The sequence below is a fragment of the Tripterygium wilfordii genome, chromosome 3, assembly GCF_013401445.1.
Source record: "Tripterygium wilfordii isolate XIE 37 chromosome 3, ASM1340144v1, whole genome shotgun sequence".
Taxonomy (NCBI): Eukaryota; Viridiplantae; Streptophyta; class Magnoliopsida; order Celastrales; family Celastraceae; genus Tripterygium; species Tripterygium wilfordii.
The window spans coordinates 5,354,883-5,426,971 of record NC_052234.1 but is presented as its reverse complement, the minus strand read 5'-3'; positions in this window follow the sequence as shown (position 1 = coordinate 5,426,971).

The following is a 72,089-nucleotide window of genomic DNA, read 5'->3' as shown; positions in this document are numbered from 1 at the left end:
AAGTTATGTTTGAATTTGCACAAAACGTGAAAAGCTCCTGTATGGAGAGAGTTGAGCAATACCAAGGCATCAATGTGGACCATTGTACTCTATTTAGTGTTCTTAGAAATCTAACTTGCTAGTTTGAAGTTCGTGCAACGTTTCTTAAGTAAAAGATGCGAATAGACCAAGTTATGTTTGAAATTGCACAGAAACGTGAAAAGCTCCTCTATGCAGAGAGTTGAGCAATTCCAAAGCATCAATGTTGACCGTTGCACTGTATTTAGTGCTCTTAAAAGTCTGACTTGCTAGTTGAGCCTTCATGCAACGTTTCGTAAGGTAAAGATGCGAATAGACGAAGTTATGTTTTAAATTGCACAAAAACGTGAAAAGCTCCTCCATGGAGAGAGTTGAGCAACTCCAAAGCATCATTGTGGACCATTGTACTCTATTTAGTGCTTTAAAAGTCTTACTTGCTAGTTGAGCCTTCGTGCAACGTTTCGTAAGGTAAAGATGCGAATAGGCCAAGTTATGATTGAAATTGCACAAGAACGTGAAATAATCCTCTAAGGAGAATATTGACCAATTCCAAAGCATCAATGTGGACCGTTGTACTCTATCTAGTGCTCTTAAAAGTCTAAATTGCTAGTCGAGCATTCGTGCCACGTTTCGCAAGGTAAAGACGCGAATACACCAAGTTATGTTTGAAATTGCACAAAAATGTGAAAAGCTCCTTTATGGAGAGAATTGAGTAATTCCAAAGCATCAATGTGGACCGTTGTACTATATTTAGTGTTCTTAGATGTCTAACTTGCTAGTTTAGCCTTCGTGCAACATTTCGTAAGGTAAAGATACGAATAGACCAAGTTGTGTTTGAAATTGCACAAAACGTGAAAAGCTCCTGTATGGAGAGAGTTGAGCAATACCAAGGCATCAATGTGGACCATTGTACTCTATTTAGTGTTCTTAGAAGTCTAACTTGCTAGTTTGAAGTTCGTGCAACGTTTCTTAAGTAAAAGATGCGTATAGACCAAGTTATGTTTGAAATTGCACAAAAACGTGAAAAGCTCCTCTATGCAGAGAGTTGAGCAATTCCAAAGCATCAATGTTGACCGTTGCACTCTATTTAGTGCTCTTAAAAGTCTGACTTGCTAGTTGAGCCTTCATGCAACGTTTCGTAAGGTAAAGATGCGAATAGACCAAGTTATGTTTGAAATTGTACAAAACGTGAAAAGCTCCTGTATGGAGAGAGTTGAGCAATACCAAGGCATCAATGTGGACCATTGTACTCTATTTAGTGTTCTTAGAAATCTAACTTGCTAGTTTGAAGTTCGTGCAACGTTTCTTAAGTAAAAGATGCGAATAGACCAAGTTATGTTTGAAATTGCACAGAAACGTGAAAAGCACCTATATGCAGAGAGTTGAGCAATTCCAAAGCATCAATGTTGACCGTTGCACTGTATTTAGTGCTCTTAAAAGTCTGACTTGCTAGTTGAGCCTTCATGCAACGTTTCGTAAGGTAAAGATGCGAATAGACCAAGTTATGTTTTAAATTGCACAAAAACGTGAAAAGCTCCTCTATGGAGAGAGTTGAGCAACTCCAAAGCATCATTGTGGACCATTGTACTCTATTTAGTGCTTTAAAAGTCTTACTTGCTAGTTGAGCCTTCGTGCAACGTTTCGTAAGGTAAAGATGCGAATAGGCCAAGTTATGATTGAAATTGCACAAGAACGTGAAATAATCCTCTAAGGAGAATATTGACCAATTGCAAAGCATCAATGTGGACCGTTGTACTCTATCTAGTGCTCTTAAAAGTCTAAATTGCTAGTCGAGCATTCGTGCCACGTTTCGCAAGGTAAAGACGCGCATAGACCAAGTTATGTTTGAAATTGCACAAAAATGTGAAAAGCTCCTTTATGGAGAGAATTGAGTAATTCCAAAGCATCAATGTGGACCGTTGTACTATATTTGGTGTTCTTAGATGTCTAACTTGCTAGTTTAGCCTTCGTGCAACATTTCGTAAGGTAAAGATACGAATAGACCAAGTTGTGTTTGAAATTGCACAAAAACGTGAAAAGCTCCTCTATGCAGAGAGTTGAGCAATTCCAAAGCATCAATGTTGACCGTTGCACTCTATTTAGGGCTCTTAAAAGTCTGACTTGCTAGTTGAGCCTTCATGCAACGTTTCGTAAGGTAAAGATGCGAATAAACCAAGTTATGTTTGAAATTGCACAAAACGTGAAAAGCTCCTCTATGGAGAGAGTTGAGCAATACCAAGGCATCAATGTGGACCATTGTACTCTATTTAGTGTTCTTAGAAGTCTAACTTGCTAGTTTGAAGTTCGTGCAACGTTTCTTAAGTAAAAGATGCGTATGGACCAAGTTATGTTTGAAATTGCTCAAAAACGTGAAAAGCTCCTCTATGCAGAGAGTTGAGCAATTCCAAAGCATCAATGTTGACGGTTGCACTCTATTTAGTGCTCTTAAAAGTCTGACTTGCTAGTTGAGCCTTCATGCAACGTTTCGTAAGGTAAAGATGCGAATAGACCAAGTTATGTTTGAAATTGCACAAAACGTGAAAAGCTCCTGTATGGAGAGAGTTGAGCAATACCAAGGCATCAATGTGGACCATTGTACTCTATTTAGTGTTCTTAGAAATCTAACTTGCTAGTTTGAAGTTCGTGCAACGTTTCTTAAGTAAAAGATGCGAATAGACCAAGTTATGTTTGAAATTGCACAGAAACGTGAAAAGCTCCTCTATGCAGAGAGTTGAGCAATTCCAAAGCATCAATGTTGACCGTTGCACTCTATTTAGTGCTCTTAAAAGTCTGACTTGCTAGTTGAGCCTTCATGCAACGTTTCGTAACGTAAAGATGCGAATAGACGAAGTTATGTTTTAAATTGCACAAAAACGTGAAAAGCTCCTCTATGGAGAGAGTTGAGCAACTCCAAAGCATCATTGTGGACCATTGTACTCTATTTAGTGCTTTAAAAGTCTTACTTGCTAGTTGAGCCTTCGTGCAACGTTTCGTAAGGTAAAGATGCGAATAGGCCAAGTTATGATTGAAATTGCACAAGAACGTGAAATAATCCTCTAAGGAGAATATTGACCAATTCCAAAGCATCAATGTAGACCGTTGTACTCTATCTAGTGCTCTTAAAAGTCTAAATTGCTAGTCGAGCATTCGTGCCACGTTTCGCAAGGTAAAGACGCGAATAGACCAAGTTATGTTTGAAATTGCACAAAAATGTGAAAAGCTCCTTTATGGAGAGGATTGAGTAATTCCAAAGCATCAATGTGGACCATTGTACTATATTTAGTGTTCTTAGATGTCTAACTTGCTAGTTTAGCCTTCGTGCAACATTTCGTAAGGTAAAGATACGAATAGACCAAGTTGTGTTTGAAATTGCACAAAAACGTGAAAAGCTCCTCTATGCAGAGAGTTGAGCAATTCCAAAGCATCAATGTTGACCGTTGCACTCTATTTAGTGCTCTTAAAAGTCTAACTTGCTAGTTGAGCCTTCATGCAACGTTTCGTAAGGTAAAGATGCGAATAAACCAAGTTATGTTTGAAATTGCACAAAACGTGAAAAGCTCCTCTATGGAGAGAGTTGAGCAATACCAAGGCATCAATGTGGACCATTGTACTCTATTTAGTGTTCTTAGAAGTCTAACTTGCTAGTTTGAAGTTCGTGCAATGTTTCTTAAGTAAAAGATGCGAATAGACCAAGTTATGTTTGAAATTGCACAAAAACGTGAAAAGCTCCTCTATGCAGAGAGTTGAGCAATTCCAAAGCATCAATGTTGACCGTTGCACTCTATTTAGTGCTCTTAAAAGTCTGACTTGCTAGTTGAGCCTTCATGCAACGTTTCGTATGGTAAAGATGCGAATAGACCAAGTTATGTTTGAAATTGCACAAAACGTGAAAAGCTCCTGTATGGAGAGAGTTGAGCAATACCAAGGCATCAATGTGGACCATTGTACTCTATTTAGTGTTCTTAGAAATCTAACTTGCTAGTTTGAAGTTCGTGCAACGTTTCTTAAGTAAAAGATGCGAATAGACCAAGTTATGTTTGAAATTGCACAGAAACGTGAAATGCTCCTCTATGCAGAGAGTTGAGCAATTCCAAAGCATCAATGTTGACCGTTGCACTCTATTTAGTGCTCTTAAAAGTCTGACTTGCTAGTTGAGCCTTCATGCAACGTTTCGTAACGTAAAGATGCGAATAGACGAAGTTATGTTTTAAATTGCACAAAAACGTGAAAAGCTCCTCTATGGAGAGAGTTGAGCAACTCCAAAGCATCATTGTGGACCATTGTACTCTATTTAGTGCTTTAAAAGTCTTACTTGCTAGTTGAGCCTTCGTGCAACGTTTCGTAAGGTAAAGATGCGAATAGGCCAAGTTATGATTGAAATTGCACAAGAACGTGAAATAATCCTCTAAGGAGAATATTGACCAATTCCAAAGCATCAATGTGGACCGTTGTACTCTATCTAGTGCTCTTAAAAGTCTAAATTGCTAGTCGAGCATTCGTGCCACGTTTCGCAAGGTAAAGACGCGAATAGACCAAGTTATGTTTGAAATTGCACAAAAATGTGAAAAGCTCCTTTATGGAGAGAATTGAGTAATTCCAAAGCATCAATGTGGACCGTTGTACTATATTTAGTGTTCTTTGATGTCTAACTTGCTAGTTTAGCCTTCGTGCAACATTTCGTAAGGTAAAGATACGAATAGACCAAGTTGTGTTTGAAATTGCACAAAACGTGAAAAGCTCCTCTATGGAGAGAGTTGAGCAATACCAAGGCATCAATGTGGACCATTGTACTCTATTTAGTGTTCTTAGAAGTCTAACTTGCTAGTTTGAAGTTCGTGCAACGTTTCTTAAGTAAAAGATGCGTATAGACCAAGTTATGTTTGAAATTGCACAAAAACGTGAAAAGCTCCTCTATGCAGAGAGTTGAGCAATTCCAAAGCATCAATGTTGACCGTTGCACTCTATTTAGTGCTCTTAAAAGTCTGACTTGCTAGTTGAGCCTTCATGCAACGTTTCGTAAGGTAAAGATGCGAATAGACCAAGTTATGTTTGAATTTGCACAAAACGTGAAAAGCTCCTGTATGGAGAGAGTTGAGCAATACCAAGGCATCAATGTGGACCATTGTACTCTATTTAGTGTTCTTAGAAATCTAACTTGCTAGTTTGAAGTTCGTGCAACGTTTCTTAAGTAAAAGATGCGAATAGACCAAGTTATGTTTGAAATTGCACAGAAACGTGAAAAGCTCCTCTATGCAGAGAGTTGAGCAATTCCAAAGCATCAATGTTGACCGTTGCACTGTATTTAGTGCTCTTAAAAGTCTGACTTGCTAGTTGAGCCTTCATGCAACGTTTCGTAAGGTAAAGATGCGAATAGACGAAGTTATGTTTTAAATTGCACAAAAACGTGAAAAGCTCCTCCATGGAGAGAGTTGAGCAACTCCAAAGCATCATTGTGGACCATTGTACTCTATTTAGTGCTTTAAAAGTCTTACTTGCTAGTTGAGCCTTTGTGCAACGTTTCGTAAGGTAAAGATGCGAATAGGCCAAGTTATGATTGAAATTGCACAAGAACGTGAAATAATCCTCTAAGGAGAATATTGACCAATTCCAAAGCATCAATGTGGACCGTTGTACTCTATCTAGTGCTCTTAAAAGTCTAAATTGCTAGTCGAGCATTCGTGCCACGTTTCGCAAGGTAAAGACGCGAATACACCAAGTTATGTTTGAAATTGCACAAAAATGTGAAAAGCTCCTTTATGGAGAGAATTGAGTAATTCCAAAGCATCAATGTGGACCGTTGTACTATATTTAGTGTTCTTAGATGTCTAACTTGCTAGTTTAGCCTTCGTGCAACATTTCGTAAGGTAAAGATACGAATAGACCAAGTTGTGTTTGAAATTGCACAAAACGTGAAAAGCTCCTGTATGGAGAGAGTTGAGCAATACCAAGGCATCAATGTGGACCATTGTACTCTATTTAGTGTTCTTAGAAGTCTAACTTGCTAGTTTGAAGTTCGTGCAACGTTTCTTAAGTAAAAGATGCGTATAGACCAAGTTATGTTTGAAATTGCACAAAAACGTGAAAAGCTCCTCTATGCAGAGAGTTGAGCAATTCCAAAGCATCAATGTTGACCGTTGCACTCTATTTAGTGCTCTTAAAAGTCTGACTTGCTAGTTGAGCCTTCATGCAACGTTTCGTAAGGTAAAGATGCGAATAGACCAAGTTATGTTTGAATTTGCACAAAACGTGAAAAGCTCCTGTATGGAGAGAGTTGAGCAATACCAAGGCATCAATGTGGACCATTGTACTCTATTTAGTGTTCTTAGAAATCTAACTTGCTAGTTTGAAGTTCGTGCAACGTTTCTTAAGTAAAAGATGCGAATAGACCAAGTTATGTTTGAAATTGCACAGAAACGTGAAAAGCTCCTCTATGCAGAGAGTTGAGCAATTCCAAAGCATCAATGTTGACCGTTGCACTGTATTTAGTGCTCTTAAAAGTCTGACTTGCTAGTTGAGCCTTCATGCAACGTTTCGTAAGGTAAAGATGCGAATAGACGAAGTTATGTTTTAAATTGCACAAAAACGTGAAAAGCTCCTCCATGGAGAGAGTTGAGCAACTCCAAAGCATCATTGTGGACCATTGTACTCTATTTAGTGCTTTAAAAGTCTTACTTGCTAGTTGAGCCTTCGTGCAACGTTTCGTAAGGTAAAGATGCGAATAGGCCAAGTTATGATTGAAATTGCACAAGAACGTGAAATAATCCTCTAAGGAGAATATTGACCAATTCCAAAGCATCAATGTGGACCGTTGTACTCTATCTAGTGCTCTTAAAAGTCTAAATTGCTAGTCGAGCATTCGTGCCACGTTTCGCAAGGTAAAGACGCGAATACACCAAGTTATGTTTGAAATTGCACAAAAATGTGAAAAGCTCCTTTATGGAGAGAATTGAGTAATTCCAAAGCATCAATGTGGACCGTTGTACTATATTTAGTGTTCTTAGATGTCTAACTTGCTAGTTTAGCCTTCGTGCAACATTTCGTAAGGTAAAGATACGAATAGACCAAGTTGTGTTTGAAATTGCACAAAACGTGAAAAGCTCCTGTATGGAGAGAGTTGAGCAATACCAAGGCATCAATGTGGACCATTGTACTCTATTTAGTGTTCTTAGAAGTCTAACTTGCTAGTTTGAAGTTCGTGCAACGTTTCTTAAGTAAAAGATGCGTATAGACCAAGTTATGTTTGAAATTGCACAAAAACGTGAAAAGCTCCTCTATGCAGAGAGTTGAGCAATTCCAAAGCATCAATGTTGACCGTTGCACTCTATTTAGTGCTCTTAAAAGTCTGACTTGCTAGTTGAGCCTTCATGCAACGTTTCGTAAGGTAAAGATGCGAATAGACCAAGTTATGTTTGAAATTGTACAAAACGTGAAAAGCTCCTGTATGGAGAGAGTTGAGCAATACCAAGGCATCAATGTGGACCATTGTACTCTATTTAGTGTTCTTAGAAATCTAACTTGCTAGTTTGAAGTTCGTGCAACGTTTCTTAAGTAAAAGATGCGAATAGACCAAGTTATGTTTGAAATTGCACAGAAACGTGAAAAGCACCTATATGCAGAGAGTTGAGCAATTCCAAAGCATCAATGTTGACCGTTGCACTGTATTTAGTGCTCTTAAAAGTCTGACTTGCTAGTTGAGCCTTCATGCAACGTTTCGTAAGGTAAAGATGCGAATAGACCAAGTTATGTTTTAAATTGCACAAAAACGTGAAAAGCTCCTCTATGGAGAGAGTTGAGCAACTCCAAAGCATCATTGTGGACCATTGTACTCTATTTAGTGCTTTAAAAGTCTTACTTGCTAGTTGAGCCTTCGTGCAACGTTTCGTAAGGTAAAGATGCGAATAGGCCAAGTTATGATTGAAATTGCACAAGAACGTGAAATAATCCTCTAAGGAGAATATTGACCAATTGCAAAGCATCAATGTGGACCGTTGTACTCTATCTAGTGCTCTTAAAAGTCTAAATTGCTAGTCGAGCATTCGTGCCACGTTTCGCAAGGTAAAGACGCGCATAGACCAAGTTATGTTTGAAATTGCACAAAAATGTGAAAAGCTCCTTTATGGAGAGAATTGAGTAATTCCAAAGCATCAATGTGGACCGTTGTACTATATTTGGTGTTCTTAGATGTCTAACTTGCTAGTTTAGCCTTCGTGCAACATTTCGTAAGGTAAAGATACGAATAGACCAAGTTGTGTTTGAAATTGCACAAAAACGTGAAAAGCTCCTCTATGCAGAGAGTTGAGCAATTCCAAAGCATCAATGTTGACCGTTGCACTCTATTTAGGGCTCTTAAAAGTCTGACTTGCTAGTTGAGCCTTCATGCAACGTTTCGTAAGGTAAAGATGCGAATAAACCAAGTTATGTTTGAAATTGCACAAAACGTGAAAAGCTCCTCTATGGAGAGAGTTGAGCAATACCAAGGCATCAATGTGGACCATTGTACTCTATTTAGTGTTCTTAGAAGTCTAACTTGCTAGTTTGAAGTTCGTGCAACGTTTCTTAAGTAAAAGATGCGTATGGACCAAGTTATGTTTGAAATTGCTCAAAAACGTGAAAAGCTCCTCTATGCAGAGAGTTGAGCAATTCCAAAGCATCAATGTTGACGGTTGCACTCTATTTAGTGCTCTTAAAAGTCTGACTTGCTAGTTGAGCCTTCATGCAACGTTTCGTAAGGTAAAGATGCGAATAGACCAAGTTATGTTTGAAATTGCACAAAACGTGAAAAGCTCCTGTATGGAGAGAGTTGAGCAATACCAAGGCATCAATGTGGACCATTGTACTCTATTTAGTGTTCTTAGAAATCTAACTTGCTAGTTTGAAGTTCGTGCAACGTTTCTTAAGTAAAAGATGCGAATAGACCAAGTTATGTTTGAAATTGCACAGAAACGTGAAAAGCTCCTCTATGCAGAGAGTTGAGCAATTCCAAAGCATCAATGTTGACCGTTGCACTCTATTTAGTGCTCTTAAAAGTCTGACTTGCTAGTTGAGCCTTCATGCAACGTTTCGTAACGTAAAGATGCGAATAGACGAAGTTATGTTTTAAATTGCACAAAAACGTGAAAAGCTCCTCTATGGAGAGAGTTGAGCAACTCCAAAGCATCATTGTGGACCATTGTACTCTATTTAGTGCTTTAAAAGTCTTACTTGCTAGTTGAGCCTTCGTGCAACGTTTCGTAAGGTAAAGATGCGAATAGGCCAAGTTATGATTGAAATTGCACAAGAACGTGAAATAATCCTCTAAGGAGAATATTGACCAATTCCAAAGCATCAATGTAGACCGTTGTACTCTATCTAGTGCTCTTAAAAGTCTAAATTGCTAGTCGAGCATTCGTGCCACGTTTCGCAAGGTAAAGACGCGAATAGACCAAGTTATGTTTGAAATTGCACAAAAATGTGAAAAGCTCCTTTATGGAGAGGATTGAGTAATTCCAAAGCATCAATGTGGACCGTTGTACTATATTTAGTGTTCTTAGATGTCTAACTTGCTAGTTTAGCCTTCGTGCAACATTTCGTAAGGTAAAGATACGAATAGACCAAGTTGTGTTTGAAATTGCACAAAAACGTGAAAAGCTCCTCTATGCAGAGAGTTGAGCAATTCCAAAGCATCAATGTTGACCGTTGCACTCTATTTAGTGCTCTTAAAAGTCTAACTTGCTAGTTGAGCCTTCATGCAACGTTTCGTAAGGTAAAGATGCGAATAAACCAAGTTATGTTTGAAATTGCACAAAACGTGAAAAGCTCCTCTATGGAGAGAGTTGAGCAATACCAAGGCATCAATGTGGACCATTGTACTCTATTTAGTGTTCTTAGAAGTCTAACTTGCTAGTTTGAAGTTCGTGCAATGTTTCTTAAGTAAAAGATGCGAATAGACCAAGTTATGTTTGAAATTGCACAAAAACGTGAAAAGCTCCTCTATGCAGAGAGTTGAGCAATTCCAAAGCATCAATGTTGACCGTTGCACTCTATTTAGTGCTCTTAAAAGTCTGACTTGCTAGTTGAGCCTTCATGCAACGTTTCGTATGGTAAAGATGCGAATAGACCAAGTTATGTTTGAAATTGCACAAAACGTGAAAAGCTCCTGTATGGAGAGAGTTGAGCAATACCAAGGCATCAATGTGGACCATTGTACTCTATTTAGTGTTCTTAGAAATCTAACTTGCTAGTTTGAAGTTCGTGCAACGTTTCTTAAGTAAAAGATGCGAATAGACCAAGTTATGTTTGAAATTGCACAGAAACGTGAAATGCTCCTCTATGCAGAGAGTTGAGCAATTCCAAAGCATCAATGTTGACCGTTGCACTCTATTTAGTGCTCTTAAAAGTCTGACTTGCTAGTTGAGCCTTCATGCAACGTTTCGTAACGTAAAGATGCGAATAGACGAAGTTATGTTTTAAATTGCACAAAAACGTGAAAAGCTCCTCTATGGAGAGAGTTGAGCAACTCCAAAGCATCATTGTGGACCATTGTACTCTATTTAGTGCTTTAAAAGTCTTACTTGCTAGTTGAGCCTTCGTGCAACGTTTCGTAAGGTAAAGATGCGAATAGGCCAAGTTATGATTGAAATTGCACAAGAACGTGAAATAATCCTCTAAGGAGAATATTGACCAATTCCAAAGCATCAATGTGGACCGTTGTACTCTATCTAGTGCTCTTAAAAGTCTAAATTGCTAGTCGAGCATTCGTGCCACGTTTCGCAAGGTAAAGACGCGAATAGACCAAGTTATGTTTGAAATTGCACAAAAATGTGAAAAGCTCCTTTATGGAGAGGATTGAGTAATTCCAAAGCATCAATGTGGACCGTTGTACTATATTTAGTGTTCTTAGATGTCTAACTTGCTAGTTTAGCCTTCGTGCAACATTTCGTAAGGTAAAGATACGAATAGACCAAGTTGTGTTTGAAATTGCACAAAAACGTGAAAAGCTCCTCTATGCAGAGAGTTGAGCAATTCCAAAGCATCAATGTTGACCGTTGCACTCTATTTAGTGCTCTTAAAAGTCTGACTTGCTAGTTGAGCCTTCATGCAACGTTTCGTATGGTAAAGATGCGAATAGACCAAGTTATGTTTGAAATTGCACAAAACGTGAAAAGCTCCTGTATGGAGAGAGTTGAGCAATACCAAGGCATCAATGTGGACCATTGTACTCTATTTAGTGTTCTTAGAAATCTAACTTGCTAGTTTGAAGTTCGTGCAACGTTTCTTAAGTAAAAGATGCGAATAGACCAAGTTATGTTTGAAATTGCACAGAAACGTGAAAAGCTCCTCTATGCAGAGAGTTGAGCAATTCCAAAGCATCAATGTTGACCGTTGCACTCTATTTAGTGCTCTTAAAAGTCTGACTTGCTAGTTGAGCCTTCATGCAACGTTTCGTAACGTAAAGATGCGAATAGACGAAGTTATGTTTTAAATTGCACAAAAACGTGAAAAGCTCCTCTATGGAGAGAGTTGAGCAACTCCAAAGCATCATTGTGGACCATTGTACTCTATTTAGTGCTTTAAAAGTCTTACTTGCTAGTTGAGCCTTCGTGCAACGTTTCGTAAGGTAAAGATGCGAATAGGCCAAGTTATGATTGAAATTGCACAAGAACGTGAAATAATCCTCTAAGGAGAATATTGACCAATTCCAAAGCATCAATGTGGACCGTTGTACTCTATCTAGTGCTCTTAAAAGTCTAAATTGCTAGTCGAGCATTCGTGCCACGTTTCGCAAGGTAAAGACGTGAATAGACCAAGTTATGTTTGAAATTGCACAAAAATGTGAAAAGCTCCTTTATGGAGAGGATTGAGTAATTCCAAAGCATCAATGTGGACCGTTGTACTATATTTAGTGTTCTTAGATGTCTAACTTGCTAGTTTAGCCTTCGTGCAACATTTCGTAAGGTAAAGATACGAATAGACCAAGTTGTGTTTGAAATTGCACAAAAACGTGAAAAGCTCCTCTATGCAGAGAGTTGAGCAATTCCAAAGCATCAATGTTGACCGTTGCACTCTATTTAGTGCTCTTAAAAGTCTAACTTGCTAGTTGAGCCTTCATGCAACGTTTCGTAAGGTAAAGATGCGAATAAACCAAGTTATGTTTGAAATTGCACAAAACGTGAAAAGCTCCTCTATGGAGAGAGTTGAGCAATACCAAGGCATCAATGTGGACCATTGTACTCTATTTAGTGTTCTTAGAAGTCTAACTTGCTAGTTTGAAGTTCGTGCAACGTTTCTTAAGTAAAAGATGCGAATAGACCAAGTTATGTTTGAAATTGCACAAAAACGTGAAAAGCTCCTCTATGCAGAGAGTTGAGCAATTCCAAAGCATCAATGTTGACCGTTGCACTCTATTTAGTGCTCTTAAAAGTCTGACTTGCTAGTTGAGCCTTCATGCAACGTTTCATAAGGTAAAGATGCGAATAGACCAAGTTATGTTTGAAATTGCACAAAACGTGAAAAGCTCCTGTATGGAGAGAGTTGAGCAATACCAAGGCATCAATGTGGACCATTGTACTCTATTTAGTGTTCTTAGAAATCTAACTTGCTAGTATGAAGTTCGTGCAACGTTTCTTAAGTAAAAGATGCGAATAGACCAAGTTATGTTTGAAATTGCACAAAAACGTGAAAAGCTCCTCTATGCAGAGAGTTGAGCAATTCCAAAGCATCAATGTTGACCGTTGCACTCTATTTAGTGCTCTTAAAAGTCTGACTTGCTAGTTGAGCCTTCATGCAACGTTTCGTAACGTAAAGATGCGAATAGACGAAGTTATGTTTTAAATTGCACAAAAACGTGAAAAGCTCCTCTATGGAGATAGTTGAGCAACTCCAAAGCATCATTGTGGACCATTGTACTCTATTTAGTGCTTTAAAAGTCTTACTTGCTAGTTGAGCCTTCGTGCAACGTTTCGTAAGGTAAAGATGCGAATAGGCCAAGTTATGATTGAAATTGCACAAGAACGTGAAATAATCCTCTAAGGAGAATATTGACCAATTCCAAAGCATCAATGTGGACCGTTGTACTCTATCTAGTGCTCTTAAAAGTCTAAATTGCTAGTCGAGCATTCGTGCCACGTTTCGCAAGGTAAAGAGGCGAATAGACCAAGTTATGTTTGAAATTGCACAAAAATGTGAAAAGCTCCTTTATGGAGAGGATTGAGTAATTCCATAGCATCAATGTGGACCGTTGTACTATATTTAGTGTTCTTAGATGTCTAACTTGCTAGTTTAGCCTTCGTGCAACATTTCGTAAGGTAAAGATACGAATAGACCAAGTTGTGTTTGAAATTGCACAAAAACGTGAAAAGCTCCTCTATGCAGAGAGTTGAGCAATTCCAAAGCATCAATGTTGACCGTTGCACTCTATTTAGTGCTCTTAAAAGTCTAACTTGCTAGTTGAGCCTTCATGCATCGTTTCGTAAGGTAAAGATGCGAATAAACCAAGTTATGTTTGAAATTGCACAAAACGTGAAAAGCTCCTCTATGGAGAGAGTTGAGCAATACCAAGGCATCAATGTGGACCATTGTACTCTATTTAGTGTTCTTAGAAGTCTAACTTGCTAGTTTGAAGTTCGTGCAACGTTTCTTAAGTAAAAGATGCGAATAGACCAAGTTATGTTTGAAATTGCACAAAAACGTGAAAAGCTCCTCTATGCAGAGAGTTGAGCAATTCCAAAGCATCAATGTTGACCGTTGCACTCTATTTAGTGCTCTTAAAAGTCTGACTTGCTAGTTGAGCCTTCATGCAACCGTTCGTAAGGTAAAGATGCGAATAGACCAAGTTATGTTTGAAATTGCACAAAACGTGAAAAGCTCCTGTATGGAGAGAGTTGAGCAATACCAAGGCATCAATGTGGACCATTGTACTCTATTTAGTGTTCTTAGAAGTCTAACTTGCTAGTTTGAAGTTCGTGCAACGTTTCTTAAGTAAAAGATGCGAATAGACCAAGTTATGTTTGAAATTGCACAAAAACGTGAAAAGCTCCTCTATGCAGAGAGTTGAGCAATTCCAAAGCATCAATGTTGACCGTTGCACTCTATTTAGTGCTCTTAAAAGTCTGACTTGCTAGTTGAGCCTTCATGCAACGTTTCGTAACGTAAAGATGCGAATAGACGAAGTTATGTTTTCAATTGCACAAAAACGTGAAAAGCTCCTCTATGGAGATAGTTGAGCAACTCCAAAGCATCATTGTGGACCATTGTACTCTATTTAGTGCTTTAAAAGTCTTACTTTCTAGTTGAGCCTTCGTAAGGTAAAGATGCGAATAGGCCAAGTTATGATTGAAATTGCACAAGAACGTGAAATAATCCTCTAAGGAGAATGTTGACCAATTCCAAAGCATCAATGTGGACCGTTGTACTCTATCTAGTGCTCTTAAAAGTCTAAATTGCTAGTTGAGCATTCGTGCCACGTTTCGCAAGGTAAAGACGCGAATAGACCAAGTTATGTTTGCAATTGCACAAAAATGTGAAAAGCTCCTTTATTGAGAGAATTGAGTAATTCCAAAGCATCAATGTGGACCGTTGTACTCTATTTAGTGTTCTTAGATGTCTAACTTCCTAGTTCAGCCTTCGTGCAACATTTCGTAAGGTAAAGATACGAATAGACCAAGTTGTGTTTGAAATTGCACAAAAACGTGAAAAGCTCCTTTATGGAGAGAATTGAGTAATTCCAAAGTGTCAATGTGGACCGTTGTACTCTATTTAGTGTTCTTAGATGTCTAACTTGCTAGTTCAGCCTTCGTGCAACATTTCGTAAGGTAAAGATACGAATAGACCATTGTACTCTATTTAGTGCTTTAAAAGTCTTACTTGCTAGTTGAGCCTTCGTGCAACGTTTCGTAAGGTAAAGATGCGAATAGGCCAAGTTATGATTGAAATTGCACAAGAACGTGAAATAATCCTCTAAGGAGAATGTTGACCAATTCCAAAGCATCAATGTGGACCGTTGTACTCTATCTAGTGCTCTTAAAAGTCTAAATTGCTAGTTGAGCATTCGTGCCACGTTTCGCAAGGTAAAGACGCGAATAGACCAAGTTATGTTTGCAATTGCACAAAAATGTGAAAAGCTCCTTTATGGAGAGAATTGAGTAATTCCAAAGCATCAATGTGGACCGTTGTACTCTATTTAGTGTTCTTAGATGTCTAACTTCCTAGTTCAGCCTTCGTGCAACATTTCGTAAGGTAAAGATACGAATAGACCAAGTTGTGTTTGAAATTGCACAAAAACGTGAAAAGCTTCTCTATGCAGAGAGTTGACCAATTCCAAAGCATCAATGTGGACCGTTGTACTCTATCTAGTGCTCTTAAAATTCAAAATTGCTAGTTGAGCATTCGTGCCACGTTTCGCAAGGTAAAGACGTGAATAGACCAAGTTATGTTTGAAATTGCACAAAAACGTGAAAATCTCCATTATGGAAAGAATTGAGTAATTCCAAAGCATCAATGTGGACCTTTGTACTCTATTTAGTGTTCTTAGAAGTCTAACTTGCTAGTTTATCCTTCGTGCAACGTTTCGTAAGTAAAAGATGCGAATAGAACAAGTTATGTTTGAAATTACACAAAAAGTGAAAAGCTCCTCTATGGAGAGAGTTGAGCAATTACAAAGCATTAATGTGGACCGTTGTACTCTACTTAGTGCTCTTAAATGTCTAACTTGCTGATTGAGCTTTCGTGCAACGTTTCGTAAGGTAAAGATGCGAATAGACCAAGTTATGTTTGAAATTGAACAAAAACGTGAAAAGCTCCTCTATGGAGAGAGTTGAGCAATTCCAAACCATCAATGTGGACCGTTGCACTCTATTTAGTGCTATTAAAAGTCTAACTTGCTAGTTGAGCCTTCGTGCAACGTTTCGTTAGGTAAAGATGCGAATAGACCAAGTTATGTTTGAAATTGCTCAAAAACGTGAAAAGCTCCTCTATGGAGAGAGTTGAACAATTCCAAAGTATCAATGTGGACCGTTGAACTCTATTTAGTGTTCTTAGAAGTCTAACTTGCTTATTGAGCCTTCGTGCAACGTTTCGTAAGTTAAAGATGTGAATAGACCAAGTTATGTTTGAAATTGCACAAAAACGTGAAAAGCTCCTCTATGGAGAGAGTTGATTAATTCCAAAGCATCAATGTGGGCCGTTGTAATCTATCTAGTGCTCTTAAAAGTCTAAATTGCTAGTTGAGCCTTCGTGCCACGTTTCGTAAGGTAAACATGCTAATAGACCAAGTTATGTTTGAAATTGCACAAAAACGTGAAAAGCTACTCTATGGAGAGAGTTGAGCAACTCCAAAGCATTAATGTGGACCGTTGTACTCTATTTAGTGCTTTAAAAGTCCTACATGTTAGTTGAGCCTTTGTGCAATGTTTCGTAAGGTAAAGATGCGAATAGACCAAGTTATGATTGAAATTGCACAAAAACACGAAAAGCCCCTCTATGGAGCAAGTTGAGCAATTCCAAAGCATCAATGTGGACCGTTGTACTCTATCTTGTGATCTTAAAAGTCTAAATTGCTAGTTGAGCCTTCGTGGCACGTTTCGTAAGGTAAAGATGCGAATAGACCAAGTTATGTTTGAAATTGCACAAAAACGTGAAACGCTACTCTATGGAGAGATTTGAGCAATTCCAAAGCATCAATGTGGACCGTTGTACTCTATTTAGTGTTCTTAGAAGTCTAACTTGCTAGTTTGGCCTTCGTGCAACGTTTCATAAGTAAAAGATGCGAATTGACAAAGTTGTGTGTGAAATTGCACAAAAATGTTAAAAGCTCCTCTATGGAGAGAGTTGAGCAATTCCAAAGCATCAATGTGGGCCGTTGTACTCTATTTAGTGTTTTTAAAAATCTAACTTGCTATTTGAGCCTTCATGCCACGTTTCGTAAGGTAAAGACGCGAATAGACCAATTTATGTCTCAAATTGCACAAAAACGTGAAAAGCTCCTCTATGGAGAGAGTTGAGCAATTTCAAAGCATCAATGTGGACCGTTGTACTCCATTTAGTGTTCTTAGAAGTCTAACTTGCCAGTTGAGCCTTCGTGCCACGTTATGTAAGATAAATATGCGAATAGACCAAGTTATGTTTGAAATTGCACAAAAATGTGAAAAGCTCCTCTATGGGGAGAGATGAGCAATTCCAAAGCATCAATGTGTGTCGTTGTACTCTATTTAGTGCTTTTAAAAGTCTAACTTCCTAGTTGAGTTTTCGTGCCACGTTTCGTAAGGTAAAGACACGAATAGACCAAGTTATGTCTCAAATTGCAAAAAAAGGTGAAAAGCTCCCCTATGGAGAGAGTTGAGCAATTCCAAAGCATCAATGTGGACCGTTGTACTCTATTTAGTGCTCTTAAAAGTCTAACTTGCTCGTTGAGCCTTCGTACCACGTTTCGTAAGGTAAAGACGCGAATAGACCAAGTTATGTCTCAAATTGCAAAAAAAGGTGAAAAGCTCCCCTATGGAAAGAGTTGAGCAATTCCAAAGCATCAATATGGACCTTTGTACTCTATTTAGTGTTGTTAGAAGTCCAACTGGCTAATTTAGCCTTTGTACAATGTTTCGTACGTTAAAGATGTGAATAGACCAAGTTATGTTTGAAATTGCACAAAAACGCGAAAAGCTTCTCTATGAGAGAGTTGAGCAATTCCAAAGCATCAATCTGGACCGTTGTACTCTATTTAGTGCTTTTAAAAGTCTAACATGCTAGTTGAGGCTTAATTCCACGTTTCGTAAGGTAAAGATGCGAATAGACCAAGTTATGTTTGAAATTGCACAAAAACGTGAAAAGCTCTTCTATGGGGAGAGTTGCGCAATTTCAAAGCATCAACACGGACCTTTGTACTCTATTTAGTGTTCTCAGAAGTCTAACTTGCTAGTTTATCCTTCGTGCAACGTTTCGTAAGTAAAAGATGCGAATAGAACAAGTTATGTTTGAAATTACACAAAAAGTGAAAAGCTCCTCTATGGAGAGAGTTGAGCAATTACAAAGCATTAATGTGGACCGTTGTACTCTACTTAGTGCTCTTAAATGTCTAACTTGCTGATTGAGCTTTCGTGCAACGTTTCGTAAGGTAAAGATGCGAATAGACCAAGTTATGTTTGAAATTGAACAAAAACGTGAAAAGCTCCTCTATGGAGAGAGTTGAGCAATTCCAAACCATCAATGTGGACCGTTGCACTCTATTTAGTGCTATTAAAAGTCTAACTTGCTAGTTGAGCCTTCGTGCAACGTTTCGTTAGGTAAAGATGCGAATAGACCAAGTTATGTTTGAAATTGCTCAAAAACGTGAAAAGCTCCTCTATGGAGAGAGTTGAACAATTCCAAAGTATCAATGTGGACCGTTGAACTCTATTTAGTGTTCTTAGAAGTCTAACTTGCTTATTGAGCCTTCGTGCAACGTTTCGTAAGTTAAAGATGTGAATAGACCAAGTTATGTTTGAAATTGCACAAAAACGTGAAAAGCTCCTCTATGGAGAGAGTTGATTAATTCCAAAGCATCAATGTGGGCCGTTGTAATCTATCTAGTGCTCTTAAAAGTCTAAATTGCTAGTTGAGCCTTCGTGCCACGTTTCGTAAGGTAAACATGCTAATAGACCAAGTTATGTTTGAAATTGCACAAAAACGTGAAAAGCTACTCTATGGAGAGAGTTGAGCAACTCCAAAGCATTAATGTGGACCGTTGTACTCTATTTAGTGCTTTAAAAGTCCTACATGTTAGTTGAGCCTTCGTGCAATGTTTCGTAAGGTAAAGATGCGAATAGACCAAGTTATGATTGAAATTGCACAAAAACACGAAAAGCCCCTCTATGGAGCAAGTTGAGCAATTCCAAAGCATCAATGTGGACCGTTGTACTCTATCTTGTGATCTTAAAAGTCTAAATTGCTAGTTGAGCCTTCGTGGCACGTTTCGTAAGGTAAAGATGCGAATAGACCAAGTTATGTTTGAAATTGCACAAAAACGTGAAACGCTACTCTATGGAGAGATTTGAGCAATTCCAAAGCATCAATGTGGACCGTTGTACTCTATTTAGTGTTCTTAGAAGTCTAACTTGCTAGTTTGGCCTTCGTGCAACGTTTCATAAGTAAAAGATGCGAATTGACAAAGTTGTGTGTGAAATTGCACAAAAATGTTAAAAGCTCCTCTATGGAGAGAGTTGAGCAATTCCAAAGCATCAATGTGGGCCGTTGTACTCTATTTAGTGTTTTTAAAAATCTAACTTGCTATTTGAGCCTTCATGCCACGTTTCGTAAGGTAAAGACGCGAATAGACCAATTTATGTCTCAAATTGCACAAAAACGTGAAAAGCTCCTCTATGGAGAGAGTTGAGCAATTTCAAAGCATCAATGTGGACCGTTGTACTCCATTTAGTGTTCTTAGAAGTCTAACTTGCCAGTTGAGCCTTCGTGCCACGTTATGTAAGATAAATATGCGAATAGACCAAGTTATGTTTGAAATTGCACAAAAATGTGAAAAGCTCCTCTATGGGGAGAGATGAGCAATTCCAAAGCATCAATGTGTGTCGTTGTACTCTATTTAGTGCTTTTAAAAGTCTAACTTCCTAGTTGAGTTTCCGTGCCACGTTTCGTAAGGTAAAGACACGAATAGACCAAGTTATGTCTCAAATTGCAAAAAAAGGTGAAAAGCTCCCCTATGGAGAGAGTTGAGCAATTCCAAAGCATCAATGTGGACCGTTGTACTCTATTTAGTGCTCTTAAAAGTCTAACTTGCTCGTTGAGCCTTCGTACCACGTTTCGTAAGGTAAAGACGCGAATAGACCAAGTTATGTCTCAAATTGCAAAAAAAGGTGAAAAGCTCCCCTATGGAAAGAGTTGAGCAATTCCAAAGCATCAATATGGACCTTTGTACTCTATTTAGTGTTGTTAGAAGTCCAACTGGCTAATTTAGCCTTTGTACAATGTTTCGTACGTTAAAGATGTGAATAGACCAAGTTATGTTTGAAATTGCACAAAAACGCGAAAAGCTTCTCTATGAGAGAGTTGAGCAATTCCAAAGCATCAATCTGGACCGTTGTACTCTATTTAGTGCTTTTAAAAGTCTAACATGCTAGTTGAGGCTTAATTCCACGTTTCGTAAGGTAAAGATGCGAATAGACCAAGTTATGTTTGAAATTGCACAAAAACGTGAAAAGCTCTTCTATGGGGAGAGTTGCGCAATTTCAAAGCATCAACACGGACCTTTGTACTCTATTTAGTGTTCTCAGAAGTCTAACTTGCTAGTTGAGCCTTCGTGCCACGTTATGTAAGAAAAATATGCGAATAGACCAACTTATATTTGAAATTGCACAAAAACGTGAAAAGCTCCTCTATGGGGAGAGGTGAGCAATTCCAAGGCATCAATGTGGACTGTTGTACTCCATTTAGTGTTTTTAAAAGTCTAACTTGCTAGTTGAACATTCGTGCAACGTTTCGTAAGGTAAAGATGCGAATAGACCAAGTTATGATTGAAATTGCACAAAAACGTGAAAAGCTCCTCTATGGAGAGAGTTGAGCAATTTCAAATCATCAATGTGGACCGTTGTACTCTACCTAGTGCACTTAAAAGTTTAAATTGCTAGTTGAGCCTTCGTGCCACGTTATGTAAGGTAAATATGCGAATAGACCAACTTAGGTTTGAAATTGCACAAAAACGTCAAAAGCTTCTCTACGGAGAGAGTTCACCAACTCCAAAGCATCAATGTGGACCGTTGTACTCTATTTAGTGCTTTAAATGTCTTACTTGCTAGTTGAGCCTTCGTGCAACGTTTCGTAAGGTAAAGATGCGAATAGACCAAGTTATGATTGAAATTGCACAAAAACGTGAAAAGCTCCTCTATGGAGAGAGTTGAGCAATTCCAAAGCATCAATGTGGACCGTTGTACCCTATCTAGTGCTCTTAAAAGTCTAAATTGCTAGTTGAGCCTTCGTGCCACGTTTCGTAAGGTAAAGACGCGAAAAGACCAAGTTTTGTTTGAAATTGCATAAAAACGTGAAAAGCTCCTCTATGGAGAGAGTTGAGAAATTCCAAAGCATCAATGTGGACCGTTTTACCCTATCTAGTGCTCTTAAAAGTCTAAATTGCTAGTTGAGCCTTCGTGCCACGTTTTGTAAGGTAAAGACGCAAATAGACCAAGTTCTGTGTGAAATTGCACAAAAACATGAAAAGCCTTCTATGGGGATTGTTTCGCAATTCCAAGGCATCAATGCGGACCGTTGTACTCTATTTAGTGTTCTTAGAAGTCTAACTTGCTAGTTGAGCCTTCGTGCCACGTTATGTAAGGTAAATTTGCGAATAGACCAACTTACGTTTGAAATTGCACAAAAACATGAAAAGCTCCTCTATGGGGAGAGTTGAGCAATTCCAAAGTATCAATGTGGACCGTTGCACTCTATTTAGTGTTGTTAGAAGTCCAACTTGCTAATTTAGCGTTCGTACAACGTTTCGTAAGTTAAACATGTGAATAGACCAAGTTATGTTTGAAATTGCACCAAAAGGTGCAAAGCTCCTCTATGCAGAGAGTTGAGCAATTCCAAAGCATCAATGTTGGCCATTGTACTCTATTTAGAGCTTTTCAAAGTCTAACATGCTAGTTGAGCCTTCGTGCCACGTTTCGTAAGCTAAAGACACGAATAGACCAAGTTATGTCTCAAATTGCAAAAAAAGGTGAAAAGCTCCCCTATGGAGAGAGTTTTGCAATTCCAAAGCATCAATGTGGACCGCTATAGTCCATTTAGTGATCTTAAAAGTCTAACTTGCTAGGTGAGCCTTCGTGCAACGTTTCGTAAGGTAAGGATGCGAATAGACCAAGTTACGTTTGAAATTGCATAAAAACGTCAAAAGCTCCTCTATGGAGAGAGTTGCGCAATTCCAAGGCATCAACGCAGACCGTTGTATTCTATTTAGTGTTCTTAGAAGTCTAACTTGCTAGTTGAGCCTTCGTGCCACGTTATGTAAGGTAAATATGCGAATAGACTAATTTATGTTTGAAATTGCACAAAAACATGAAAAGCTCCTCCATGGGGAGAGTTGAGCAATTCCAAAGCATCAACGTGGACCGTTGTACTCTATTTAGTGCTCTTAAAAGTCTAACTTGCTAGTTGAGTTTTCGTGCAACGTTTCGTAAGCTAAAGATGCGAATAGACCAAGTTATGTTTGAAATTGCATAAAAACGTCAAAAACTACTCTATGGAGAGTGTTGAGCAATTCCAAAGCATTAATGTGAACCGTTGTACTCTATCTAGTGCTCTTAAAACTCTAAATTGCTCGTTGAGCCTTCGTGCCACGTTTCGCAAGGTAAAGACGCGAATAGACCAAGTTACGTTTGAAATTGCATAAAAACGTGAAAAGCTCGTCTATGGAGAGAGTTGAACAATTCCAAAGCATCACTGCGGACAGTTGTACTCTATTTAGTGCTCCTAAAAGTCTCACTTTCTAGTTGAGCCTTCGTGCCACGTTTCGTAAGGGAAAGACACGAATAGACCAAAAACGTGAAAAGCCCTTCTATGGAGAGAGTTGCGCAATTTCAAGGCATCAACGCGGACCGTTGTACTCTATTTAGTGTTCTTAGAAGTCTAACTTGCTAGTTGAGCCTTCGTGCCACGTTATGTAAGGTAAATATGGGAATAGACCAACTTATGTTTGAAATTGCACAAAAACATGAAAAGCTCCTCTATGGGGAGAGTTGAGCAATTCCAAAGCATCAATGTGGACCGTTGCACTCTATTTAGTGTTGTTAGAAGTCCAACTTGCTAATTTAGCGTTCGTACAACGTTTCGTAAGTTAAAGATGTGAATGGACCAAGTTATGTTTGAAATTGCACAAAAAGGTGCCAAGCTCCTCTATGCATAGAGTTGAGAAATTCCAAAACATCAATGTGGGCCGCTGTACTCTATTTAGTGCTTTTCAAAGTCTAACTTGCTAGTTGATCCTTCGTGCCACGTTTCGTAAGGTAAAGACACGAATAGACCAAGTTATGTCTCAAATTGCAAAAAAAGGTGAAAAGCTCCCCTATGGAGAGAGTTGAGCAATTCCAAAGCATCAATGTGTACCGTTGTACTCTATGTAGTGCTCTTAAAAGTCTAACTATCTAGTTGAGCCTATGTGCAACGCTTCGTAAGGTAAAGATGCGAATAGACCAAGTTATGTCTCAAATTGCAAAAAAAGGTCAAAAGCTCCCCTATGGAGAGAGTTGAGCAATTCCAAAGCATCAATGTGGACCGTTGTACTCTATTTAGTGCTCTTAAAAGTCTAACTTGCTAGTTGAGCCTTCGTGCAACGTTTCGTAAGGTAAAGATGCGAATAGACCAAGTTACGTTTGAAATTGCATAAAAACGTCAAAAGCTCCTCTATGGAGAGAGTTGAGCAAATCCAAAGCATCAATATGGACCGTTGTACTCTATCTAGTACTCTTAAAAGTCTAAATTGCTAGTCGAGCCTTCGTGCCACGTTTCGCAAGGTAAAGACGCGAATAGACCAAGTTATATTTGAAATTGCATAAAAACGTGAAAAGCTCGTATATAGGGAGAGTTGCGCAATTCCAAAGCATCAACACGGACCGTTGTACTCTATTTAGTGTTCTTTGAAGTCTAACTTGCTAGTTGAGCCTTCGTGCCACGTTATGTAAGGTAAATATGCGAATAGACTAACTTATGTTTGAAATTGCACAAAAACGTGAAAAGCTCATATGTGGAGAGAGTTGCGCAATTCCAAGGCATCAACGTGGACCGTTGTCCTCTATTTAGTGTTCTTAGAAGTCTAACTTGCTTGCTGAGCATTCGTGCCACGTTATGTAAGGAAAATATGCGAATAGACCAACTTATGTTTGAAATTGCACAAAAACATGAAAAGCTCCTCTATAGGGAGAGTTGAACAATTCCAAAGCATCAATGTGAACCGTTGCACTCTATTTAGTGTTGTTAGAAGTCCGACTTGCTAATTTAGCATTCGTGCCAAATTTAGTAAGGCAAAGACACAAATAGACCAAGTTATGTCTCAAATTGTAAAAAAAGGTGAAATGCTCCTCTATAGGGAGAGTTGAGCAATTCCAAAGCATCAATGTGGACCGTTGCACTCTATTTAGTGTTGTTAGATGTCCAACTTGCTAAGTTAGCCTTCGTGCCTCGTTTAGTAAAGTAAAGACACAAATAGACCAAGTTATGTCTCAAATTGCAAAAAAAGGTGAAATGCTTCCCTATGGAGAGAGTTTTGCAATTCCAAAGCATCAATGTGGACCGTTGTACTCTATTTAGTGCTCTTAAAAGTCTAACTTGCTAGTTGAGCCTTCGTGCAACGTTTCGTAAGGTAAAGATGCGAATAGACCAAGTTATGTTTGAAATTGCATAAAAACGTCAACAACTCCTCTATGGAGAGAGTTGAGCAATTCCAAAGCATCAATGTGGACCGTTGTACTCTATCTAGTGCTCTTAAAAGTCTAAATTGGTAGTTGAGCCTTCGTGCCACGTTTCGCAAGGTAAAGACGCGAATAGACCTAGTTATGTTTAAAAATATTGCATAAAAACATGAAAAGCTCGTCTATGGAGAGAGTTGAGCAATTCCAAAGCATCAATGTGGACCGTTGTACTCTATTTAGTGCTCTTAAAACTCTCACTTGCTAGTTGAGCCTTCGTGCCACGTTTCGTAAGGTAAAGACGCGAATAGACCAAGTTCTGTGTGAAAATGCACAAAAACGTTAAAAGCCCTTCTATAGGGAGCATTGCGCAATTCCAAGGCATCAACTCGGACCGTTGTACTCTATCTAGTGTTCTTAGAAGTCTAACTTGCTAGTTGAGCCTTCGTGCCACGTTATGTAAGGTAAATATTCGAATAGACCAACTTATGTTTGAAATTGCACAAAAACATGAAAAGCTCCTCTATGGGGAGAGTTGAACAATTCCAAAGCATCAATGTGGACCGTTGCACTCTATTTAGCGTTCGTACAACGTTTCGTAAGTTAAAGATGTGAATAGACCAAGTTATGTTTGAAATTGCACAAAAAGGTGCAAAGCTACTCTATGCAGAGAGTTGAGCAATTCCAAAGCATCAATGTGGGCCGTTGTACCCTATTTAGTGCTTTTCAAAGTCTAACTTGCTAGTTGAGCCTTCGTGCCACGTTTCGTAAGGTAAAGACACGAATAGACCAAGTTATGTCTCAAATTGCAAAAAAAGGTGAAAAGCTCCCCTATGGAGAGAGTTGAGCAATTCCAAAGCATCAATGTGGACTGTTGTACTCTATTTAATGGTCTTAAAAGTCTAACTTGCTAGTTGAGCCTTCGTGCAACGTTTTGTAAAGTAAAGATGCGAATAGACCAAGTTACGTTTGAAATTTCATAAAAACGTCAAAAGCTCCTCTATGGAGAGAGTTGAGCAATTCCAAAGCATCAATGTGAACCGTTGTACTCTATCTAGTACTCTTAAAAGTCTAAATTGCTAGTCGAGCCTTCGTGCCACGTTTCGCAAGGTAAAGACGCGAATAGACCAAGTTATGTTTGAAATTGCTTAAAAACGTTAAAAGCTCGTCTATGGAGAGAGTTGAGCAATTCCAAAGGATCAATGTGGGCCGTTGTACTCTATTTAGTGCTCTTAAAAGTCTCACTTGCTAGTTGAGCCTTCGTGCCACGTTTCGTAATGTATAGACACGAATAGACCAAGTTCTGTGTGAAATTTCACAAAAACGTGAAAAGCCCTTCTATGGGGAGCGTTGCGCAATTCCAAGGCATCAACGCGGACCGTTGTACTCTATTTAGTGTTCTTTGAAGTCTAACTCGCTAGTTGAGCCTTCGTGCCACGTTATGTAAGGTAAATATGCGAATATACCAACTTATGTTTCAAATTGCACAAAAACATGAAAAGCTCCTCTATGGAGAGAGTTGCACAATTCCAAGGCATCAACGCGGACCGTTGTACTCTATTTAGTGTTCTTAGAAGTCTAACATGCTAGTTGAGCCTTCGCGCCACGTTATGTAAGGTAAAGACGCGAATAGACCAAGTTCTGTGTGAAAATGCAAAAAAACGTGAAAAGCCCTTCTATGGGGAGCATTGCGCAATTCCAAGGCATCAACGCAGATCGTTGTACTCTATCTAGTGTTCTTAGAAGTCTAACTTGCTAGTTGAGCATTCGTGCCACGTTATGTAAGGTAAATATTCGAATAGACCAACTTATGTTTGAAATTGCACAAAAACATGAAAAGCTCCTCTATGGGGAGAGTTGAGCAATTCCAATGAATCAATGTGGACCGTTGCACTCTATTTAGTGTTGTTAGAAGTCTAACTTGCTAGTTGAGCCTTCGTGCCACGTTATGTAAGGTAAATATGCGAATAGACCAACTTATGTTTGAAATTGCACAAAAACATGAAAAGCTCCTCTATGCAGAGAGTTGTGCAATTCCAAAGCATCAATGTGGGCCGTTGCACTCTATTTAGTCCTTTTAAAATTCTAACTTGTTAGTTGAGCCTTTGTGCCATGTTTCATAAGGTAAAGACACGAATTGACCAAGTTACGTCTCAAATTGCAAAAAAAGGTGAAAAGCTCCCCTATGGTGAGAGTCGAGGAATTCTAGAGCATCAATGTGCACCGTTGTACTCTATTTAGTGGTCTTAAAAGTCTAACTTGCTAGTTGAGCCTTCGTGCAACGTTTCGTAAGGCAAAGATGCGAATAGACCAAGTTATGTTTGAATTTGCATAAAAACGTCAAAAGCTCATCTATGGAGAGAGTTGAGTAATTGCAAAGCATCAATGTCGACCGTTGTACTCTATTTAGTGCTCTTAAAAGTCTAAATTGCTAGTTGAGCCTTCGTGCCACGTTTCGTAAGGTAAAGACACGAATAGACCAAGTTCTGTGTGAAATTGCACAAAAACGTGAAAAGCCCTTCTATGGGGAGAGTTGCGCAATTCCAAAGCATCAACAAGGACCGTTGCACTCTATTTAGTGTTCTTAGAAGTCTAACTTGCTAGTTGAGCCTTCGTGCCACGTTATGTAAGGTAAATATGCGAATAGACCAACTTATGTTTGAAATTGCACAAAAACATGAAAAGCTCCTCTATGGGGAGAATTGAGCAATTCCAAGGCATCAATGTGGGCCGTTGCACTCTATTTAGTGTTTTTAGAAGTCCAACTTGCTAATTTAGCCTTCGTACAACGTTTCGTAAGTTAAAGATGTGAATAGACCAAGTTATGATTGACATTGCCCAAAAAGGTGCAAAGCTCCTCTATGCAGAGAGTTGAGCAATTCCAAAGCATCAATGTGGGCCGTTGCACTCTATTTAGTCCTTTTAAAATTCTAACTTGTTAGTTGAGCCTTCGTGCCACGTTTCGTAAGGTAAAGACACGAATTGACCAACTTATGTCTCAAATTGCAAAAAAAAGGTGAAAAGCTCCCCTATGGAGAGAGTCGAAGAATTCCAAAGCATCAATGTAGACCGTTGTACTCTATTTTGTAATCTTAAAAGTGTAACTTGCTAGTTGAGACTTCGTGCAACGTTTCGTAAGGTAAAGATGCGAATAGACCAAGTTATGTTTGAAATTGCATAAAAACGTCAAAAGCTCATCTATGAAAAGAGTTGAGTAATTGCAAAGCATCAATGTCGACCGTTGTACTCTATTTAGTGCTATTAAAAGTCTAAATTGCTAGTTGAGCCTTCCTGCCACGTTTCGTAAGGTAAAAACGCGAATAGACCAAGTTCTGTGTGAAATTGCACAAAAACGTGAAAAGCCCTTTTATGGGGAGCGTTGCGCAATTCCAAGGCATTAACGCGGACCGTTGTACTCTATTTAGTGTTCTTAGAAGTCTAACTTGCTAGTTGAGCCTTCGTGCAACGTTTCGTAAGGCAAAGATGCGAATAGACCAAGTTATGTTTGAATTTGCATAAAAACGTCAAAAGCTCATCTATGGAGAGAGTTGAGTAATTGCAAAGCATCAATGTCGACCGTTGTACTCTATTTAGTGCTCTTAAAAGTCTAAATTGCTAGTTGAGCCTTCGTGCCACGTTTCGTAAGGTAAAGACACGAATAGACCAAGTTCTGTGTGAAATTGCACAAAAACGTGAAAAGCCCTTCTATGGGGAGAGTTGCGCAATTCCAAAGCATCAACAAGGACCGTTGCACTCTATTTAGTGTTCTTAGAAGTCTAACTTGCTAGTTGAGCCTTCGTGCCACGTTATGTAAGGTAAATATGCGAATAGACCAACTTATGTTTGAAATTGCACAAAAACATGAAAAGCTCCTCTATGGGGAGAATTGAGCAATTCCAAGGCATCAATGTGGGCCGTTGCACTCTATTTAGTGTTTTTAGAAGTCCAACTTGCTAATTTAGCCTTCGTACAACGTTTCGTAAGTTAAAGATGTGAATAGACCAAGTTATGATTGACATTGCCCAAAAAGGTGCAAAGCTCCTCTATGCAGAGAGTTGAGCAATTCCAAAGCATCAATGTGGGCCGTTGCACTCTATTTAGTCCTTTTAAAATTCTAACTTGTTAGTTGAGCCTTCGTGCCACGTTTCGTAAGGTAAAGACACGAATTGACCAACTTATGTCTCAAATTGCAAAAAAAAGGTGAAAAGCTCCCCTATGGAGAGAGTCGAAGAATTCCAAAGCATCAATGTAGACCGTTGTACTCTATTTTGTAATCTTAAAAGTGTAACTTGCTAGTTGAGACTTCGTGCAACGTTTCGTAAGGTAAAGATGCGAATAGACCAAGTTATGTTTGAAATTGCATAAAAACGTCAAAAGCTCATCTATGAAAAGAGTTGAGTAATTGCAAAGCATCAATGTCGACCGTTGTACTCTATTTAGTGCTATTAAAAGTCTAAATTGCTAGTTGAGCCTTCCTGCCACGTTTCGTAAGGTAAAAACGCGAATAGACCAAGTTCTGTGTGAAATTGCACAAAAACGTGAAAAGCCCTTTTATGGGGAGCGTTGCGCAATTCCAAGGCATTAACGCGGACCGTTGTACTCTATTTAGTGTTCTTAGAAGTCTAACTTGCTAGTTGAGCCTTCGTGCAACGTTTCGTAAGGCAAAGATGCGAATAGACCAAGTTATGTTTGAATTTGCATAAAAACGTCAAAAGCTCATCTATGGAGAGAGTTGAGTAATTGCAAAGCATCAATGTCGACCGTTGTACTCTATTTAGTGCTCTTAAAAGTCTAAATTGCTAGTTGAGCCTTCGTGCCACGTTTCGTAAGGTAAAGACACGAATAGACCAAGTTCTGTGTGAAATTGCACAAAAACGTGAAAAGCCCTTCTATGGGGAGAGTTGCGCAATTCCAAAGCATCAACAAGGACCGTTGCACTCTATTTAGTGTTCTTAGAAGTCTAACTTGCTAGTTGAGCCTTCGTGCCACGTTATGTAAGGTAAATATGCGAATAGACCAACTTATGTTTGAAATTGCACAAAAACATGAAAAGCTCCTCTATGGGGAGAATTGAGCAATTCCAAGGCATCAATGTGGGCCGTTGCACTCTATTTAGTGTTTTTAGAAGTCCAACTTGCTAATTTAGCCTTCGTACAACGTTTCGTAAGTTAAAGATGTGAATAGACCAAGTTATGATTGACATTGCCCAAAAAGGTGCAAAGCTCCTCTATGCAGAGAGTTGAGCAATTCCAAAGCATCAATGTGGGCCGTTGCACTCTATTTAGTCCTTTTAAAATTCTAACTTGTTAGTTGAGCCTTCGTGCCACGTTTCGTAAGGTAAAGACACGAATTGACCAACTTATGTCTCAAATTGCAAAAAAAAGGTGAAAAGCTCCCCTATGGAGAGAGTCGAAGAATTCCAAAGCATCAATGTAGACCGTTGTACTCTATTTTGTAATCTTAAAAGTGTAACTTGCTAGTTGAGACTTCGTGCAACGTTTCGTAAGGTAAAGATGCGAATAGACCAAGTTATGTTTGAAATTGCATAAAAACGTCAAAAGCTCATCTATGAAAAGAGTTGAGTAATTGCAAAGCATCAATGTCGACCGTTGTACTCTATTTAGTGCTATTAAAAGTCTAAATTGCTAGTTGAGCCTTCCTGCCACGTTTCGTAAGGTAAAAACGCGAATAGACCAAGTTCTGTGTGAAATTGCACAAAAACGTGAAAAGCCCTTTTATGGGGAGCGTTGCGCAATTCCAAGGCATTAACGCAGACCGTTGTACTCTATTTAGTGTTCTTAGAAGTCTAACTTGCTAGTTGAGCCTTCGTGCCACGTTATGTAAGGTAAATATGCGAATAGACCAACTTATGTTTGAAATTGCACAAAAACGTGAAAAGCTCCTCTATGGGGAGAGTTGAGCAATTCCAAAGCATCAATGTGGACCGTTGCACTCTATTTAGTGTTGTTAGAAGTCCAACTTGCTAATTTAGCGTTCATACAACGTTTCGTAAGTTAAAGATGTGAATAGACCAAGTTATGTTTGAAATTGCACAAAAAGGTGCAAAGCTCCTCTATGCAGAGAGTTGAGCAATTCCAAAGCATCAACGTGGGCCGTTGTACTCTATTTAGTGCTTTTCAAAGTCTAAATTGCTAGTTGAGCCTTCGTGCCACGTTTCGTAAGGTAAAGACGCGAATAGACCAAGTTCTGTGTGAAATTGCACAAAATCGTGAAAAGCCCTTCTATGGGGAGAGTTGCGCAATTCCAAAGCATCAACACGGACCGTTGTACTCTATTTAGTGTTCTTAGAAGTCTAACTTGCTAGTTGAGACTTCGTGCCACGTTATGTAAGGTAAATATGCGAATAGACCAACTTATGTTTGAAATTGCAGAAAAACGTGAAAAGCTCCTCTATGGAGAGAGTTGCGCCGTTCCAAGGCATCAACGTGGACCGTTGTACTCTATTTAGTGTTCTTAGAAGTCTAACTTGCTTGTTGAGCCTTCGTGCCACGTTATGTAAGGTAAATATGCGAATAGACCAACTTATGTTTGAAATTGCACAAAAACGTGAAAAGCTACTCTATGGGGAGAGTTGAGCAATTCCAAAGCATCAATGTGGACCGTTGCACTCTATTTAGTGTTGTTAGAAGTCCAACTTGCTAATTTAGCATTCGTACAACGTTTCGTAAGTTAAAGATGTGAATAGACCAAGTTATGTTTGAAATTGCCCAAAAAGGTGCAAAGCTCCTCTATGCAGAGAGTTGAGCAATTCCAAAGCATCAATGTGGGCCGTTGCACTCTATTTAGTCCTTTTAAAATTCTAACTTGTTAGGTGAGCCTTTGTGCCACGTTTCGTAAGGTAAAGACACGAATTGACCAACTTATGTCTCAAATTGCAAAAAAAAAGGTGAAAAGCTCCTCTATGGAGAGAGTCGAAGAATTCCAGAGCATCAATGTGGACCGTTGTACTCTATTTAGTGCTCTTAAAAGTCTAACTTGCTAGTTGAGCCTTCGTGCAACGTTTCGTAAGGTAAATATGCGAATAGACCAAGTTATGTTTGAAATTGCACAAAAACGTGAAAAGCTCCTCTATGGAGAGAGTTGAGCTATTCCAAAGCATCAATGTGGACCGTTGTACTCTATTTAGTGTTGTTAGAAGCCCAACTAGCTAATTTAGCCTTCGTCCAATGTTTCGTAAGTTAATGATGTGAATAGACCAAGTTATGTTTGAAATTGCATAAAAACGTGAAAAGCTCCTCGATGGAGAGAGTTGAGTAATTCCAAAGCATCAATATGGACCGTTGTACTCCATTTAGTGTTCTTAGAAGTCTAACTTGCTAGTTGAGCCTTCGTGCCACGTTATGTAAAGTAAATATGCGAATAGACCAACTTATGTTTGAAATTGCACAAAAACGTGAAAAGCTCCTTTATGGACAGAGTTGAGCAATTTCAAAGCATCAATGTGGACCGTTTTACTCCATTTAGTGTTCTTAGAAGTCTAACTTGCTGGTTAAGCCTTCGTGCCACGTTATGTAAGGTAAATATGCGAATAGACCAACTTATGTTTGAACTTGCACAAAAACGTGAAAAGCTCCTCTATGGGGAGAGTTGAGCAATTCCAAAGCATCAATTGTACTCTATTTAGTGTTTTTAGAAATCTAACTTGCTAGTTTAACCTTCGTGCAACGTTTCGTAGGGCAAAGACGCGAATAGACCAAGTTATGTTTGAAATTACACAAAAAGGTGAGAAGCTCCTCTATGGAGAGAGTTGAGCAATTCCAATGCATCAATGTGGACCGTTGTACTCTATTTAGTGCTCTTAAAAGTCTAAATTGCTAGCTGAGCCTTCGTGCCACGTTTCGTAAGGTAAAGACGCGAATAGACCAAGTTATGTTTGAAATTGCACAAAAAGGTGAAAAGCTCCTATATGGAGAGAGTTGAGCAATTCGAAAGCATCAATGTGGACCGTTGTACTCTATTTAGTGTTCTTAGCAGTCCAACTTGCTACTTTAGCCTTCATGCAACGTTTCATAAGTTAAAGATGTGAATAGACCAAGTTATGTTTGAAATTGCACAAAAACGTGAAAAGCTCCTCTATGGAGAGAGTTGACCAACTCCGAAGCATCAATGTGGACCGTTGTACTCTATTTAGTGCACTTAAAAGTCTAACTTGCTAGCTGAGCTTTCGTGCAACGTTTCGTAAGGTAAAGATGCGAATAGACTAAGTTATGTGTGAAATTGCACAAAGAGGTGAAATGCTCCTCTATGGAGAGAGTTGAGCAATTCTAAAGTATCAATGTGGACCATTGTACTCTATTTAGTGCTATTAAAAGTCTAACTTGGTAGCTGAGCCTTCGTGCCACGTTTCGTAAGGTAAAGACGCGAATAGACCAAGTTATGTTTGAAATTGCACAAAAAGGTGAAAAGCTCCTCTATGGAGAGAGTTGAGCTATTCGAAAGCATCAATGTGGGCCGTTGTACTCTATTTAGTGCTTTTAAAAGTCTAACTTGCTAGTTCAGCCTTCATGCTACGTTTCATAAGGTAAATACGCGAATGGACCAAGTTATGTCTCAAATTGCACAAAAACGTGAAAAGCTCCTCTATGGAGAGAGTTGAGCAATTCCAAAGCATCAATGTGGACCGTTGTACTCTATTTAGTGCTCTTAAAAGTCTAACTTGCTAGTTGAGCCTTCATTCGACGTTTCGTAAGGTAAAGATGCGAATAGACCAAGTTATGTTTGCAATTGCAGAAAAACGTGAAAAGCTCCTCTATGGGGAGAGTTGAGCAATTCCAAAGCATCAATGTGGACCGTTGTACTCTATTTAGTGTTGTTAGAAGTCCAACTTCCTAATTTAGCCTTCGTGCCACGTTTCGTAAGGTAAAGACGCGAATAGACCAAGTTCTGTGTGAAATTGCACAAAAACGTGAAAAGCCCTTCTATGGGGAGGGTTGCGCAATTCCAAAGCATCAACACAGACCGTTGTACTCTATTTAGTGTTCTTAGAAGTCTAACTTGCTAGTTGAGCCTTCGTGCCACGTTATGTAAGATAAATATGCGAATAGACCAACTTATGTTTGAAATTGTACAAAAACGTGAAAAGCTCCTCTATGGAGAGAGTTGAGCAATTTCAAAGCATCAATGTGGACCGTTGTAGTCCATTTAGTGTTCTTAGAAGTCTAACTTGCTAGTTGAGCCTCCGTGGCACGTTATGTAAGGTAAATATGCGAATAGACCAACTTATGTTTGAAATTGCACAAAAACGTGAAAAGCTTATCTATGGGGAGAGTTGCGCAATTCCAAAGCATCAATGTGGACTGTTGTACTCTATTCAGTGTTTTTAGAAGTCTAACATGCTAGTTTAGCCTTCGTGCAACGTTTCGTAGGGTAAAGACGCGAATAGACCAAGTTATGTTAGAAATTGCACAAAAAGGTCAGAAGCTCCTCAATGGAGAGAGTTGAGCAATTCCAATTCATCAATTTGGACCGTTGTACTCTATTTAGTGCTCTTAAAAGTCTAAATTGTTAGCTGCGCCTTCGTGCCACGTTTCGTAAGGTAAAGACGCGAACAGACCAAGTTATGTTTGAAATTGCACAAAAAGGTGAAAAGCTCCTCTATGGGGGGAGTTGAGCAATTCCAAAGGATCAATGTGGACCGTTGCACTCTATTTAGTGTTGTTAGATGTCTAACTTGCTAATTTAGCCTTCGTACAACGTTTCGTAAGTTGAAGATGTGAATAGACCAAGTTATGTTTGAAATTGTACAAAAAGGCGAAAAGCACATCTATGCAGAGAGTTGAGCAATTCCAAAGCATCAATTTGGGCGGTTGTACTCTATTTAGTGCTTTTAAAAGTCTAACTTGCTAGTTGAGCCTTCGTGCAACATTTCGAAAGGTAAAGACGCGAATAGACCAAGTTATGTTTGAAATTGCGTAAAAACGTCAAAAGCTCCTCTATGGAGAGAGTTGAGTAATTGCAAAGGATCAATGTCGACCGTTGTACTCTATTTAGTGCTTTGAAAAGTCTAAATTGCTAGTTGAGTCTTCGTGCCATGTTTCGTATGGTAAAGATGCGAATAGACCAAGTTATGTTTGAAATTACACAAAAACATGAAAAGCTCCTCTATGGAGAGAGTTGAGCAATTCCAAGGCATCAATGTGGACCATTGTACTCTATTTAGTGTTCTTAGAAGTCTAACATGCTAGTTGAGCCTTCGTGCAACGTTTCGTAAGGTAAAGACGCGAATAGACCAAGTTATGTTTGAAATTGCACAAAAAGGTGAAAAGCTCCTCTATGGGGGGAGTTGAGCAATTCCAAAGCATCAATGTGGACCGTTGCACTCTATTTAGTGTTGTTAGATGTCTAACTTGCTAATTTAGCCTTCGTACAACGTTTCGTAAGTTGAAGATGTGAATAGACAAGTTATGTTTGAAATTGCACAAAAAGGTGAAAAGCTCCTCTATGGGGGGAGTTCAGCAATTCCAAAGCATCAATGTGGACCGTTGCACTCTATTTAGTGTTGTTAGATGTCTAACTTGCTAATTTAGCCTTCGTACAACGTTTCGTAAGTTGAAGATGTGAATAGACCAAGTTATGTTTGAAATTGTACAAAAAGGTGAAAAGCACATCTATGTAGAGAGTTGAGCAATTCCAAAGCATCAATTTGGGCTGTTGTACTCTATTTAGTGCTTTTAAAAGTCTAACTTGCTAGTTGAGCCTTCGTGCAACGTTTCGAAAGGTAAAGACGCGAATAGACCAAGTTATGTTTGAAATTGCGTAAAAACGTCAAAAGCTCCTCTATGGAGAGAGTTGAGTAATTGCAAAGGATCAATGTCGACCGTTGTACTCTATTTAGTGCTTTGAAAAGTCTAAATTGCTAGTTGAGTCTTCGTGCCATGTTTCGTATGGTAAATATGCGAATAGACCAAGTTATGTTTGAAATTACACAAAAACGTGAAAAGCTCCTATATGGAGAGAGTTGAGCAATTCCAAAGCATCAATGTGGACCGTTGTACTCTATTTAGTGTTCTTAGAAGTCTAACTTGCTAGTTGAGCATGCGTGCCACGTTTTTTAAGGTAAATATGCGACTAGACCAAGTTATGTTTAAAATTGCACAAGAAAGTGAAAAGCTCCTGTATGGGGAGAGTTGAGCAATTCTAAAGCATCAATGTGGACTGTTGTACTCTATTTAGTGTTTTTGGAAGTCTAAGTTGCTATTTTAGCCTTCGTGCAACGTTTTGTAAGGTAAAGACGCGAATAGGCCAAGTTCTGTTTGAAGTTGCATAAAAACGTCAAAAGCTCATTTATGGAGAGAGTTGAGTAATTGCAAAGCATCAATGTCGACCGTTGTACTCTATTTAGTGCTCTTAAAAGTCTAAATTGCTAGTCGAGCCTTCGTGCCATGTTTCGTATGGTAAAGATGCGAACAGACCAAGTTATGTTTGAAATTGCACAAAAACGTGAAAAGCTCCTCTATGGAGAGAGTTGAGCAATTCCAAATCATCAATGAGGACCGTTGTACTCTATTTAGTGTTCTTAGAAGTCTAACTTGCTGGTTGAGCCTTCGTGCCACGTTATGTAAGGTAAATATGCGAATAGACCAACTTATGTTTGAAATTGCACAAAAACGTGAAAAGCTCCTCTATGGGGAGAGTTGACAAATTCCAAAGCATCAATGTGGACCGTTGTACTCTATTTAGTGCTCTTAAAAGTCTAAATTGCTAGTTGAGCCTTTGTGCAACGTTTCGTAAGGTAAAGATGCGAATAGACCAAGTTATGTGTGAAATTGCACAAAAACGTGAAAAGCTCCTCTATGGAGAGAGTTGAGCGATTCTAAAGCATCAATGTGGACCATTGTACTCTATTTAGTGCTATTAAAAGTCTAACTTTCTAGCTGAGCCTTCGTGCCACGTTTCGTAAGGTAAAGACGTGAATAGACCAAGTTATGTTTGAAATTGCACAAAAACGTGAAAAGCTCCTTTCTGCAGAGAGTTGAGCAATTCCAAAGCATTAATGTGGGCCGTTGTACTCTATTTAGCGCTTTTAAAAGTGTAACTTGCTAGTTGAGCCTGCGTGCCACGTTTCGTAAGGTAAAGACACGAATAGACCAAGTTATTTCTCAAATTGCAAAAAAAAGGTGAAAAGCTCCCCTATGGAGAGAGTTGAGCAATTCCAAAGCATCAATGTGGACCGTTTTACTCTATCTAGTGCTCTTAAAAGTCTAACTTGCTAGTTGAGCCTTCGTGCAACGTTTCGTAAGGTAAAGATGCGAATAGACCACGTTATGTTTGAAATTGCGTAAAAACGTCAAAAGCTCATCTATGCAGAGAGTTGAGCAATTCCAAAGCATCAATGTGGACCATTGTACTCTATCTAGTGCTCTTAAAAGTCTAAATTGCTAGTTGAACCTTCGTGCCTTGTTTCGCAAGTTAAAGACGCGAATAGACCAAGTTATGTTTGAAATTGCATAAAAACGTGAAAGCTCCTCTAGGGAGAGGGTCGAGCAATTCCAAAGCATCAATGTGGACCGTTGTACTCTATTTAGTGCTCTTAAAAGTCTAACTTGCTAGTTGAGCCTTCGTGCCACGTTTCATAAGGTAAAGAGGCGAATAGACCAAGTTCTGTGTGTAGTTGCACAAAAACGTGAAAAGCCCTTCTATGGGAAGAGTTGCGCAATTCCAAAGTATCAACGCAGACCGTTGTACTCTATTTAGTGTTCTTAGAAGTCTAACTTGCTAATTGAGCCTTCATGCCACGTTATGTAAGGTAAATATGCGAATAGACCAACTTATGTTTGAAATTGCACAAAAACGTGACAAGCTCCTCTATGGGGAGAGTTGAGCAATTCCAAAGCATCAATGTGGACCGTTGGACCCTATTTAGTGCTTTTTACAGTCTAACTTGCTAGTTGAGCCATCGTGCAGCGTTTCGTAACGTAAAGATTCGAATAGACCAAGTTCTGTGTGAAAATGCACAAAAACGTGAAAAGCTCCTCTATGGAGAGAGTTGAGCAACTCTAAAGCATCAATGTGGACCATTGTACTCTATTTAGTGCTATTAAAAGTCAAACTTGCTAGCTCAGCCTTCGTGCCACGTTTCGTAAGTTAAAGACGCGAATAGACCAAATTATGTTTGAAATTGCACAAAAAGGTGAAAAGCTCCTCTATGGAGAGAGTGGAGCAATTTCAAAGTATCAATGTGGACCGTTGTACTCTATTTAGTGTTGTTAGAAGTCCAACTTGCTTATTTACCTTTCGTACAACGTTTCGTAAGTTACAGATGTGAATAGACCAAGTTATGTTTGAAATTGCACAAAAACGTGAAAAGCTCCTGTAGGGAGAGAGTTAAGCAATTCCAAAGCATCAATGTGGACAGTTGTACTCTATTTAGTGCTCTGAAAAGTCTTACTTGCTAGTTGAGCCTTCGTGCCACGTTTCGTAAGTTAAAGACGCGAATAGACCAAATTATGTTTGAAATTGCACAAAAAGGTGAAAAGCTCCTCTATGGAGAGAGTGGAGCAATTTCAAAGCATCAATGTGGACCGTTGTACTCTATTTAGTGTTGTTAGAAGTCCAACTTGCTTATTTACCTTTCGTACAACGTTTCGTATGTTACAGATGTGAATAGACCAAGTTATGTTTGAAATTGCACAAAAACATGAAAAGCTCCTCTACGGAGAGAGTTGAGCAATTCCAAAGCATCAATGTGGACCGTTGTACTCTATTTAGTGCTGTTGAAAGTCTACATTATTAGTTGAGCCTTCATGCCACGTTTCGTATGGTAAAGACGTGAATAGACCAAGTTATGTTTGAAATTGAACAAAAACGTTAAAAGCTCCTCTATGGATAGAGTTGAGCAATTGCAAAGCATCAATGTCGACCGTTGTACTCTATCTAGTGCTCTTCAAAGTCTAAATTGCTATTTGAGCCTTCGTGCCACGTTTCGTAAGGTAAAGACGCGAATAGACCAAGTTATTTCTGAAATTGCACAAAAATGTGAAAAGCTCCTCTATGTAGAGAGTTGAGCAATTCCAAAGCAACAATGTGGGTCGTTGTACTCTATTTAGTGTTTTTAAAAGTCTAACTTGCTAGTTGAGCCTTCGTGCCACTTTTTGTAAGGTAAAGATGCGAATAGACGAAGTTGTGTTTGAAATTGCACAAAAACGTGAAAAACTCCTCTATGGAGAGAGTTGAGCATTTCCAAAGCAATAATTTGGACCGTTGTACTCTATTTAGTGTTGTTAAAAGTCTAAAATGCTAGTTGAGCCTTTGTGCCACGTTTCGTAAGGTAAAGACGCGAATGGACGAAGTGATGTTTGAAATTGCACAAAAACGTGAAAAGCTCCTCTATGGAGAGAGTTGAGCAATTTCAAAGCATCAATGTCGACCGTTGTAGTCTATCTAGTGCTCTTCAAATTCCAAATTGCTATTTGAGCCTTCGTGCCACGTTTCTTGAGTTAAAGATGCGAATAGACCAAGTTATGTTTGAAATTGCACAAAAACGTGAAAAGCTCCTGTATGGAGAGAGTTGAGAAATTTCAAAGCATCAATGCCGGCCGTTGTACTCTATTTAGTGCTTTTAGAAGTCTAACTTGCTAGTTGAGCCTTCGTGCCACGTTTCGTAAGGTAAAGACTCGAATAGACCAAGTTATGTCTCAAATTACACAAAAACGTGAAAAGCTACTATATGGAGAGAGGTGAGCAATTCCAAACCGTCAATGTGGACCGTTGTACTCTATTTAGTGCTCTTAAAAGTCTAATTTGCTAGTTGAGCCTTCGTGCAACGTTTCGTAAGGTAAAGATGCGAATAGACCAAGTTATGTTTGAAATTGCACAAAAACGTGAAAAGCTCATCTATGGAGAGAGTTGAGCAATTCCAAAGCATCAATGTGGACCGTTGTACTCTATTTATTGTTCTTAGAAGTCTAACTTGCTAGTTTAGCATTCGTGCAATGTTTTGTAAGTAAAAGATGCGAATAGACCAATTTATGTTTAACATTGCACAAAAAAGTGAAAAGCTCCTCTATGGAGAGAGTTGAGCAATTCCAAAGCATCAATGTGGACCGTTGTACTCTATTTAGTGCTCTTAAAAGTCTAAATTGCTAGTTGAGCCTTCGTGCCACGTTTCGTAAGGTAAAGATGCGAATAGATCAAGTTATGATTGAAATTGCACAAAAACGTGAAAAGCTCATCTATGGAGAGAGTTGAGCAATTCCAAAGCATCAATGTGGACCGTTGTACTCTATTTATTGTTCTTAGAAGTCTAAATTTCTAGTTGAGCCTTCGTGCCACGTTTCGTAAGTAAAAGATGCGAATAGACCATGTTATGTTTGAAATTACACAAAAACATGAAAAGCTCCTCTATGGAGAGAGTTGAGCAATTCCAAAGCATCAATGTGGACCGTTGTACTCTATTTAGTGTTCTTAAAAGTCTAAATTGCTACTTGAGCATTTGGGCCACGTTTCGTAAGCTAAAGACGTGAATAGACCAACTTATGTTTGAAATTGCACAAAAACATGAAAAGCTCGTCTATGGAGAGAGTTGAGCAATTTCAAATCATCAATGTGGGCCGTTGTACTCTATTTAGTGCTTTTAAAAGTGTAACTTGCTAGTTGAGCCTTCGTGCCACGTTTCGTAAGGTAAACCCTCGAATAGACCAAGTTATGTCTCAAATCGCACAAAAACGTGAAAAGCTACTCTATGGAGAGAGTTGAGCAATTCCAAACCATCAATGTGGACCGTTATACTGTATTTAGTGCTCTCAAAAGTCTAACGTGCTAGTTGAGCCATCGTGCAGCGTTTCGTAACGTAAAGATTCGAATAGACCAAGTTCTGTGTGAAAATGCACAAAAACGTGAAAAGCTCCTCTATGGAAAGAGTTGAGCAATTCTAAAGCATCAATGTGGACCATTGTACTCTATTTAGTGCTATTAAAAGTCTAACTTGCTAGCTCAGCCTTCGTGCCACGTTTCGTAAGTTAAAGACGCGAATAGACCAAATTATGTTTGAAATTGCACAAAAAGGTGAAAAGCTCCTCTATGGAGAGAGTGGAGCAATTTCAAAGCATCAATGTGGACCGTTGTACTCTATTTAGTGTTGTTAGAAGTCCAACTTGCTTATTTACCTTTCGTACAACGTTTCGTAAGTTACAGATGTGAATAGACCAAGTTATGTTTGAAATTGCACAAAAACGTGAAAAGCTCCTGTAGGGAGAGAGTTAAGCAATTCCAAAGCATCAATGTGGACAGTTGTACTCTATTTAGTGCTCTGAAAAGTCTTACTTGCTAGTTGAGCCTTCGTGCCACGTTTCGTAAGGTAAAGACTCGAATAGACCAAGTTATGTCTCAAATTACACAAAAACTTGAAAAGCTACTATATGGAGAGAGGTGAGCAATTCCAAACCGTCAATGTGGACCGTTGTACTCTATTTAGTGCTCTTAAAAATCTAATTTGCTAGTTGAGCCTTCGTGCAACGTTTCGTAAGGTAAAGATGCGAATAGACCAAGTTATGTTTGAAATTGCACAAAAACGTGAAAAGCTCATCTATGGAGAGAGTTGAGCAATTCCAAAGCATCAATGTGGACCGTTGTACTCTATTTATTGTTCTTAGAAGTCTAACTTGCTAGTTTAGCATTCGTGCAATGTTTTGTAAGTAAAAGATGCGAATAGACCAATTTATGTTTAACATTGCACAAAAAAGTGAAAAGCTCCTCTATGGAGAGAGTTGAGCAATTCCAAAGCATCAATGTGGACCGTTGTACTCTATTTAGTGCTCTTAAAAGTCTAAATTGCTAGTTGAGCCTTCGTGCCACGTTTCGTAAGGTAAAGATGCGAATAGATCAAGTTATGATTGAAATTGCACAAAAACGTGAAAAGCTCATCTATGGAGAGAGTTGAGCAATTCCAAAGCATCAATGTAGACCGTTGTACTCTATTTATTGTTGTTAGAAGTCTAACTTGCTAGTTTAGCCTTCGTGCAACGTTTTGTAAGTGAAAGATGCGAATAGACCAATTTATGTTTGAAATTGCACAAAAAAGTGAAAAGCTCCTCTATGGAGAGAGTTGAGCAATTCCAAAGCATCAATGTGGACCGTTGTACTCTATTTAGTGCTCTTAAAAGTCTAAATTGCTAGTTGAGCCTTCGTGCAACGTTTCGTAAGGTAAAGATGCGAATAGACCAAGTTATGTTTGAAATTGCACAAAAACGTGAAAAGCTCATCTATGGAGAGAGTTGAGCAATTCCAAAGCATCAATGTGGACCGTTGTACTCTATTTATTGTTCTTAGAAGTCTAAATTTCTAGTTGAGCCTTCGTGCCACGTTTCGTAAGTAAAAGATGCGAATAGACCATGTTATGTTTGAAATTACACAAAAACATGAAAAGCTCCTCTATGGAGAGAGTTGAGCAATTCCAAAGCATCAATGTGGACCGTTGTACTCTATTTAGTGTTCTTAAAAGTCTAAATTGCTACTTGAGCATTTGGGCCACGTTTCGCAAGCTAAAGACGTGAATAGACCAACTTATGTTTGAAATTGCACAAAAACATGAAAAGCTCGTCTATGGAGAGAGTTGAGCAATTTCAAATCATCAATGTGGGCCGTTGTACTCTATTTAGTGCTTTTAAAAGTGTAACTTGCTAGTTGAGCCTTCGTGCCACGTTTCGTAAGGTAAACCCTCGAATAGACCAAGTTATGTCTCAAATCGCACAAAAACGTGAAAAGCTACTCTATGGAGAGAGTTGAGCAATTCCAAACCATCAATGTGGACCGTTATACTGTATTTAGTGCTCTCAAAAGTCTAACTTGCAAGTTGAGCCATCGTGCAGCGTTTCGTAACGTAAAGATTCGAATAGACCAAGTTCTGTGTGAAAATGCACAAAAACGTGAAAAGCTCCTCTATGGAAAGAGTTGAGCAATTCTAAAGCATCAATGTGGACCATTGTACTCTATTTAGTGCTATTAAAAGTCTAACTTGCTAGCTCAGCCTTCGTGCCACGTTTCGTAAGTTAAAGACGCGAATAGACCAAATTATGTTTGAAATTGCACAAAAAGGTGAAAAGCTCCTCTATGGAGAGAGTGGAGCAATTTCAAAGCATCAATATGGACCGTTGTACTCTATTTAGTGTTGTTAGAAGTCCAACTTGCTTATTTACCTTTCGTACAACGTTTCGTAAGTTACAGATGTGAATAGACCAAGTTATGTTTGAAATTGCACAAAAACGTGAAAAGCTCCTGTAGGGAGAGAGTTAAGCAATTCCAAAGCATCAATGTGGACAGTTGTACTCTATTTAGTGCTCTGAAAAGTCTTACTTGCTAGTTGAGCCTTCTTGCAACGTTTCGTAAGGTAAAGATACGAATAGACCAAGTTATGATTGAAATTGCACAAAAGGCAAAAAGCTCCTCTACGGAGAGAGTTGAGCAATTCCAAAGCATCAATGTGGACCGTTGTACTCTATTTAGTGCTGTTGAAAGTCTACATTATCAGTTGAGCCTTCATGCCACGTTTCGTATGGTAAAGACGTGAATAGACCAAGTTATGTTTGAAATTGAACAAAAACGTTAAAAGCTCCTCTATGGATAGAGTTGAGCAATTGCAAAGCATCAATGTCGACCGTTGTACTCTATCTAGTGCTCTTCAAAGTCTAAATTGCTATTTGAGCCTTCGTGCCACGTTTCGTAATGTAAAGACGCGAATAGACCAAGTTATTTCTGAAATTGCACAAAAATGTGAAAAGCTCCTCTATGTAGAGAGTTGAGCAATATCAAAGCAACAATGTGGGTCGTTGTACTCTGTTTAGTGTTTTTAAAAGTCTAACTTGCTAGTTGAGCCTTCGTGCCACTTTTTGTAAGGTAAAGATGCGAATAGACAAAGTTGTGTTTGAAATTGCACAAAAACGTGAAAAGCTCCTCTATGGAGAGAGTTGAACATTTCCAAAGCAATAATTTGGACCGTTGTACTCTATTTAGTGCTGTTAAAAGTCTAAAATGCTAGTTGAGCCTTTGTGCCACGTTTCGTAAGGTAAAGACGCGAATGGACGAAGTGATGTTTGAAATTGCACAAAAACGTGAAAAGCTCCTCTATGGAGAGAGTTGAGCAATTTTAAAGCATCAATGTCGACCGTTGTAGTCTATCTAGTGCTCTTCAAATTCTAAATTGCTATTTGAGCCTTCGTGCCACGTTTCTTAAGTTAAAGATGTGAATAGACCAAGTTATGTTTGAAATTATACAAAAACGTGAAAAGCTCCTGTATGGAGAGAGTTGAGAAATTTCAAAGCATCAATGCCGGCCGTTGTACTCTATTTAGTGCTTTTAGAAGTCTAACTTGCTAGTTGAGCCTTCGTGCCACGCTTCGTAAGGTAAAGACTCGAATAGACCAAGTTATGTCTCAAATTACACAAAAACGTGAAAAGCTACTCTATGGAGAGAGGTGAGCAATTCCAAACCGTCAATGTGGACCGTTGTACTCTATTTAGTGCTCTTAAAAGTCTAATTTGCTAGTTGAGCCTTCGTGCAACGTTTCGTAAGGTAAAGATGCGAATAGACCAAGTTATGTTTGAAATTGCACAAAAACGTGAAAAGCTCATCTATGGAGAGAGTTGAGCAATTCCAAAGCATCAATGTGGACCGTTGTACTCTATTTATTGTTCTTAGAAGTCTAACTTGCTAGTTTAGCATTCGTGCAACGTTTTGTAAGTAAAACATGCGAATAGACCAATTTATGTTTAAAATTGCACAAAAAAGTGAAAAGCTCCTCTATGGAGAGAGTTGAGCAATTCCAAAGCATCAATGTGGACCGTTGTACTCTATTTAGTGCTCTTAAAAGTCTAAATTGCTAGTTGAGCCTTCGTGCCACGTTTCGTAAGGTAAAGATGCGAATAGATCAAGTTATGATTGAAATTGCACAAAAACGTGAAAAGCTCATCTATGGAGAGAGTTGAGCAATTCCAAAGCATCAATGTGGACCGTTGTACTCTATTTATTGTTCTTAGAAGTCTAAATTTCTAGTTGATCCTTCGTGCCACGTTTCGTAAGTAAAAGATGTGAATAGACCATGTTATGTTTGAAATTACACAAAAACATGAAAAGCTCATCTATGGAGAGAGTTGAGCAATTCCAAAGCATCAATGTGGACCGTTGTACTCTATTTATTGTTCTTAGAAGTCTAACTTGCTAGTTTAGCCTTCGTGCCACGTTTCGTAAGGTAAAGACTCGAATAGACCAAGTTATGTCTCAAATTACACAAAAACGTGAAAAGCTACTCTATGTAGAGAGGTGAGCAATTCCAAACCGTCAATGTGGACCGTTGTACTCTATTTAGTGCTCTTAAAAGTCTAATTTGCTAGTTGAGCCTTCGTGCAACGTTTCGTAAGGTAAAGATGCGAATAGACCAAGTTATGTTTGAAATTGCACAAAAACGTGAAAAGCTCATCTATGGAGAGAGTTGAGCAATTCCAAAGCATCAATGTGGACCGTTGTACTCTATTTATTGTTCTTAGAAGTCTAACTTGCTAGTTGAGCCTTCGTGCCACGTTTCGTAAGGTAAAGACTCGAATAGACCAAGTTATGTCTCAAATTACACAAAAACGTGAAAAGCTACTCTATGGAGAGAGGTGAGCAATTCCAAACCGTCAATGTGGACCGTTGTACTCTATTTAGTGCTCTTTAAAGTCTAATTTGCTAGTTGAGCCTTTGTGCAACGTTTCGTAAGGTAAAGATGCGAATAGACCAAGTTATGTTTGAAATTGCACAAAAACGTGAAAAGCTCATCTATGGAGAGAGTTGAGCAATTCCAAAGCATCAATGTGGACCGTTGTACTCTATTTATTGTTCTTAGAAGTCTAACTTGCTAGTTTAGCATTCGTGCAACGTTTTGTAAGTAAAACATGCGAATAGACCAATTTATGTTTAAAATTGCACAAAAAAGTGAAAAGCTCCTCTATGGAGAGAGTTGAGCAATTCCAAAGCATCAATGTGGACCGTTGTACTCTATTTAGTGCTCTTAAAAGTCTAAATTGCTAGTTGAGCCTTCGTGCCACGTTTCGTAAGGTAAAGATGCGAATAGATCAAGTTATGATTGAAATTGCACAAAAACGTGAAAAGCTCATCTATGGAGAGAGTTGAGCAATTCCAAAGCATCAATGTGGACCGTTGTACTCTATTTATTGTTCTTAGAAGTCTAAATTTCTAGTTGATCCTTCGTGCCACGTTTCGTAAGTAAAAGATGTGAATAGACCATGTTATGTTTGAAATTACACAAAAACATGAAAAGCTCATCTATGGAGAGAGTTGAGCAATTCCAAAGCATCAATGTGGACCGTTGTACTCTATTTATTGTTCTTAGAAGTCTAACTTGCTAGTTTAGCCTTCGTGCCACGTTTCGTAAGGTAAAGACTCGAATAGACCAAGTTATGTCTCAAATTACACAAAAACGTGAAAAGCTACTCTATGGAGAGAGGTGAGCAATTCCAAACCGTCAATGTGGACCGTTGTACTCTATTTAGTGCTCTTAAAAGTCTAATTTGCTAGTTGAGCCTTCGTGCAACGTTTCGTAAGGTAAAGATGCGAATAGACCAAGTTATGTTTGAAATTGCACAAAAACGTGAAAAGCTCATCTATGGAGAGAGTTGAGCAATTCCAAAGCATCAATGTGGACCGTTGTACTCTATTTATTGTTCTTAGAAGTCTAACTTGCTAGTTGAGCCTTCGTGCCACGTTTCGTAAGGTAAAGACTCGAATAGACCAAGTTATGTCTCAAATTACACAAAAACGTGAAAAGCTACTCTATGGAGAGAGGTGAGCAATTCCAAACCGTCAATGTGGACCGTTGTACTCTATTTAGTGCTCTTAAAAGTCTAATTTGCTAGTTGAGCCTTCGTGCAACGTTTCGTAAGGTAAAGATGCGAATAGACCAAGTTATGTTTGAAATTGCACAAAAACGTGAAAAGCTCATCTATGGAGAGAGTTGAGCAATTCCAAAGCATCAATGTGGACCGTTGTACTCTATTTATTGTTCTTAGAAGTCTAACTTGCTAGTTTAGCCTTCGTGCAACGTTTTGTAAGTGAAAGATGCGAATAGACCAATTTATGTTTAAAATTGCACAAAAAAGTGAAAAGCTCCTCTATGGAGAGAGTTGAGCAATTCCAAAGCAGCAATGTGGACCGTTGTACTCTATTTAGTGCTCTTAAAAGTCTAAATTGCTAGTTGAGCCTTCGTGCAACGTTTTGTAAGGTAAAGATGCGAATAGACCAAGTTATGTTTGAAATTGCACAAAAACGTGAAAAGCTCATCTATGGAGAGAGTTGAGCAATTCCAAAGCATCAATGTGGACCGTTGTACTCTATTTATTGTTCTTAGAAGTCTAAATTTCTAGTTGATCCTTCGTGCCACGTTTCGTAAGTAAAAGATGTGAATAGACCATGTTATGTTTGAAATTACACAAAAACATGAAAAGCTCCTCTATGGAGAGAGTTGAGCAATTCCAAAGCATCAATGTGGACCGTTGTACTCTATTTAGTGCTCTTAAAAGTCTAAATTGCTACTTGAGCATTTGGGCCACGTTTCGTAAGCTAAAGACGCGAATAGACCAACTTATGTTTGAAATTGCACAAAAACATGAAAAGCTCATCAATGGAGAGAGTTGAGCAATTTCAAATCATCAATGTGGGCCGTTGTACTCTATTTAGTGCTTTTAAAAGTGTAACTTGCTAGTTGAGCCTTCGTGCCACGTTTCGTAAGGTAAACCCTCGAATAGACCAAGTTATGTCTCAAATCGCACAAAAACGTGAAAAGCTACTCTATGGAGAGAGTTGAGCAATTCCAAACCATCAATGTGGACCGTTATACTGTATTTAGTGCTCTCAAAAGTCTAATTTGCTAGTTGAGCCTTCGTGCAACGTTTCGTAAGTTAAAGATGCGAATAGACCAAGTTATGTTTGAAATTGCACAAAAACGTGAAAAGCTCATCTATGGAGAGAGTTGAGCAATTCCAAAGTATCAATGTGGACTGTTGTACTCTATTTATTGTTCTTAGAAGTCTAACTTGCTAGTTTAGCATTCGTGCAACGTTTTGTAAGTAAAAGATGCGAATAGACCAATTTATGTTTGAAATTGCACAAAAAAGTGAAAAGCTCCTCTATGGAGAGAGTTGAGCAATTCCAAAGCATCAATGTGGACCGTTGTACTCTATTTAGTGCTCTTAAAAGTCTAAATTGCTAGTTGAGCCTTCGTGCCACGTTTCGTAAGGTAAAGATGCGAATAGACCAAGTTATGTTTGAAATTGCACAAAAACGTGAAAAGCTCATCTATGTAGAGAGTTGAGCAATTCCAAATCATCAATGTGGACCGTTGTACTCTATTTATTGTTCTTAGAAGTCTAACTTGCTAGTTTAGCCTTCGTGCAACGTTTTGTAAGTAAAAGATGCGAATAGACCAATTTATGTTTGAAATTGCACAAAAAAGTGAAAAGCTCCTCTATGGAGAGAGTTGAGCAATTCTAAAGCATCAATGTGGACCGTTGTACTCTATTTAGTGCTCTTAAAAGTCTAAATTGCTAGTTGAGCCTTCGTGCAACGTTTCGTAAGGTAAAGATGCGAATAGACCAAGTTATGTTTGAAATTGCACAAAAACGAGAAACGCTCCTCTATGGAGAGAGTTGAGCAATTCCAAAGCATCAATGTGGACCGTTGTACTCTATTTAGTGCTCTTAAAAGTCTAACTTGCTAGTTGAGCCTTCGTGCCACGTTTCGTAAGGTAAATATGCGAATGGACCAAGTTATGTTTGAAATTGCACAAAAAGGTGAAAAGCTCCTCTATGGAGAGAGCTGAGACATTCCAAAGGATCAATGTGCAGCGTTGCACTCTATTTTAGTGTTCTTACAAGTCTAACTTGGTAGTTTAGCCTTCGTGTAACGTTCTGTAAGTTGAAGATGCGAATAGACCAAGTTATGTTTGAAATTGCACAAAAACGTGAAAAGCTCATCAATGGAGAGAGTTGAGCAATTCCAAAGCATCAATGTGGACCGTGGTACTCTATTTATTGTTCTTAGAAGTCTAAATTGCTACTTGAGCATTTGTGCCACGTTTCGTAAGCTAAACACGCGAATAGACCAACTTATGTTTGAAATTGCACAAAAGCATGAAAAGCTCCTCTATGGAGAGAGTTGAGCAATTCCAAAGCATCAATGTGGACCGTTGTACTCTATTTAGTGCTCTTAAAAGTCTAAATTGCTACTTGAGCATTTGTGCCACGTTTCGTAAGCTAAACACGCGAATAGACCAACTTATGTTTGAAATTGCACAAAAGCATGAAAAGCTCGTCTATGGAGAGAGTTGAGCAATTTCAAATCATCAATGTGGGCCGTTGTACTCTATTTAGTGCTTTTAAAAGTGTAACTTGCTAGTTGAGCCTTCGTGCCACGTTTCGTAAAGTAAACCCTCGAATAGACCAAGTTATGTCTCAAATCGCACAAAAACGTGAAAAGCTACTCTATGGAGAGAGTTGAGCAATTCCAAACCATCAATGTGGACCGTTATACTGTATTTAGTGCTCTCAAAAGTCTAATTTGCTAGTTGAGCCTTCGTGCAACGTTTCATAAGGTAAAGATGCGAATAGACCAAGTTATGTTTGAAATTGCACAAAAACGTGAAAAGCTCCTCTACGGAGAGAGTTGAGCAATTCCAAAGCATCATTGTGGATCGTTGTACTCTATTTAGTGTTCTTACAAGTCTAACTTGGTAGTTTAGCCTTCGTGCAACGTTTCGTAAGTTAAAGATGCGAATAGACCAAGTTATGTTTGAAATTGCACAAAAACGTGAAAAGCTTCTCAATGGAGAGAGTTGAGCAATTCCAAAGAATCAATGTGGAGCGTTGTACTCTATTTAGTGCTCTGAAAAGTCTAACTTGTTAGTTAAGCCTTCGTGCCGCGTTTCGTAAGGTAAAGATGCGAATAGACCAAGTTAGGTTTGAAATTGCACAAAAACATGAAAAGCTCCTATATGGAGAGAGTTGAGCAATTCCAAAACATCATAGTGGATTGTTGTACTCCATTTAGTGCTCTTTAAAGTCTAACTTGCTAGCTGAGCCTTCGTGCAACGTTTCGTAAGGTAAAGATGCGAATAGACCAAGTTACGTTTTAAATTGCACAAAAACGTGAAATGCTACTCTATGGAGAGAGTTGAGCAATTCCAAAACATCATTGTGGATCGTTGTACTCTATTTAGTGCTCTTAAGAGTCTAATTTGCTAGTTGAGCCTTCGTGCAACGTTTTGTAAGGTAAAGATGCGAATAGACCAAGTTATGTTTGAAATTGCTCAAAAACGTGAAAAGCTCCAGAGAGTTGAGCAATTCCAAAACGTCAATGTTGCCCGTTGCACTCTATTTAGTGCTGTTAAAAGTCTAAATTGCTAGTTGAGCCTTCATGCCACATTTCGTAAGGTAAATATGCGAATAGACCAAGTTATGTTTGAAATTGCATAAAAAGGTGAAAACCTCCTCTATGGAAAGAGCTGAGCAATTCCAAAGCATCAATGTGGACCGTTGCACTCTATTTAGTGTTTTTACAAGTCTAACTTGGTAGTTTGGCCTTCGTGCAACGTTTCGTAAGTTAAAGATGCGAATAGACCAAGTTATGTTTGAAATTGCACAAAAACGTGAAAAGCTCCTCAATCGAGAGAGTTGAGCAATTCCAAAGAATCAATGTGGAGCGTTGTACTCTATTTAGTGCTCTGAAAAGTCTAACTTGCTAGTTAAGCCTTCGTGCCACGTTTCGTAAGGTAAAGATGCGAATAGACCAAGTTAGGTTTGAAATTGCACAAAAACGTGAAATGCTCCTCTATGTAGAGAGTTGAGCAATTCCAAAACATTAATGTGGATCGTTGTACTCTATTTAGTGCTCTTAAAAGTCTAACTTGCTAGCAGAGCCTTCGGGCAACGTTTCATAAGGTAAAGATGCGAATAGACCAAGTTATGTTTGAAATTGCACAAAAACGTGAAATGGTCCTCTATGGAGAGAGTTGAGCAATTCCAAAACACCATTGTGGATCGTTGTACTCTATTTAGTGCTCTTAAGAGTCTAATTTGCTAGTTGAGCCTTCGTGCAACGTTTTGTAAGGTAAAGATTCGAATAGACCAAGTTATGTTTGAAATTGCTCAAAAACGTGAAAAGCTCCTCTATGGAGAGAGTTGAGCAATTCCAAAACGTCGATGTTGCCCGTTGTACTCTATTTAGTGCTGTGAAAAGTCTAAATTGCTAGTTGAGCCTTCGCGCCAAATTTCGTAAGGTAAATATGCGAATATACCAAGTTATGTTTGAAATTGCACAAAAAGGTGAAAATCTCCTCTATGGAGAGAGCTGAGCAATTCCAAACCATCAATGTGAACCGTTGCACTCTATTTAGTGCTCTGAAAAGTCTAACTTGCTAGTTAAGCCTTCGTGCCGCCTTTCGTAAGGTAAAGATGCGAATAGACCAAGTTAGGTTTGAAATTGCACAAAAACGTGAAAAGCTCCTCAATGGAGAGAGTTGAGCAATTCCAAAGAATCAATGTGGAGCGTTGTACTCTATTTAGTGCTCTGAAAAAGCTAACTTGGTAGTTAAGCCTTCGTGCAACGTTTCGTAAGTTAAAGATGCGAGTAGACCAAGTTTTGTTTGAAATTGCACAAAAACGTGAAAAGCTCCTCAATGGAGAGAGTTGAGCAATTCCAAAGAATCAATGTGGAGCGTTGTACTCTATTTAGTGCTCTGAAAAGTCTAACTTGCTAGTTAAGGCTTCGTGCCGCGTTTCGTATGGTAAAGATGCGAATAGACCAAGTTAGGTTTGAAAATGCACAAAAACATGAAAAGCTCCTCTATGGAGAGAGTAGAGCAATTCCAAAACATCATTGTGGATCGTTGTACTCTATTTAGTGCTCTTAAAAGTCTAACTTGCTAGCTGAGCCTTCGTGCAACGTTTTGTAAGTTAAAGATGCGAATAGACCAAGTTATGTTTGAAATTGCTCAAAAACGTGAAAAGCTCCTCTATGGAGAGAGTTGAGCAATTCCAAAACGTCAATGTTGCCCGTTGTACTCTATTTAGTGCTGTTAAAAGTCTAAATTGCTAGTTGAGCCTTCGTGCGACATTTCGTAAGGTAAATATGCGAATAGACCAAGTTATGTTTGAAATTGCACAAAAAGGTGAAAATCTCCTCTATGGAGAGAGCTGAGCAATTCCAAAGCATCAATGTGGACCGTTGTACTCTATTTAGTGTTCTTACAAGTCTAACTTGGTAGTTTAGCCTTCGTGCAAAGTTTCGTAAGTTAAAGATGCGAATATACGAAGTTATGTTTGAAATTGCACAAAAACGTGCAAAGCTCCTCAGTGGAGAGAGTTGAGCAATTCCAAAGAATCAATGTGGAGCGTTGTACTCTATTTAGTGCTCTGAAAAGTCTAACTTGCTACTTAAGACTTCGTGCCACGTTTCGTAAGGTAAAGATGCGAATAGACCAAGTTAGGTTTGAAATTGCACAAAAACATGAAAAGCTCCTCTATGGAGATAGTTGAGCAATTCCAAAACATTAATGTGGATCGTTGTACTCTATTTAGTGCTCTTAAAAGTCTAACTTGCTAGCAGAGCCTTCGGGCAACGTTTCGTAAGGTAAAGATGCGAATAGACCAAGTTATGATTGAAATTGCACAAAAACGTGAAATGCTCCTCTATGGAGAGAGTTGAGCAATTCCAAAACATCATTGTGGATCGTTGTACTCTATTTAGTGCTCTTAAGAGTCTAATTTGCTAGTTGAGCCTTCGTGCAACGTTTTGTAAGGTAAAGATTCGAATAGACCAAGTTATGTTTGAAATTGCTCAAAAACGTAAAAAGCTCCTCTATGGAGAGAGTTGAGCAATTCCAAAACGTCGATGTTGCCCGTTGTACTCTATTTAGTGCTGTTAAAAGTCTAAATTGCTAGTTGAGCCTTCGCGCCAAATTTCGTAAGGTAAATATGCGAATAGACCAAGTTATGTTTGAAATTGCACAAAAAGGTGAAAATCTCCTCTATGGAGAGAGCTGAGCAATTCCAAAGCATCAATGTGGACCGTTGCACTCTATTTAGTGTTCTTACAAGTCTAACTTGGTAGTTTAGCCTTCGTTCAACGTTTCGTAACTTAAAGATGCGAATAGACCAAGTTTTGTTTGACATTGCACAAAAACATGAAAAGCTCCTCAATGGAGAGAGTTGAGCAATTCCAAAGAATCAATGTGGAGCGTTGTACTCTATTTAGTGCTCTGAAAAGTCTAACTTGCTAGTTAAGGCTTCGTGCCGCGTTTCGTATGGTAAAGATGCGAATAGACCAAGTTAGGTTTGAAAATGCACAAAAACATGAAAAGCTCCTCTATGGAGAGAGTAGAGCAATTCCAAAACATCATTGTGGATCGTTGTACTCTATTTAGTGCTCTTAAAAGTCTAACTTGCTAGCTGAGCCTTCGTGCAACGTTTTGTAAGTTAAAGATGCGAATAGACCAAGTTATGTTTGAAATTGCTCAAAAACGTGAAAAGCTCCTCTATGGAGAGAGTTGAGCAATTCCAAAACGTCAATGTTGCCCGTTGTACTCTATTTAGTGCTGTTAAAAGTCTAAATTGCTAGTTGAGCCTTCGTGCGACATTTCGTAAGGTAAATATGCGAATAGACCAAGTTATGTTTGAAATTGCACAAAAAGGTGAAAATCTCCTCTATGGAGAGAGCTGAGCAATTCCAAAGCATCAATGTGGACCGTTGTACTCTATTTAGTGTTCTTACAAGTCTAACTTGGTAGTTTAGCCTTCGTGCAAAGTTTCGTAAGTTAAAGATGCGAATATACGAAGTTATGTTTGAAATTGCACAAAAACGTGCAAAGCTCCTCAGTGGAGAGAGTTGAGCAATTCCAAAGAATCAATGTGGAGCGTTGTACTCTATTTAGTGCTCTGAAAAGTCTAACTTGCTACTTAAGACTTCGTGCCACGTTTCGTAAGGTAAAGATGCGAATAGACCAAGTTAGGTTTGAAATTGCACAAAAACATGAAAAGCTCCTCTATGGAGATAGTTGAGCAATTCCAAAACATTAATGTGGATCGTTGTACTCTATTTAGTGCTCTTAAAAGTCTAACTTGCTAGCAGAGCCTTCGGGCAACGTTTCGTAAGGTAAAGATGCGAATAGACCAAGTTATGATTGAAATTGCACAAAAACGTGAAATGCTCCTCTATGGAGAGAGTTGAGCAATTCCAAAACATCATTGTGGATCGTTGTACTCTATTTAGTGCTCTTAAGAGTCTAATTTGCTAGTTGAGCCTTCGTGCAACGTTTTGTAAGGTAAAGATTCGAATAGACCAAGTTATGTTTGAAATTGCTCAAAAACGTAAAAAGCTCCTCTATGGAGAGAGTTGAGCAATTCCAAAACGTCGATGTTGCCCGTTGTACTCTATTTAGTGCTGTTAAAAGTCTAAATTGCTAGTTGAGCCTTCGCGCCAAATTTCGTAAGGTAAATATGCGAATAGACCAAGTTATGTTTGAAATTGCACAAAAAGGTGAAAATCTCCTCTATGGAGAGAGCTGAGCAATTCCAAACCATCAATGTGAACCGTTGCACTCTATTTAGTGTTCTTACAAATCTAACTTGGTAGTTTAGCCTTCGTGCAACGTTTCGTAAGTTAAAGATGCGAGTAGACCAAGTTATGTTTGAAATTGCACAAAAACGTGAAAAGCTCCTCAATGGAGAGAGTTGAGCAATTCCAAAGAATCAATGTGGAGCGTTGTACTCTATTTAGTGCTCTGAAAAGTCTAACTTGCTAGTTAAGTCTTCGTGCCGCGTTTCGTAAGGTAAAGATGCGAATAGACCAAGTTAGGTTTGAAATTGCACAAAAACATGAAAAGCTCCTCTATGGAGAGAGTTGAGCAATTCCAAAACATCATTGTGGATCGTTGTACTCTATTTAGTGCTCTTAAAAGTCTAACTTGCTAGCTGAGCCTTCGTGCAACGTTTTGTAAGTTAAAGATGCGAATAGACCAAGTTATGTTTGAAATTGCTCAAAAACGTGAAAAGCTCCTCTATGTAGATAGTTGAGCAATTCCAAAACGTCAATGTTGCCCGTTGTACTTTATTTAGTGCTGTTGAAAGTCTAAATTGCTAGTTGAGCCTTCGTGCCACATTTCGTAAGGTAAATATGCGAATAGACCAAGTTATGTTTGAAATTGCACAAAAAGGTGAAAATCTCGTTTATGGAGAGAGCTGAGCAATTCCAAAGCATCAATGTGGACCGTTGCACTCTATTTAGTGTTCTTACAAGTCTAACTTGGTAGTTTAGCCTTCGTGCAAAGTTTCGTAAGTTAAAGATGCGAATATACCAAGTTATGTTTGAAATTGCACAAAAACGTGTAAAGCTCCTCAATAGAGAGAGTTGAGCAATTCCAAAGAATCAATGTGGAGCGTTGTACTCTATTTAGTGCTCTGAAAAGTCTAACTTGCTACTTAAGACTTCGTGCCACGTTTCGTAAGGTAAAGATGCGAATAGACCAAGTTAGGTTTGAAATTGCACAAAAACATGAAAAGCTCCTCTATGGAGAGAGTTGAGCAATTCCAAAACATCAATGTGGATCGTTGTTCTCTATTTAGTGCTCTTAAGAGTCTAATTTGCTAGTTGAGCCTTCGTGCGTCGTTTTGTAAGGTAAAGATTCGAATAGACCAAGTTATGTTTGAAATTGCTCAAAAACGTGAAAAGCTCCTCTATGGAGAGAGTTGAGCAAATCCAAAACATCAATGTGGATTGTTGTACTCTATTTAGTGCTCTTAAAAGTCTAACTTGCTAGCTGAGCCTTCGGGCAACGTTTCGTAAGGTAAAGATGTGAATAGACCAAGTTATGTTTGAAATAGCACAAAAACGTGAAATGCTCCTCTATGGAGAGAGTTAAGCAATTCTAAAACATTATTGTGGATCGTTGTACTCTATTTAGTGCTCTTAAGAGTCTAATTTGCTAGTTGAGCCCTCGTGCAACGTTTTGTAAGGTAAAGATTCGAATAGACCAAGTTATGTTTGAAATTGCTCAAAAAGTAAAAAGCTCCTCTATGGAGAGAGTTGAGCAATTCCAAAATGTCAATGATGCCCGTTGTACTCTATTTAGTGCTGTTAAAAGTCTAAATTTCTAGTTGAGCCTTGGTGCCACATTTCGTAAGGTAAAGATGCGAATAGACCAAGTTAGGTTTGAAATTGCAAAAAAACATGAAAAGCTCCTCTATGGAGAGAGTTGAGCAATTCCAAAACATCATTGTGGACCGTTGCACTCTATTTAGTGTTCTTACAAGTCTAACTTGGTAGTTTAGCCTTCGTGCAAAGTTTCGTAAGTTAAAGATGCGAATAGACCAAGTTATGTTTGAAATTGCACAAAAACGTTAAAAGCTCCTCAATGGAGAGAGTTGAGCAATTCCAAAGAATCAATGTGGAGCGTTGTACTCTATTTAGTGCTCTGAAAAGTCTAACTTGCTAGTTAAGACTTCGTGCCACGTTTCGTAAGGTAAAGATGCGAATAGACCAAGTTAGGTTAGAAATTGCACAAAAACATGAAAAGCTCCTCTATGGAGAGAGTTGAGCAATTCCAAAACATCAATGTGGATCGTTGTACTCTATTTAGTGCTCTTAAAAGTGTAACTTGCTAGCAGAGCCTTCAGACAACGTTTCATAAGGTAAAGATGCGAGTAGACCAATTTATGTTTGAAATTGCACAAAAACGTGAAATGCTCCTCTATGGAGAGAGTTGAGCAATTCCAAAACATCATTGTGGATCGTTGTACTCTATTTAGTGCTCTTAAGAGTCTAATTTGCTAGTTGAGCCTTCGTGCAACGTTTTGTAAGGTAAAGATTCGAATAGACCAAGTTATGTTTGAAATTGCTCAAAAACGTGAAAAGCTCCTCTATGGAGAGAGTTGAGCAATTCCAAAACGTCGATGTTGCCCGTTGTACTCTATTTAGTGCTGTTAAAAGTCTAAATTGCTAGTTGAGCCTTCGTGCCACATTTCGTAAGGTAAATATGCGAATAGACCAAGTTATGTTTGAAATTGCACAAAAAGGTGAAAATCTCCTCTATGGAGAGAGCTGAGCAATTCCAAAGCATCAATGTGGACCGTTTCACTCTATTTAGTGTTCTTACGAGTCTAACTTGGTAGTTTAGCCTTCGTTCAACGTTTCGTAAGTTAAAGATGCGAATAGACCAAGTTATATTTGAAATTGCACAAAAACGTGAAAAGCTCCTCAATGGAGAGAGTTGAGGAATTCCAAAGAATCAATGTGGAGCGTTGTAATCTATTTAGTGCTCTGAAAAGTCTAACTTGCTAGTTAAGCCTTCGTGCCACTTCGTAAGGTAAAAATGCGAATAGACCAAGTTAGGTTTGAAATTGCACAAAAACATGAAAAGCTCCTCTATGGAGAGAGTTGAGCAATTCCAAAACATCAATGTGGATCGTTGTACTCTATTTAGTGCTCTTAAAAGTCTAACTTGCTAGCGGAGCCTTCGGGCAACGTTTCGTAAGGTAAAGATGTGAATAGACCAAGTTATGTTTGAAATTGCACAAAAACGTGAAATGCTCCTCTATGGAGAGAGTTAAGCAACTCTAAAACATCATTGTGGATCGTTGTACTCTATTTAGTGCTCTTAAGAGTCTAATTTGCTAGTTGAGCCTTCGTGCAACGTTTTGTAAGGTAAAGATTCGAATAGACCAAGTTATGTTTGAAATTGCTCAAAAACGTAAAAAGCACCTCTATGGAGAGAGTTGAGCAATTCCAAAACGTCAATGATGCCCGTTGTACTCCATTTAGTGCTGTTGAAAGTCTAAATTGCTAGTTGAGCCTTGGTGCCACATTTCGTAAGGTAAAGATGCGAATAGACCAAGATAGGTTTGAAATTGCACAAAAACATGAAAAGCTCCTCTATGGAGAGAGTTGAGCAATTCCAAAACATCATTGTCGATCGTTGTACTCTATTTAGTGCTCTTAAAAGTCTAACTTGCTAGCTGAGCCTTCGTGCAACGTTTCGTAAGGTAAAGATGCGAATAGACCAAGTTATGTTTGAAATTGCACAAAAACGTGAAATGCTCCTCTATGGAGAGAGTTGAGCAATTCCAAAACATCATTGTGGATCGTTGTACTCTATTTAGTGCTCTTATGAGTCTAATTTGCGAGTTGAGCCTTCGGACAATGTTTCGTAAGGTAAAGATGCGAATAGACCAAGTTATGTTTGAAATTGCACAAAAACGTGAAATGCTCCTCTATGGAGAGAGTTGAGCAATTCCAAAACATCATTGTGGATCGTTGTACTCTATTTAGTGCTCTTAAGAGTCTAATTTGCTAGTTGAGCCTTCGAACAACGTTTTGTAAGGTAAGGATTCGAATAGAACAAGTTATGTTTGAAATTGCTCAAAAACGTGAAAAGCTCCTCTATGGAGAGAGTTGAGCAATTCCAAAACGTCGATGTTGCCCGTTGTACTCTATTTAGTGCTGTTAAAAGTCTAAATTGCTAGTTGAGCCTTCGTGCCACATTTCGTAAGGTAAATATGCGAATAGACCAAGTTATGTTTGAAATTGCACAAAAAGGTGAAAATCTCCTCTATGGAGAGAGCTGAGCAATTCCAAAGCATCAATGTGGACCGTTTCACTCTATTTAGTGTTCTTACGAGTCTAACTTGGTAGTTTAGCCTTCGTTCAACGTTTCGTAAGTTAAAGATGCGAATAGACCAAGTTATATTTGAAATTGCACAAAAACGTGAAAAGCTCCTCAATGGAGAGAGTTGAGGAATTCCAAAGAATCAATGTGGAGCGTTGTAATCTATTTAGTGCTCTGAAAAGTCTAACTTGCTAGTTAAGCCTTCGTGCCACTTCGTAAGGTAAAAATGCGAATAGACCAAGTTAGGTTTGAAATTGCACAAAAACATGAAAAGCTCCTCTATGGAGAGAGTTGAGCAATTCCAAAACATCAATGTGGATCGTTGTACTCTATTTAGTGCTCTTAAAAGTCTAACTTGCTAGCGGAGCCTTCGGGCAACGTTTCGTAAGGTAAAGATGTGAATAGACCAAGTTATGTTTGAAATTGCACAAAAACGTGAAATGCTCCTCTATGGAGAGAGTTAAGCAACTCTAAAACATCATTGTGGATCGTTGTACTCTATTTAGTGCTCTTAAGAGTCTAATTTGCTAGTTGAGCCTTCGTGCAACGTTTTGTAAGGTAAAGATTCGAATAGACCAAGTTATGTTTGAAATTGCTCAAAAACGTAAAAAGCACCTCTATGGAGAGAGTTGAGCAATTCCAAAACGTCAATGATGCCCGTTGTACTGCATTTAGTGCTGTTGAAAGTCTAAATTGCTAGTTGAGCCTTGGTGCCACATTTCGTAAGGTAAAGATGCGAATAGACCAAGATAGGTTTGAAATTGCACAAAAACATGAAAAGCTCCTCTATGGAGAGAGTTGAGCAATTCCAAAACATCATTGTCGATCGTTGTACTCTATTTAGTGCTCTTAAAAGTCTAACTTGCTAGCTGAGCCTTCGTGCAACGTTTCGTAAGGTAAAGATGCGAATAGACCAAGTTATGTTTGAAATTGCACAAAAACGTGAAATGCTCCTCTATGGAGAGAGTTGAGCAATTCCAAAACATCATTGTGGATCGTTGTACTCTATTTAGTGCTCTTATGAGTCTAATTTGCGAGTTGAGCCTTCGGACAATGTTTCGTAAGGTAAAGATGCGAATAGACCAAGTTATGTTTGAAATTGCACAAAAACGTGAAATGCTCCTCTATGGAGAGAGTTGAGCAATTCCAAAACATCATTGTGGATCGTTGTACTCTATTTAGTGCTCTTAAGAGTCTAATTTGCTAGTTGAGCCTTCGAACAACGTTTTGTAAGGTAAGGATTCGAATAGAACAAGTTATGTTTGAAATTGCTCAAAAACGTGAAAAGCTCCTCTATGGAGAGAGTTGAGCAATTCCAAAACGTCGATGTTGCCCGTTGTACTCTATTTAGTGCTGTTAAAAGTCTAAATTGCTAGTTGAGCCTTCGTGCCACATTTCGTAAGGTAAATATGCGAATAGACCAAGTTATGTTTGAAATTGCACAAAAAGGTGAAAATCTCCTCTATGGAGAGAGCTGAGCAATTCCAAAGCATCAATGTGGACCGTTTCACTCTATTTAGTGTTCTTACGAGTCTAACTTGGTAGTTTAGCCTTCGTTCAACGTTTCGTAAGTTAAAGATGCGAATAGACCAAGTTATATTTGAAATTGCACAAAAACGTGAAAAGCTCCTCAATGGAGAGAGTTGAGGAATTCCAAAGAATCAATGTGGAGCGTTGTAATCTATTTAGTGCTCTGAAAAGTCTAACTTGCTAGTTAAGCCTTCGTGCCACTTCGTAAGGTAAAAATGCGAATAGACCAAGTTAGGTTTGAAATTGCACAAAAACATGAAAAGCTCCTCTATGGAGAGAGTTGAGCAATTCCAAAACATCAATGTGGATCGTTGTACTCTATTTAGTGCTCTTAAAAGTCTAACTTGCTAGCGGAGCCTTCGGGCAACGTTTCGTAAGGTAAAGATGTGAATAGACCAAGTTATGTTTGAAATTGCACAAAAACGTGAAATGCTCCTCTATGGAGAGAGTTAAGCAACTCTAAAACATCATTGTGGATCGTTGTACTCTATTTAGTGCTCTTAAGAGTCTAATTTGCTAGTTGAGCCTTCGTGCAACGTTTTGTAAGGTAAAGATTCGAATAGACCAAGTTATGTTTGAAATTGCTCAAAAACGTAAAAAGCACCTCTATGGAGAGAGTTGAGCAATTCCAAAACGTCAATGATGCCCGTTGTACTGCATTTAGTGCTGTTGAAAGTCTAAATTGCTAGTTGAGCCTTGGTGCCACATTTCGTAAGGTAAAGATGCGAATAGACCAAGATAGGTTTGAAATTGCACAAAAACATGAAAAGCTCCTCTATGGAGAGAGTTGAGCAATTCCAAAACATCATTGTCGATCGTTGTACTCTATTTAGTGCTCTTAAAAGTCTAACTTGCTAGCTGAGCCTTCGTGCAACGTTTCGTAAGGTAAAGATGCGAATAGACCAAGTTATGTTTGAAATTGCACAAAAACGTGAAATGCTCCTCTATGGAGAGAGTTGAGCAATTCCAAAACATCATTGTGGATCGTTGTACTCTATTTAGTGCTCTTATGAGTCTAATTTGCGAGTTGAGCCTTCGGACAATGTTTCGTAAGGTAAAGATGCGAATAGACCAAGTTATGTTTGAAATTGCACAAAAACGTGAAATGCTCCTCTATGGAGAGAGTTGAGCAATTCCAAAACATCATTGTGGATCGTTGTACTCTATTTAGTGCTCTTAAGAGTCTAATTTGCTAGTTGAGCCTTCGAACAACGTTTTGTAAGGTAAGGATTCGAATAGAACAAGTTATGTTTGAAATTGCTCAAAAACGTGAAAAGCTCCTCTATGGAGAGAGTTGAGCAATTCCAAAACGTCGATGTTGCCCGTTGTACTCTATTTAGTGCTGTTAAAAGTCTAAATTGCTAGTTGAGCCTTCGTGCCACATTTCGTAAGGTAAATATGCGAATAGACCAAGTTATGTTTGAAATTGCACAAAAAGGTGAAAAGCTCCTCAATGGAGAGAGCTGAGCAATTCCAAAGCATCAATGTGGACCGTTGCACTCTATTTAGTGTTCTTACAAGTCTAACTTGGTAGTTTAGCCTTCGTTCAACGTTTCGTAAGTTAAAGATGCGAATAGACCAAGTTATTTTTGAAATTGCACAAAAACGTGAAAAGCTCCTCAATGGAGAGAGTTGAGCAATTCCAAAGAATCAATGTGGAGCGTTGTAATCTATTTAGTGCTCTGAAAAGTCTAACTTGCTAGTTAAGCATTCGTGCCACGTTTCGTAAGATAAAGATGCGAATAGACCAAGTTAGGTTTGAAATTGCACAAAAACATGAAAAGCTCCTCTATGGAGAGAGTTGAGCAATTCCAAAACATCAATGTGGATCGTTGTACTCTATTTAGTGCTCTTAAGAGTCTAATTTGCTAGTTGAGCCTTCGTGCAACGTTTTTTAAGGTAAAGATTCGAATAGACCAAGTTATGTTTGAAATTGCTCAAAAACGTGAAAAGCTCCTCTATGGAGAGAGTTGAGCAATTCCAAAACGTCGATGTTGCCCGTTGTACTCTATTTAGTGCTGTTAAAAGTCTAAATTGCTAGTTGAGCCTTGGTGCCACATTTCGTAAGGTAAAGATGCGAATAGACCAAGTTAGGTTTGAAATTGCACAAAAACATGAAAAGCTCCTCAATGGAGAGAGTTGAGCAATTCCAAAGAATCAATGTGGAGCGTTGTACTCTATTTAGTGCTCTGAAAAGTCTAACTTGCTAGTTAAGCCTTCGTGCCACGTTTCGTAAGGTAAAGATGCGAATAGACCAAGTTAGGTTTGAAATTGCACAAAAATATGAAAAGCTCCTCTATGGAGAGAGTTGAGCAATTCCAAAACATCATTGTGGATCGTTGTACTCTATTTAGTGCTCTTAAGAGTCTAATTTGCTAGTTGAGCCTTCGTGCAACGTTTTGTAAGGTAAAGATTCGAATAGACCAAGTTATGTTTGAAATTGCTCAAAAACGTGAAAAGCTCCTCTATGGAGAGAGTTGAGCAATTCCAAAACGTCGATGTTGCCCGTTGTACTCTATTTAGTGCTGTTAAAAGTCTAAATTGCTAGTTGAGCCTTCGTGTCACATTTCGTAAGGTAAATATGCGAATAAACCAAGTTATGTTTGAAATTGCACAAAAAGGTGAAAATATCCTCTATGGAGAGAGCTGAGCAATTCCAAAGCATCAATGTGGACCGTTGCACTCTATTTAGTGTTCTTACAAGTCTAACTTGGTAGTTTAGCCTTCGTTCAACGTTTCGTAAGTTAAAGATGCGAATAGACCAAGTTATGTTTGAAATTGCACAAAAACGTGAAAAGCTCCTCAATCGAGAGACTTGAGTAATTCCAAAGAATCAATGTGGAGCGTTGTAATCTATTTAGTGCTCTGAAAAGTCTAACTTGCTAGTTAAGCCTTCGTGCCACGTTTCGTAAGATAAAGATGCGAATAGACCAAGTTAGGTTTGAAATTGCACAAGAGCATGAAAAGCTCCTCTATGGAGAGAGTTGAGCAATTCCAAAACATCAATGTGGATCGTTGTACTCTATTTAGTGCTCTTAAAAGTCTAACTTGCTAGCTGAGCCTTCGGGCAACGTTTCGTAAGGTAAAGATGTGAATAGAACAAGTTATGTTTGAAATTGCACAAAAACGTGAAATGCTCCTCCATGGAGAGAGTTGAGCAATTCTAAAACATCATTGTGGATCGTTGTACTCTATTTAGTGCTCTTAAGAGTCTAATTTGCTAGTTGAACCTTCGTGCAACGTTTTGTAAGGTAAAGATTCGAATAGACCAAGTTATGTTTGAAATTGCTCAAAAACGTGAAAAGCTCCTCTATGGAGAGAGTTGAGCAATTCCAAAACGTCAATGATGCCCGTTGTACTCTATTTAGTGCTGTTAAAAGTCTAAATTGCTAGTTGAGCCTTGGTGCCACATTTCGTAAGGTAAAGATGCGAATAGACCAAGTTAGGTTTGAAATTGCACAAAAACATGAAAAGCTACTCAATGGAGAGAGTTGAGCAATTCCAAAACATCATTGTGGATCGTTGTAATCTATTTAGTGCTCTTAAAAGTCTAACTTGCTAGCTGAGCCTTCGTGCAACGTTTCGTAAGGTAAAGATGCGAATAGACCATGTTATGTTTGAAATTGCACAAAAACGTGAAATGCTCCTCTATGGAGAGAGTTGAGCAATTCCAAAACATCAGTTTGGATTGTTGTACTCTATTTAGTGCTCTTAAGAGTCTAATTTGCTAGTTGAGCCTTCGTGCAACGTTTTGTAAGGTAAAGATGCGAATAGACCAAGCTATGTTTGAAATTTCTCAAAAACGTGAAAAGCTCCTCTATGGAGAGAGTTGAGCAATTCCAAAATGTCAATGTTGCCCGTTGTACTCTATTTAGTGCTGTTAAAAGTCTAAATTGCTTGTTGAGCCTTCGTGCCACATTTCGTAAGGAAAATATGCGAATAGACCAAGTTATGTTTGAAATTGCACAAAAAGGTGAAAATCTCCTCCATGGAGAGAGCTGAGCAATTCCAAAGTATCAATGTGGACCGTTGCACTCTATTTAGTGTTCTTACAAGTCTAACTTGGTAGTTTAGCCTTCGTGCAAAGTTTCGTAAGTTAAAGATGCGAATAGACCAAGTTATGTTTGAAATTGCACAAAAACGTGAAAAGCTCCTCAATCGAGAGAGTTGAGCAATTCCAAAGAATCAATGTGGAGCGTTGTACTCTATTTAGTGCTATGAAAAGTCTAACTTGCTAGTTAAGCCTTCGTGCCACGTTTCGTAAGGTAAAGATGCGAATAGACCAAGTTAGGTTTGGAATTGCACAAAAACATGAAAAGCTCCTCTATGGAGAGAGTTGAGCAATTCCAAAACATTAATGTGGATTGTTGTACTCTATTTAGTGCTCTTAAAAGTCTAACTTGCTAGCAGAGCCTTCGGGCAACGTTTCGTAAGGTAAAGATGCGAATAGACCAAGTTATGTTTGAAATTGCACAAAAACGTGAAATGCTCCTCTATGGAGAGAATTGAGCAATTCCAAAACATCATTGTGGATCGTTGTACTCTATTTCGTGCTCTTAAGAGTCTAATTTGCTAGTTGAACCTTCGTGCAACGTTTTGTAAGGTAGAGATTCGAATAGACCAAGTTATGTTTGAAATTGCTCAAAAACGTGAAAAGCTCCTCTATGGAGAGAGTTGAGGAATTCCAAAACGTCGATGTTGCCCGTTGTACTCTATTTAGTGCTGTTAAAAGTCTAAATTGCTAGTTGAGCCTTCGTGCCACATTTCGTAAGGTAAAGATGCGAATAGACCAAGTTATGTTTGAAATTGCACAAAAAGGTGAAAATCTCCTCTATGGACAGAGCTGAGCAATTCCAAAGCATCAATGTGGACCGTTGCACTCTATTTAGTGTTCTTACAAGTCTAACTTGGTAGTTTAGCCTTCGTTCAACGTTTCGTAAGTTAAAGATGCGAATAGACCAAGTTTTGTTTGACATTGCACAAAAACGTGAAAAGCTCCTCAATGGAGAGAGTTGAGCAATTCCAAAGAATCAATGTGGAGCGTTGTACTCTATTTAGTGCTCTGAAAAGTCTAACTTGCTAATTAAGCCTTCGTGCCACGTTTCGTAAGGTAAAGATGTGAATAGACCAAGTTAGGTTTGAAATTGCACAAAAACATGAAAAGCTCCTCTATGGAGAGAGTTGAGCAATTCCAAAACATTAATGTGGATTGTTGTACTCTATTTACTGCTCTTAAAATTCTAACTTGCTAGCAGAGCCTTCGGGCAACGTTTCGTAAGGTAAAGATGCGAATAGACCAAGTTATGTTTGAAATTGCACAAAAATGTGGAATGCTCCTCTATGGAGAGAGTTGAGCAATTCCAAAACATCATTGTGGATCGTTGTACTCTATTTAGTGCTCTTAAGAGTCTAATTTGCTAGTTGAACCTTCGTGCAACGTTTTGTAAGGTAAAGATTTGAATAGACCAAGTTATGTTTGAAATTGCTCAAAAACGTGAAAAGCTCCTCTATGGAGAGAGTTGAGGAATTCCAAAACGTCGATGTTGCCCGTTGTACTCTATTTAGTGCTGTTAAAAGTCTGAATTGCTAGTTGAGCATTCGTGCCACATTTCGTAAGTTAAAGATGCGAATAGACCAAGTTATGTTTGAAATTGCACAAAAAGGTGAAAATCTCCTCTATGGAGAGAGCTGAGCAATTCCAAACCATCAATGTGGACCGTTGCACTCTATTTAGTGTTCTTACAAGTCTAACTTGGTAGTTTAGCCTTCGTTCAACGTTTCGTAAGTTAAAGATGCGAATAGACCAAGTTATGTTTGAAATTGCACAAAAACATGAAAAGCTCCTCAATGGAGAGAGTTGAGCAATTCCAAAGAATCAATGTGGAGCGTTGTAATCTATTTAGTGCTCTGAAAAGTCTAACTTGCTAGTTAAGCCTTCGTGCCACGTTTCGTAAGATAAAGATGCGAATAGACCAAGTTAGGTTTGAAATTGCACAAAAACATGAAAAGCTCCTCTATGGAGAGAGTTGAGCAATTCCAAAACATCAATGTGGATCGTTGTACTCTATTTACTGCTCTTAAAAGTCTAACTTGCTAGCTGAGCCTTCGGGCAACGTTTCGTAAGGTAAAGATGTGAATAGAACAAGTTATGTTTGAAATTGCACAAAAAAGTGAAATGCTCCTCCATCGAGAGAGTTGAGCAATTCTAAAACATCATTGTGGATCGTTGTAGTCTATTTAGTGCTCTTAAGAGTCTAATTTGCTAGTTGAACCTTCGTGCAACGTTTTGTAAGGTAAAGATTCGAATAGACCAAGTTATGTTTGAAATTGCTCAAAAACGTAAAAAGCTCCTCTATGGAGAGAGTTGAGCAATTCCAAAACGTCAATGATGCCCGTTGTACTCTATTTAGTGCTCTTAAAAGTCTAAATTGCTAGTTGAGCCTTGGTGCCACATTTCGTAAGGTAAAGATGCGAATAGACCAAGTTAGGTTTGAAATTGCACAAAAACATGAAAAGCTACTCTATGGAGAGAGTTGAGCAATTCCAAAACATCATTGTGGATCGTTGTAATCTATTTAGTGCTCTTAAAAGTCTAACTTGCTAGCTGAGCCTTCGTGCAACGTTTCGTAAGGTAAAGATGCGAATAGACCAAGTTATGTTTGAAATTGCACAAAAACGTGAAATGCTCCTCTATGGAGAGAGTTGAGCAATTCCAAAACATCAGTTTGGATTGTTGTACTCTATTTAGTGCTCTTAAGAGTCTAATTTGCTAGTTGAGCCTTCGTGCAACGTTTTGTAAGGTAAAGATGCGAATAGACCAAGTTATGTTTGAAATTGCTCAAAAACGTGAAAAGCTCCTCTATGGAGAGAGTTGAGCAATTCCAAAACGTCAATGTTGCCCGTTGTACTCTATTTAGTGCTGTGAAAAGTCTAAATTGCTTGTTGAGCCTTCGTGCCACATTTCGTAAGGAAAATATGCGAATAGACCAAGTTATGTTTGAAATTGCACAAAAAGGTGAAAATCTCCTCTATGGAGAGAGCTGAGCAATTCCAACGTATCAATGTGGACCGTTGCACTCTATTTAGTGTTCTTACAAGTCTAACTTGGTAGTTTAGCCTTCGTGCAAAGTTTCGTAAGTTAAAGATGCGAATAGACCAAGTTATGTTTGAAATTGCACAAAAACGTGAAAAGCTCCTCAATGGAGAGAGTTGAGCAATTACAAAGAATCAATGTGGAGCGTTGTACTCTATTTAGTGCTATGAAAAGTCTAACTTGCAAGTTAAGCCTTCGTGCCACGTTTCGTAAGGTAAAGATGCGAATAGACCAAGTTAGGTTTGAAATTGCACAAAAACATGAAAAGCTCCTCCATGGAGAGAGTTGAGCAATTCCAAAACATTAATGTGGATTGTTGTACTCTATTTAGTGCTCTTAAAAGTCTAACTTGCTAGTAGAGCCTTCGGGCAACGTTTCGTAAGGTAAAGATGCGAATAGACCAAGCTATGTTTGAAATTGCACAAAAACGTGAAATGCTCCTCTATGGAGAGAGTTGAGCAATTCCAAAACATCATTGTGGATCGTTGTACTCTATTTAGTGCTCTTAAGAGTCTAATTTGCTAGTTGAACCTTCGTGCAACATTTTGTAAGGTAGAGATTCGAATACACCAAGTTATGTTTGAAATTGCTCAAAAACGTGAAAAGCTCCTCTATGGAGAGAGTTGAGGAATTCCAAAACGTCGATGTTGCCCGTTGTACTCTATTTAGTGCTGTTAAAAGTCTAAATTGCTAGTTGAGCCTTCGTGCCACATTTCGTAAGGTAAAGATGCGAATAGACCAAGTTATGTTTGAAATTGCACAAAAAGGTGAAAATCACCTCTATGGAGAGAGCTGAGCAATTCCAAAGCATCAATGTGGACCGTTGCACTCTATTTAGTGTTCTTACAAGTCTAACTTGGTAGTTTAGCCTTCGTTCAACGTTTCGTAACTTAAAGATGCGAATAGACCAAGTTTTGTTTGACATTGCACAAAAACATGAAAAGCTCCTCAATGGAGAGAGTTGAGCAATTCCAAAGAATCAATGTGGATCGTTGTACTCTATTTAGTGCTCTGAAAAGTCTAACTTGCTAGTTAAGCCTTCGTGCCACGTTTCGTAAGGTAAAGATGCGAATAGACCAAGTTAGGTTTGAAATTGCACAAAAACATGAAAAGCTCCTCTATGGAGAGAGTTGAGCAATTCCAAAATATCAATGTGGATCGTTGTACTCTATTTAGTGCTCTTAAAAGTCTAACTTGCTAGCTGAGACTTCGGGCAACGTTTCATAAGGTAAAGATGTGAATAGACCAAGTTATGTTTGAAATTGCACAAAAACGTGAAATGCTCCTCTATGGAAAGAGTTGAGCAATTCTAAAACATCATTGTGGATCGTTGTACTCTATTTAGTGCTCTTAAGAGTCTAATTTGCTACTTGAGCCTTCGTGCAACGTTTTGTAAGGTAAAGATTCGAATAGACCAAGTTATGTTTGAAATTGCTCAAAAACGTAAAAAGCTCCTCTATGGAGAGAGTTGAGCAATTCCAAAAGGTCAATGATGCCCGTTGTACTCTATTTAGTGCTGTTAAAAGTCTAAATAACTAGTTGAGCCTTCGTGCCACATTTCGTAAGGTAAAGATGCGAATAGACCAAGTTAGGTTTGAAATTGCACAAAAACATGAAAAGCTCCTCTATGTAGAGAGTTGAGCAATTCCAAAACATCATTGTGGATCGTTGTACTGTATTTAGTGCTCTTAAAAGTCTAACTTGCTAGCTGAGCCTTCGGGCAACGTTTCGTAAGGTAAAGATGTGAATAGACCAAGTTATGTTTGAAATTACACAAAAACGTGAAATGCTCCTCTATGGAGAGAGTTGAGCAATTCTAAAACATCATTGTGGATCGTTGTACTCTATTTAGTGCTCTTAAGAGTCTAATTTGCTACTTGAGCCTTCGTGCAACGTTTTGTAAGGTAAAGATTCGAATAGACCAAGTTATGTTTGAAATTGCTCAAAAACGTAAAAAGCTCCTCTATGGAGAGAGTTGAGCAATTCCAAAACGTCAATGATGCCCGTTGTACTCTATTTAGTGCTGTTAAAAGTCTAAATTGCTAGTTGAGCCTTCGTGTCACATTTCGTAAGGTAAAGATGCGAATAGACCAAGTTAGGTTTGAAATTGCACAAAAACATGAAAAGCTCCTCTATGGAGAGAGTTGAGCAATTCCAAAACATCATTGTGGATCGTTGTACTCTATTTAGTGCTCTTAAAAGTCTAACTTGCTAGCTGAGCCTTCGTGCAACGTTTCGTAAGGTAAAGATGCGAATAGACCAAGTTATGTTTGAAATTGCACAAAAACGTGAAATGCTCCTCTATGGAGAGAGTTGAGCAATTCTAAAACATCATTGTGGATCGTTGTACTCTATTTAGTGCTCTTAAGAGTCTAATTTGCTAGTTGAGCCTTCGTGCAACGTTTTGTAAGGTAAAGATGCGAATAGACCAAGTTATGTTTTAAATTGCTCAAAAACGTGAAAAGCTCCTCTATGGAGAGAGTTGAGCAATTCCAAAACGTCAATGTTGCCCGTTGTACTCTATTTAGTTCTGTTAAAAGTCTAAATTTCTAGTTGATCCTTCGTGCCACATTTCGTAAGGTAAATATGCGAATAGACCAAGTTATGTTTGAAATTGCACAAAAAGGTGAAAATCTCCTCTATGGAGAGAGCTGAGCAATTCCAAACCATCAATGTGGACCGTTGCACTCTATTTAGTGTTCTTACAAGTCTAACTTGTTAGTTTAGCGTTCGTGCAAAGTTTCGTAAGTTAAAGATGCGAATAGACCAAGTTATGTTTGAAATTGTACAAAAACGTGAAAAGCTCTTCAATGGAGAGAGTTGAGCAATTCCAAAGAATCAATGTGGAGCGTTGTACTCTATTTAGTGCTCTGAAAAGTCTAACTTGCTACTTAAGCCTTCGTGCCACGTTTCGTAAGGTAAAGATGCGAATAGACCAAGTTAGGTTTGAAATTGCACAAAAACATGAAAAGCTCCTCTATGTAGAGAGTTGCGCAATTCCAAAACATTAATGTGGATCGTTGTACTCTATTTAGTGCTCTTTAAAGTCTAACTTGCTATCAGAGCCTTCGGGCAACGTTTCGTAAGGTAAAGATGCGAATAGACTAAGTTATGTTTGAAATTGCACAAAAACGTGAAATGCTCCTCTATGGAGAGAGTTGAGCAATTCCAAAACATCATTGTGGATCGTTGTACTCTATTTAGTGCTCTTAAGAGTCTAATTTGCTAGTTGAGCCTTCGTGCAACGTTTTGTAAGGTAAAGATTCGAATAGACCAAGTTATGTTTGAAATTGCTCAAAAACGTGAAAAGCTCCTCTATGGAGAGAGTTGAGCAATTCCAAAACGTCGATTTTGCCCGTTGTACTCTATTTAGTGCTGTTAAAAGTCTAAATTGCTAGTTGAGCCTTCGTGCCACATTTCGTAAGGTAAATATGCGAATAGACCAAGTTATGTTTGAAATTGCACAAAAAGGTGAAAATCTCCTTTATGAAGAGAGCTGAGCAATTCCAAAGCATCATTGTGGACCGTTGCACTCTATTTAGTGTTCTTACAAGTCTAACTTGGTAGTTTAGCCTTCGTTCAACGTTTCGTAAGTTAAAGATTCGAATAGACCAACTTATGTTTGAAATTGCGCAAAAACGTGAAAAGCTCCTCAATGGAGAGAGTTGAGCAATTCCAAAGAATCAATGTGGAGCGTTGTACTCTATTTAGTGCTCTGAAAAGTCTAACTTGCTAGTTAAGCCTTCGTGCCACGTTTCGTAAGGTAAAGATGCGAATAGACCAAGTTAGGTTTGAAATTGCACAAAAACATGAAAAGCTCCTCTATGGAGAGAGTTGAGCAATTCCAAAACATCAATGTGGATCGTTGTACTCTATTTAGTGCTCTTAAAAGTGTAACTTGCTAGCTGAGCCTTCGGGCAACGTTTCGTAAGGTAAAGATGTGAATAGACCAAGTTATGTTTGAAATTGCACAAAAACGTGAAATGCTCCTCTATGGAGAGAGTTGAGCAATTCTAAAACATCATTGTGGATCGTTGTACTCTATTTAGTGCTCTTAAGAGTCTAATTTGCTAGTTGAGCCTTCGTGCAACGTTTTGTAAGGTAAAGATGTGAATAGACCAACTTATGTTTGAAATTGCTCAAAAACGTAAAAAGCTCCTCTATGGAGAGAGTTGAACAATTACAAAACGTCAATTATGCCCGTTGTACTCTATTTAGTGCTGTTAAAAGTCTAAATTGCTAGTTGAGCTTTCGTGCCACATTTCGTAAGGTAAATATGCGAATAGACCAAGTTATGTTTGAAATTGCACAAAACGGTGAAAATCTCCTCTATGGAGAGAGCTGAGCAATTACAAAGCATCAATATGGACCGTTGCACTATATTTGGTGTTCTTAAGAGTCTAACTTGGTAGTTTAGCCTTCGTGCAACGTTTCGTAAGTTAAAGATGCGAATAGACCAAGTTATGTTTGAAATTGCACAAAAACGTGAAAAGCTCCTCAATGGAGAGAGTTGAGCAATTCCAAAGAATCAATGTGGAGCATCGTACTCTATTTAGTGCTATGAAAAGTCTAACATGCTAGCTAAGCCTTCGGGCAACGTTTCATAAGGTAAAGATGCGAATAGACCAAGTTATGTTTGAAATTGCACAAAAACGTGAAATGCTCCTCTATGGAGAGAGTTGAGCAATTCCAAAACATCATTGTGGATCGTTGTACTCTATTTAGTGCTCTTAAGAGTCAAATTTGCTAGTTGAGCCTTCGTGCAACGTTTTGTAAGTAAAAGATGCGAATAGGCCAAGTTATGTGTAAAATTGCACAAAAACGTGAAAAGCTCCTCTATGGAAAGAGTTGAGCAATTCCAAAATACCAATGTGGACCGTTGTACTCTATTTAATGTTCTTAGAAGTCCAACTTGCTAATTTAGCCTTCGTGCAACGTTTGATAAGTTAAAGATGTTAATAGACCAAGTTATGTTTGAAATTGCACAAAAACGTGAAAAGCTCCTCTAGGGAGAGAGATGAGCAATTCCAAAGCATCAATGTGGACCGTTGTACTATATTTAGTGCTCTTAAAAGTCTTACTTGCTAGTTGAGCCCTCTTGCAACGTTTCGTAAGGTAAAGATGCGAATACAACAAGTTATGATTAAAATTGCACAAAAACGCGAAAAGCTCCTCTATGGAGAGAGTTGAGCAATTCCACAACATCAATGTTGCCCGTTGTACTCTACTTAGTGCTGTTAAAAGTCTAAATTTCTAGTTGAGCCTTCGTGCCACGTTTCGTAAGGTAAATATGCGAATAGACCAAGTTATGTTTGAAATTGCACAAAAACGTGAAGAGCTCCTCAATTGAGAGAATTGAGCATCTCCAAAGCATCAATGTGGACCGTTGTACTCTATTTAGTGCTCTGAAAAGTCTAACTTGCTAGTTAAGCA